We start from the raw sequence: 72,089 nt of genomic DNA on the forward strand, positions 1-72,089 counted from the left end.
AACAAATTAAAGCCACATCGGTGAATCTTGCTTCCCCGACATTGCAGTTCAAAAGATTAAAGCTACAACAACGTATCTTACCTCTTAGGCAATCCAGCGGAACAGATTAAAGCCACATCGATGAATCTTGCTTCCCCGACATTGCAGTTCAAAAGATTAAAGCCACAACAGCGAATCATGCTTCCCCGACACTACAGTTAAAAAGATTAAAGCCATAATGGCAAATCTTACTTTCCAAAAGTTACGAGTTACAAATCCTATCTCCCTGATATTACAGTGGAGTGGATCAAAGCACAAATTCCTATACCTCTGAAGATGCAGTAGGATGGAATGTGGCAACTCGAAGAAGAAAAGCACCAAGGTCCAGTACGACCGGGCAAAATTGACCTTTTTAAGTCTTTACTCTATTCTCGTTACACGACAATGAGCAAAGAGTGGCAGCTGTAATGGCCCAATATTGCCCGGCCCAATATAAATAATAAAAACAGTTTAATTTCTTTATAAATTCAGCCCAAAAATAAAACTATTTTAGCCCAGCTAAATTACTTAGCACCATACCCAAATATTATCCCAAACCCGAGCCCAAAATGCTCTAACCCAGTTCATAGGGCCCGATTCAAAATGAAACCCTAGCCTTCAAACAATTTTTAGCTCCAGCCGCCGCACGAGGAAACTAGTTCGTCTGCACAAGTGCTAGCAGTCTTTGACGCCAGATCCACACACTCCATCTCTAGGCTGGATAGGCACCTACAACAAAAAAACTCAAGAGAAACAGAAACAAACAATACCCACGGAAAAAAACAAAAACGGATAACAAACAAAAAGAGCAACAGAAAAAGAAAATAGAAAAATAGCAGAGAAAAAGATATGTATTTTTATTCTTTTTTGTATTTATTTTTTCTCTTCTATTCGATTCGGCTATATAAGGCCGATTCCAACACTGTAAACGTACACAAAACATACTGTATGAACAAAAATCAATACAAAAGAAAAGGTTATTCTTTTTTTCCGTTTTAGGGATTCGGTTCTATTTTTCTTTTTCGATTGCTTTTCTTTTTTCCTGCTTTGCTATTAGCCATATACATAGAAGCATATATACAGAATAAGAAAAAAAGGGGGGAACAGACAATATGTAAATAAAAAAGGGTTTACGAAAGAAAAAATTTTGAGAGAAAGTGACTCCTTCTTCTTTTCCTTCTAATTTTTCTTTGCATTTTTTCCTCTGTTCTTCTATTTTGTTATGGCATATCGATGTATATATAAGAAAAGGGGTTAAAGGAGGAGCAGCATACCTGGATTTTCCCACTCCATCGCAATCAGAGATCGGGCGAAGATCGGCCTGGTTGTCGGCGGCGTTCAAAGGGGTTAAGATTGAAACCCTAGCAGAATTCTCCTTTTTTTTGTTTTTTTAGAAATGAAGCAGAAACGATTTTTAAAGAAAAGGTTTTGTTTTAAATAACAAAAAGAAAACGACACCGTTTCACGGCATAGATCCGCGCGGTGACCCGACCAGGGGAAGGATCCGCGCGTGCAGCCTTTTTTGTCTATTTGCGCAATGAGTCCCTCCGTGTTTAGTATAATTTCAATTGGATTTTGTTCACTTTTTAAATTTGAACTGCGGATTTGATTTTGATTTCATTTAAATCCATATTCAAACGTCGTCGTTTTCATCAAGCAGATTAAAATCCTTAGAATTATGCGTCTATTTATTGTTTTGGTCCCTCTTTTTTTTGAAGTACAAATTTAATCTTTCTTTTATTTTTATTTATGTTTGCTACCCATTAAATTTCATTTTACTTTCAATATTTTATGTATGATTTTTAATCGAGTATATGTATTATTATTATTATGTTTATGTTTATCTTTTATATATATTAAGCTAATATATGTATTTTATTTGCTTCAAATTTATTTCAAATTCGACTATTCAATGGTTATTTTAATTCTATTTTGAGTCTATTTTGATTTCATATATTTAATTTATTTTAGAAATTTTATGTATAGGATATTAATTATTATTTTTCTCTCATTGTCTTGATGTATCTTTTAGAAAAGTGATTTTTAATTTATTGGATGTTAAATTGCTAATATTGATGTTTGTAAGATATGATTAAAATTATTATTGATATTTGCATTACCTATTATTTACTTGTTATTTTTAGTGTGTTGGGATTGCCATTTATCTTGAACATTGTATATTACCATTCAATCATGCTACATTTATAAAAATCCTATGTTTTTTTAAGCACAACAATCGTTCTATTTCATAATTTTCAAAAAGGCCTGGTGTCCATAACTCTCAAGAGAATTGTGCCCTAACTTACTGGGCTTCAATTCTTCTCGATGAATTTGAATAGCCAAGTGTTTATTTTGGTAAACCATACAAATTTAAAATAAAACTTTTGAGACTTCAAAAGGTTGGATCCAAACTTATCGGATATGTCATTTTGCTATCTCGACTTTAAAATAAAGGCAATGTTTGATGTTTAGGAATTTCGAGAAATTAAACCCTAACTTTCTGGCTTCTGATTTTCTCGTTTGACTTAAATAACCAAATAACCTTCTCAAAATACATGAATTTTAAAAATTAAAAATTAAAAAGAAATACTTTATTTTGATGATTGAATTGTTGCACTCTAACTCACTGAGTGTGGCAATTCATTTCTTTAAAATGAGTACATCTTGCTATTCAATTCAATTTGTTCAAATTTAAACTTTTAAAGGATCGTATTTTTAAAATCCTTTCAAAATTTCAACCTTAAGACATTGAACAATCAATTCGGTACTAATTTTTGGGCGTTACGAAGGTGCTAACCCTTCCTTATGCGTAACCGACTCCCGAACCTATTTTCTCAAACTTTGCAGACCTAAAATTATTTTCAAGGTGATCCGATCACACCTCAATAACAGATCGGTGGCGAATCCAATTTTTTTATTTTTTTTACGTCGACAACTAAATTTTTTATCTTTTAAAAAAATGGTTTCGACAATATTTAAACTTACTGTAAAAAAATGTTCATGCATATGTATGATAAACATGCCATATATTTTAGGAAAAGAATGTCACATGTACTTGTCATGACATTTTGAATAATTCATTATTGAAACCAAACATAAAAACCTTGCATGTTTTTAAAAGATTGAGTGGGAGAAAATCCCTAAACAAGACCTACTGCCTCCATCAATGGTCTCTTGTGATGGCATGACAATTTTTTGGCCCAAATGTAGGTATTGTCATGTGGACTTCACTGAGGATATTTCCTTAAAAAAGATAACTTTCATGTGATAGCATTTGGTAGTTTGTCAGGCCTGAGGTAGGTATTATCATATGGAATTCACATATGAAGTTTTTCTTATAAAGGACAATTAATCATACATGTTACTCCTTGAGATTGTCCCAAGATGACTCATTCGTGGTACATGAAAAAATAAATGTTGTGTTATTGGTATAAACTCAAGATTTATTACAACCAGTTCTTCTACGGACCTGAATTTAAAAAAGAGTTAGGAAGCTGATTGAATATAAATAAGAATTTTTTGGGCTTTACTAAAATATTTAGAAACTTAAGTGGTTGTCGGGGAATAATTTGATTCAATTCTAGTTTAATTACATTGGAACCGGTTGGTTCCATAGTGGGGGACAGAATGATTGGGAGTGAGTGGTTGTTTTGGTTTGTGAAGACTATGTCTTGGGGATATATATTGGTGTATGTGGAAACATAATTCTTTTCAATTTTGTTCACCAATTTTTTATCCCTTTATAGTGTCATCTTCTTCGACTGCTTCGAAGAAGAAGAGGATGTAGCTGAAGAAAGCTTTGCATGTTGCAGCTGTTGTGTGATTTGGAGTCTTGAAGTAGAGAAATTGGGGAACTGTTAAGTTTCCTTACCTCTCTGTACTTAGGTATTAAAGGAAATATTAGAGTGAGGACTCTAAAAGTTTCTCTATAATTATGGATATGGGGTTTTAAGGTTTGAATGCCTTTCAGTTAATCGATAAATGGTAGTTATGCTTAGCTACTAGGACAAATGAAGCTTTGACATTTGGACAAGCTAAGCTATCAAGAATAAGGAAACAATGTGAGTTTCGATTCTTTACCTCTGAGTCGTCATTGACAATGCACTATTTGAATGGTCTGTGTTTGAGTTGTTCTGAGTTGTCTGAAGCTGTTGTTATGTATGGATGTGGTAAATAAGTCTGTCGAGCATGAATTTGTGTTGAGTTCTGTGATGATGAATGATTTTCGCTGATTGTGAATGCTAGGCATGTATAAGATGGTATAGGTAATAAAGTACCTGTAAATGTGTCAGTATGCATCAATTAGTTGTGGTATTGCGTATAAGTTTGGTGTGCTCCACGTTATTATTGTTGAAACCATCTTTTTGAAAAATAAAAGTTTTAAGATTGTCGACTTTTTAAAAAATTAAAATTGGGAGTCGCCACCAATCTTTTATTAAGGTGTGATTGGGTCACCTAAAAATGACTTTGGTCTACGAATTTTAGAAAAACGGGTCCGGGAGTCGGTTACGTATGAGGAAGGATTAGCACCCTCATTACGCCCAAAAAATTGGTACCTAGTTAATTAGTTAATGTCTTAAGGTCGAAAATTTTGAAAATATAATCTTTAAAAACTTAAAATGTTGCATATTAAGACCCTTTTCAATTCAGAGAAGCAAAAATGCCACACCCAATACGTTAGCGCACAACATTCTAATTTCCCCCAAAATGAATTAGGTCAGAATATAAAAATTTTAAAAGAACATCCACTCATCCAAGATTTAAGAAACCACACCCAATACGTTAGGGCACGATCCCTTTAGAATCTCAAACTCGGAATATTTCCTTCATTAATTTTTAAAAAAAATCTTCATTTCGAGAAATCAATACACCACATCCAATACGTTAGGACACAACGTGTTGAATCCCCCAATAATGAGCTTTTATTTTAATTAAAAGAATATCCATTTTGAAAAAGTTTGATTTTAAAAATCGTAAAAAATGCAATGTTGTGTTATATTAAATACATAATACAATAATAAATAGAAATAATGCATACAGATAAAACAAACAATGTCATGTAAAGCATCACATAAACGAGTAACATAATATAAGTGATAATATAAATGAAAGCACAAATTATTAAACAAATAATAATAATAAAACAAGACCCAATACATTAGTTGAAATTTAAAATATTCACTTAACCTACATAAACAATGGTCAAACATATTAATATACATATACATATATATACGAGAATAGGCATGCATGCATAAATTAAAAAATAATAATTACATTATGTTAAAACAAAATATGCGTATGTATATTAAGACAAATTAATATATAAAAAATTAGATTAAAAAAATAAAGAAAATAAAAAAGGGTTAATTTGAATTGTAAATAAAAGTTTTTAGGCAAATCTGTAAATAGATGGAGACTGAGAGACCAAATTGAACGCGCATATTACGTAGAGGGACTAGAAAGGAAAATTTCCCTATTTCCCTAAACGGTGTCGTTCCATCAGGATTGAATTGGAATTTAAAATAAATAAAACACTCTCAACCTTCCTGTCCTCAGGCGATAGGCCGATCATCGGACGGTCCTCGGCAGGTCATGGCCACCGTGCTGGTCGCCGATCCCCGGCGCCGGCACCACCGTATGCGGTGGCCAGAAAAATAAAAAAAATTATTTTTCAACTTCTCGACCCCTGAGCCCTGATCTGAGTTTAAATCCCACAAAACACCAACGAAAGTGCCCCAAAAGCACTGAAACCTTTCGGCTTCCGGTCGCCTTTCATCGGAGACGACTCCCTCAACCGTCCTCAGTGATCTAGGACTCAACCGAGGTTGTATCTTTCTTTTCTTTATTTATTAACAGTATGTATATAATAGAAAAAAAACAATAGAGAATAAATAAAACTACAAAATAACAACCTTTTGATTCAATTCTTTTTTTTTTTGCGTCTCTGTTGTGTTGTACAAAATAAAGCTCTTTTATTGATTCCCCTTCAATTCCCTTTTTACAATATTATTATGGCTTTATATAGCCGTATGGAAATACAAGAAATAGAAATCTAATCTTCTTGATTTGATTCGGTTTGATTTGATTTTTGTTTCCTTTCTTGTGTTCGCAGGTGTAGATCGTGAAGATTCGAGGGTGATTTGGAGGCTTGCGGCGCCGTGGGGAACCCTAGGGTTTCTGTCTGTTTCGAGCCATGTTTGTTTGGGCCACTGAATTTGGGCCACTGAATTTGGTTTTGGGCTTTGTGGCCCGTTTGTAACTTTGTTGTATTTGGGCCTTTTTACCCGGGCCAAAAAATCGGGTATTACAGCTGCCCCTCTTTGCTCATTGTCGTGTAATGAGAATGGAGCAAAGACTTTAAAAATGCCCGATTTTGCCCAGACATGCTGAACCTTGGTATTTTCTTCAAAAGTATAGGAATTAGTGCCATCTTCAATCTACCTCACTACAACTTCAAGGAGATAAGACTAGATGAAATCTGCTCTCTGCAACTTCAGAGATAAGATCTGTGATTTCAATCCATCCCACTACAACTTCAGAGAGCTAGGATTGTCGGCTTTAATCTGCTCCATTGCAACTTCAGGGAGATAAGATTTGCCATCTTCGATCTGCTCCACTACTGCTTAGGGAGATAAGATCTACAATCTTCAACTTTCTCCACTGCTACTCAAGGAGACAAGGCTTGGTGGCTCAAATCTGCTTCCCACTATCTTGGAAAGATAAGATTCGCCGTCTTCGATCTGCTCCACTACTGCTTAGGGAGATAAGATCTATAATTTCCAATTTTCTCCGTTGCTGCTCAGGGAGACAAGGCTTGGTGGCTTCAATCTGTTTCCCATTATCTTGGAAAGATAAGATTCACCGTCTTCGATCTACTCCACTACTGCTTAGTGAGATAAGATCTTCAACCTTCTCCGCTACTGCTTAGGGAGACAAGGCTTGGTGGCTTAAATCTGCTTCCCACTATCTTAGAAAGATAAGATTCGCCGTCTTCGATCTGCTCCACTACTGCTTAGGGAGATAAGATCTATAATCTTCAACCTTCTCCGCTACTGCTTAGGGAGACAAGGCTTGGTGGCTTAAATCTGCTTCCCACTATCTTGGAAAGATAAGATTCACCGTTTTCGATCTGCTCCACTACTGCTTAGGGAGATAAGATCTATAATCTTCAACATTTTCCGCTACTGCTTAGGGAGACAAGGCTTGGTGGCTTAAATCTGCTTCCCACTATCTTGGAAAGATAAGATTCGCCGTCTTCGATCTACTCCACTACTGCTTAGGGAGATAAGATCCATAATCTTCAACCTTCTCCTCTACTGCTTAGGGAGACAAGGCTTGGTGGCTTAAATCTGCTTCCCACTATCTTGGAAAGATAAGATTCGCCGTCTTCGATCTGCTCCACTACTACTTAGGGAGATAAGATTCATAATCTTCAACCTTCTCCGCTATTGCTTAGGGAGACAAGGCTTGGTGTTTCACCAATTTGTCCTCTGGGGAACATGACATGTATATTTCATGACCCTAAATATGCCTAGTGATTAGGATGTCATGATCAGAATGAATCAAATGCTCCTAACTAGGTATGTATGAATGATGTTTGCATGAATGCAAAATTTTTTTTCCGAGAATGATCCCACTCAAGTTGTCATTACTCGAAGTTTATTGAGGCTTTGTGATTGACGTGCTACAACGCCTTCTTACTTGACTGTTTTTTTCTGAAGAAACATTTAGCTAAGTTGCCCCCACTGTAAACCTTGAAGTTTAATCCATTAGGGTGCAAAAAATTCAGACCATTGCTCCCACTGTAACCCCAAGGGTATATGGCTTTTCTTCAATCATCTCTTATCATGATTCAAGGATACATATTACGAAATTTGTTTACCCTCAAGGTGTCCTATCAAATGCTTATGCCCAAATGAAGAGCTTTTTATCCATAGGGAACTTCTTCCTACCCCATCAAAACCTCCTACTATCTCATTCGCTATTTAGACAACCGAAGCAATCTTAATTTAGACTTTTTCCTCCTTAGTCACCTTATCTTTTGACCTCGGAGTGTTCTAAACAATAGTCCTGTTTTAAGTTACTAAATGATTTAAAAATTCCCAGAGTAATATACCAAACTTCTTTTATAAAAGTTAATTAGTTCATCAATCATTATTCTAATGCCACATGCTTGCGCAAAGATCAAAAATACTGAGTAAGAGATGAATTAATTCAGGAATTTACTGAGTAAATGTCTTGAAAAGAAAAAAATATTCAAGAACAGCAAAGAATGAAGTATTTACAAGAAACAATAAACTTGGTACAAATAATATGAAGACTCGGTGCTTTGGATATCGCCGCTTGACCTTCTCCATACAAGCCAAGAACCATTCTGAAATTAACATGTGTTTAGGGGATCTACAGTACTTTGTTAATGCCCCCAAGACGTCGTACATCTCTTTGTTGTTGACTTTAGCAAAGTCACCATATGCCCCAATCTGACAATGTTTGAGCCGCCCTTTTCGGGTTTTCAACTCAAACCCCCTTTGGTCTCAAGGCGCCCTTTTCGGGTTTTCACCTTAGCCTCTCTTTCTTTCTTTTTTTTTAGAAATCAGAGCGCCCTTTGCGGGTTTTCACTTTGATTTCTCCCTTTCTTCAAGTGAAATATTTCTTAACCGAGTCTGAATTTACAGGATTCGGAAGATTTTTGCCATCCATTTCACTTAAAATCAAAGCGCCTCCAGAAAAAGCCTTCTTCACAACATAAGGTCCTTCCCAGTTTGGCATCCATTTCCCTCTGAAATCTTTTTGTAGAGGGAGGATCTTTTTCAGAACCAAATCCCCTTCATGAAATTCTCTGGGACAAACCTTCTTATTGTAAGCTCGTATCATTCGCTTCTGATACATTTGGCCATGACGAATGGCTTTCAATCTTTTCTCTTCAATCAGGTTCAGTTGATTATACCGAGATTGGATCCATTCGGCTTCATCCAATTTTAACTCAGCCAATACCCGAAGAGAAGGAATTTCAACCTCAATGGGTAACACTGCCTCCATTCCATAAACTAAAGAAAAAGGTGTTGCCCAAGAGAAGTTCGACAGATGTTGATGTAAGCGAAGAGCGAAAGGTAACTTCTCATGCCAATCTTTGTAAGTTTCAGCCATTTTTGCCACGATTTTCTTGATATTTTTATTTGCCGCTTCCACTGCACCATTCATTTTCGGGCGATACGGTGATGAAATATGGTGTCTAATGTTGAACTGATCGCAGACTTCCGCTATTGTACTGTTATTTAGATTCAACGCATTGTCAGATATGATCCTTTCAGGCATTCCATATCGACATATAATCTCTTTCTTCAAAAACTTGCTGACTGCTGACTTCGTGACATTGGCATATGAGGCCGCCTCTACCCACTTAGTAAAGTAGTCAATGACCACAAAAATGAAACGATGTCCATTAGAAGCCTTCGGTGATATTGGTCCAATGACGTCCATACCCCACATAGAGAAAGGCCATGGAGAAGTCATAACATGAAGAGGGGAAGGAGGCGCGTGCAATTTATCTCCATAAATTTGGCATTTATGGCATTTCTTAGCATAATTGATGCAATCTCCTTCCATAGTGGACCAATAATACCCGAATCTCATAACTGTCTAGCCATGGTGAATCCATTAGCGTGTGTTCCACAAACACCCTCATGGACTTCTTCTAAAATTTCCTTAGCCTCTACAGCGTCCACGCATCTCAACAGTACTCGATCCTTTCCCTTTTTGTACAGGATCTCACCATCCAAGACATAGTCAATAGCTAGCCTCCTCAATGTCCTCTTATCATTCTCCGTTGCCTGATCTGGATATTCGCGATTTTTCACATATTGCAATATATCTTGGTACCAGGGAGGATTATCATTCTCCGCCTCCTCAATGCTGTAATAGTGGGCTGAGATCTCATAAATACTAATTTGAATAGGCTTCATGTCCTCTAACTGATTCACTTTAATCATTGAAGCTAAAGTAGCAAGAGCATTAGCCATCTGATTTTCTTTTCGTGGGAGATAACAGAAGGTAATGTTGTCAAACTCTTCGATCAATCCCAAAACCAATTTTTGGTAACGGATCAATTTAGGATCCTTCGTCTCACATTCCCCTCTTAGCTGGTATATTACCAATGCTGAGTCTCCGTACACCTCTAATGTCTTGATTTTCCGTTCTATGGCTGCTCGTATACCCATGATGCAAGCTTCATACTCAGCCATGTTATTGGTACAATCAAAGTCTAATTTACTGGTGAAAGGATGATAATCTCCATTCGGAGACACCAAGACTGCCCCAATCCCATTGCCTAGCGCATTCGATGCTCCGTCAAAGTTCAATCTCCAATAATGATTTTCTTGGAGATCCTTTTCAACATTTGCCACATACATCAAATCTTCATTTGGAAAATCAAAATCTAGAGGCTCATAATCTTCCAGAGCTCAGCTAGCCAAGAAATCTGCTATCGCACTCCCTTTTACGGCCTTCTGACTTACATATACGATATCAAGCTCAGAGAGCAGGATTTGCCATCTAGCCATTCTTCCATTCAATGCTGTTGACTCCATCATATACTTTAAAGGGTCTAATTTTGAGATTAGCCAAGTCGTATGATAAAGTAAGTATTGCCTCAACCTCTTGGTCGTCCAAATTAGGGCGCAACACAATTTTTCGATAGGCGAATATCTCATCTCACAATCAGTGAATTTCTTGCTGAGATAATAAATCGCCTTTTCCTTCTTTCCTGTAGCATCATGTTGACCCAGCACGCATCCCATGGAGTTGTTGAACACCGTTAAATACAAAATCAAAGGTCTATCAGGGCTAGGTGGTGACAGCACCGGAGTATTAGATAAGCATTGCTTTATCTTTTCAAAGGCTTTCTGACATTCTTCATTCCATTCATCAGGATTATGTTTCTTCAAAAGGCGAAATATGGGATCACATTTCTCAATCAATTGTGAAATGAACCGAGCAATGTAATTCAATCTTCCCAAGAAACCTCGAACTTCTTTCTGGGTACATGGTGGCGATAAATCTCATATTGCCTTGACTTTGTCTGGATCAATCTCAATTCCCTTTTCGCTGACTACGAAACCTAACAGCTTTCCTGACCTGGCTCCAAAAGTGCATTTTGTCGGGTTAAGCTTGAGCTGAAATTTCCTTAATCTTAAGAATAATCTTCTCAAGACTTGCACATGTTCCTCCTCTGTTCTAGATTTGGCAATCATATCATCGACATACACCTCAATTTCTTTGTGCATCATGTCATGGAACAAGGCTACCATGGCTCTCTGATATGTTGCTCCTGCATTCTTCAATCCGAATGGCATCACCTTATAGCAAAACGTTCCCCATAAAGTAATGAACGTAGTCTTTCCCATATCTTCCGGATGCATCTTTATCTGATTGTACCCTGAGAACCCATCCATGAAAGAAAACAGCGAAAAACCCGCCGTATTATCCACCAGAGTATCAATATGTGGCAATGGGAAATTGTCTTTTGGGCTTGCTTTATTCAAATCCCTGTAATCGACGCACATTCGTACTTTTTTCATCTTTCTTAGGGACTGGGACGATATTAGCTACCCACTCAGAATATTTGACTTCCTACAAAATACCAACCTCAAACTGTTTCTTAACCTCCTCTTTTATTTTGAGCACAATATCAGGCCTCATTCTTCTGAGCTTCTGTTGAACTGGTTTGCAATCCTCTTTTATAGGTAAGCGATGCACTATAATGTCAGCACTTAATCCTGGCATATCCTGGTATGACCATGCGAAGACATCTTTGAATTCATGAAGTAATCCAATGAGGTCTCGTCTTGTTTTTGCGAGGATTTCAATTCCAATTTTCACCTCTTTCCCTTCTTCCAGGCTCACGACTTCTACTGTCTCTTTGTGAGGTAGGATTTGCTTTTCTTCTTGTTCCACCATCCTCAACAAATCCAAAGATGGACCACCCTCTTCATCACCTTCAAAGTCATGCGATCCCTCTAAACACACGTTTAGTTCAAAAGGGCACTCGAGCTTGTAATGATGTCATTCACGTCATTGATACACGAGACCTATTATGGTTACAAAAGAATGTATGAATTTATTTACAATTTATTTATGTAATGAAAGAATATATTTTAGTCGTATGAAAGAATAAAAGAATATTTACTCGAAATAATTGCAAAGATGTATTTTATTAAAATAATGATTTCTAAACATAAGCCTATTTCACAAAAGAATTCTTGTTATTTCTAGGCTAAAACAACAAGTTTGTTCTGAATATTACTCTGAGACAGTTCTAAAGACTTTAGGTATTTCTTCCGCAGTCCAATTGTCTAGAACGCTTCCAGGTTCATAATGACGAATGTCTAGCCAACTTCTCTCTTCATTCGCACGTTCATAAATGACATTAATGTGCATATGTCCTAACGTCTCCTCGATGCTTTCCTCAACCGATTTCCTTCTCTCCTGATGAATGATTCCTCCAGATACGAAAGTTTTGGATATGTGGGGAATTTTCATTGGCTCCCACTTAGCTTCCTCCCCATTCAAACGCGCCTTTCTTCTTTCCCGCCTTTTCTCTATCTCCTTCCTTATTTGTCCTCTATCCGGCTTGTATCCTAAGCCGAAATTATCTTGCTTTTCTTTCAGCATTGGAACCTCAGTCTTCCCTTGAAGATATCTCCCCAACCCTCTTCCGGGTAAAGCTCCTTTTCCCACCAACAATTGTAAACCCATCTTTGTGGATTTGGATAATTTTGGAGCCACAATTTTGCTTCCTTTAGGGACAAATGCCGCATTTACAAACTCCAAGGATCGAAATGAGCATTCAACTGACTCATCACTGGTCTCCACGTACGGCATCTCATCGGATACAGTTGCTATTATATCCTCTTCAGCTTTTATTGTCACTAGCCAACCATCTGACACTAACTTCAACATCTGATGTAATGATGACGGAATTGCCCCTGCCGAATGTATCCATGGTCTTCCTAATAAGCAGTTATAGGAAGGTTTGATGTCCATCACAATAAAATCGACCTCATAAACTGTTGGACCAATCAGTAAGGGTACCTCAATTCTTCCCATGACCTTCCTTTCTGTACCGTCAAATGCCCTCACTACATTTTGACACGTTTTCATGTGCGAACTGTCTATAGGTAGCCTGTTCAGTGTGAATAACGGCAAACGTTCAAAGCTGATCCATTGTCAATTAGTACTCCTGGCAAAATACGCCCCTTGCATCGTGCAGTGATATGCAAAGCTTTTGTAGATCTCATGCCCCCCGAAGGTATTTCATCATCATTGAAGAATATGAAATTATCAGCACTGATATTATTGACCAACCGATCTAGCTTACTGACAGAAATATCCTTGGACACATAGGTATCATTTAGCATCTTCATCAACGTATTTCGTTGCACTTCAGAATTCAGGAGTAAGGACAGTACAGATATGCGGGCCGGTTGTTTATGCAACTGATCAACGACATTATACTCACTATGCTTTAAAAATTTGAGGAATTCCACAGCTTCTTCCTCCTTCACTGGCTCAACTACTTTCCCTTTTTGCTCCCCTATTATAGCCTCTTTCATAAACTCTGGATCAGTACTCACACACCGGCTCTTTGCCGCCTCACTTCCTAGGACAGTCGTATTGCACTCGTAGTTCCATGGGACCTTCTTACTGTCTTGGTAAGGAAAGGTTGCAGGTTTCTTTATTATGATTTTTGGCATTGTTGGTGCTCTCACCTCATCCTTCTTGGGTCGTGAGATAATGACCACAGGTTGCACTATTCTTGGAACCTTCGAAGCCTCTGATGTGCAAATGCTCCCCTCCTCCTTAACTTCTTCATAAAATTCCATCTCCTTGTTATCCATCAAGTCTTGAACCAAGGTTCTAAATTCTGCACATTCCTGGATTTTATGTCCCTCCTCGTGATGGAACACACAGTAATTTTCCACCCCTTCGACACTTCTCTCTGAACTCGGGGTGATCAATCCCCTTTCCACCATATTTTCCCAGATCCACCTCAAAGGAATTTTCACTTCTGATATGTCTTCCTTGATCTTTCTACCCATGCTCCCACCTATCATGTTCACTCCGTTGTGATTAGGTAATGGATTTTCTGTATTGGGTGAATCATCCAATTTTACCACGCCCATGCTTATAAGCCTTTCTACCAGCTTCTTGAATGCTGTACAATGCTCTATAGAATGCCCCACAATTCCCGCGTGATAATCGCACTGTGCGTTTGCATCGTACCACTTGGGATATGGAGGTTGCAGGGGTTTTAAGTGGTGAGGGGCAACCACGTGTGCATCGAATAGATTCTGATATAGCTCCCTATACGACATTGGGATTGGTGTAAATTGAAGCTTCTCTGTGTTTTGTCTTTTGTCAGATCTCTGTTTCAATGATCCCTGCTGGTTAACAGCCGTCTTCCCCGATTGATTAACTGTAATCATTTTTGAATATGAACTTGTGTTGTTAACCTCGTTCTCTTTTCTCTTCGAAGCTGACCTTCTGCTACCTTCCCCAGCTTCTATTTTCCCGCTTCTGATAGCATTTTCTATCATTTCTCCATTCATAATGATGTCAGAAAAGCTTTTGGAAGCACTCCCTAACAGATGCGTAATAAATGGGGCCTTCAATGTATTAACGAAAAGCATCGTCATTTCTCTCTCTAGAAGAGATGGCTGAACTTGGACAGCAACCTCCCTCCATCTCTGTGCGTATTGCCTGAAACTTTCACCAGGCTTCTTCTCCATGTTCTGCAGAGTAATTCTATCAGGTACCATGTCAGTCACATGGTTGTACTATTTTAAAAATGCCTGTGCTAAATCTCTCCATGAATTAATCTGGGTACGACTTAGTTGATTGTACCATTTGGATGCAGCCCCTGTGAGGCTATCCTGGAAGCAATGTATCAGCAACTGGTCATTATTAATATATCCAGTCATCCTTCTACAGAACATAGTAATATGTGCTTCGGGGCTACTGGTTCCATTATACTTCTCGAACTCTGGAGTTTTGAACTTGTGAGGAAGTATCAGACTTGGAACCAAGCTCAATTCTCTAGCATCAATTCCATGGTAACTCTCAGTACCTTCTATCACTCTAAGTTTTTCCTCCAGCCATTTATACTTTTCCTCGAGCTGTTTTGGCAATTCATCATTCATTTTCTCGATTGTCTCATCAAAGTCTGGGATAACAGGATTAGCAGGATTGTCTCTAGCTTGAAAGTTTATCGGTATTTCAGTACCGTCATGAGGCTTGATAGTAACGGAGGATTTGCGCGGATATATCCCCGCTTGTTGAGAAGTAAGTCCTAAGGAATAAACCGGTCTCTCGTTGTCTCCTTCTTCATTATTGAGCACCAACCCCTTTCCTTTGTCAACTCCTCCAGCCAATAACTGAGTCAACTTAGCCATCATACTCCCTTGAGATTCCATTATTTTTTCCATCATCTTTTGTTGAATCTTCTCTAATTGCTCATTCATTTGCTCTTGCATTTCTTTCTGGAACTGTTCTAGCTTTTGGTCCATGTTTCTAGTTTTGGATCGAGTACCGTAGCAGTGTTTGGTAGCTTGATTGGTTTCCAGATTAGCTGAGGAGTGATTTAGATTAATTAGAATCCTTTAATGTATTTATTAATGCATATAAAACAATGCAATGCATGAATGCAGAAAAGGCATCAATTTGAATTCAATTCCATATAAGAAAACTTTACTAGAAATTAAATTCCTTTACATAAAATGAATTACAAATACGACTTTGCCCTAGTACCCAGAACTCTAATCTTTCTAAGTAACAAAGCCAATTCTTGCCCCCGTTTTGACTCCGATTCATACTTCACACTCAGCGTGTCAGCTTGTACTGCTAAAGTCTGTATATGGTCAGCTACTTCTCGAATCTGGACTACAGCTTTCTCAATAAGATGATCTCTGCTTCTAACTTGATTCTGAAAATGGTGAAGCTGTTCATTACTATGACTCTCGTTCGCTTTCAAGTGCTTGATCTGGATCTCACAATTTTGCAGCTCCGTCTCTAACTCTTCAATTCTTTTCTCCATTTCTTCAATCTTGCTCAAGCTAGCTTTTAACTCTATCGTAGAATTTCGGCTTCGATACTGACGAAGAGATCTTTCCAATACAATCACCCTATCCTTCAACTCGCCTTTTTCCTTCTGGCTTTCTGACAAACTCTTTTCTAAGGCCTCATTTCGCCTTTGCATCTCTTGAAATCTCTGTTCCCACTTATCAGCCTTGTCCTTTTCTCCTTGGATTTCTACTCGCCACTGTTCTGACGTCTTTCCCAGCCCAGCAGTTCTTATTGACAACCGTAACTTTTTATAATTTGTCTTTAGACTAACCAGTTCCTCATCAGCCTTGTTTTTCTCTTTCTTCAACCTCTCATTCTCAAGCTTCTGAACGTCTATGTCCAATCTCAAGTTCATCTTTTCCGCCTCCATTTGCTCTATCCTTTTCTCCAAGTCCACATTCTTCCTCTCAAAATCTTGTCTTACCATTTCCAACTCAGAAGGAATGACTCGCAAATGCTCTTCTATTGACTGGCCCTCTTCCTGATTTATCTTAGGTGTATTATCATTTATCCTTCTAGCCCACCATTGATGATACTCAGGAGTTGTCATTGGACCCACAGCTAGCCTCTTCATTCGGCGAGTTTGTTTCCACGCACTAGCCATCTCTTGAACATTCTTTCTATAACCATCATCCTTGTATGAATATTCACAATCAGCTATCCCTTGGGTCGCAGGTATAAATTGCCTTGACCTATATTGCCTTAGCACCAATAATGGGGCGTATCCAGTAGCTCCCCAAACCCCTAGCAAAGGAACCCAATCAAAACTACCACACCTATACAGGATCTCATCTGGAAGTAACCAAGGAGCTTTCCACTCAATGTCCTCTTCTCGAAGATTTTGAAGAATTGCTATCCACTTCTCTTTCGAAATGTCGTCTCTCCTGGGCGTAGCGACTATCTCCTTTAGTGGTGAATAATTTTCAGAAAAAACCCGATACGACACTTTATCCACCTTCCAAAAGTGACTGTGAAACCACGCAAGTAGAAGCTGTGCACATCCAATAAATCTATCTTCACCTGTTTTCCAGTACGCACTCAATGACCTGAAAGTTTCTGCCAAAATTGCTGGAATCGGCGTAACTTTCTTATCGAGCCGGTCGAATAAATCAGTGACTGTTTCATCCACATACCCCAAGGCTTTAGGGAAGACAACCAAGCCATATATACTTAAAGCAAAAACATCTAACCTTTTCCTGACATCTGGGTGTGTGAGGATTGCATCTTTCAAACCTCTCCAAGGAACGTACTTACTGTCCCCCTTTTACTTAATTCGTGCGACAACCCACTGCTCGCTTATTCCAGTTACACTCATCAGCTTCTTGGAAAAAGTTGGCACATTTACCGCTCTCGAATAGACCCTGTCCTCTTGAAACTTTGAACAACGGAGTAAAGCCATATACTCCTCTATCGTAGGCACTAAATCGACCTTCCCGAATGTAAAGCAACTGTAAGCAGGATTCCATAATTGGACGAGGGCTTGAAACAAACACTTATCTACCTTTACATCAAGCAAATAAGGCAAATCCCCATAATTATCATAAAAGAGCTGTCTAACCTCATCACTCCATTTACCCCAGATTTCCTTCAATTCTTGCAAATTGTTTTGAGTTGCATTGATATGCGTAAAGTCCCATAACTCCGATACATGCCCATCAGCCAAACTATCACCCTTTTCTTGCTGCGTTGTTTCAGACCAAGTTCGAACAGCCTCATTGTCCTCCACTTTATCAAGAAACCCGCTTTCCATGTTAAGCCTTCTATCTAGCAACTGAATTTGAATTGACGCCTTTTATGATGAAATGGAATGTCATGTCATGCAAATAAAACATCAAAAGTCAGTATAACATAAAAACACAAGATATAATCAAGAAATAATAAAGATCCCTAATTGGATATCTACTAGGGTTTAGTATGATTCTACCTAAGGTGGATTCCTAAGGTTCATTATATGAAGTTTGGCTTCTAGAGTAAAGGTACTCGAACCAGCAGAATCCTCAATCCTCACCCATTATAGGCTCATATGGACCGAGTTCAGTTCAGGGGAATACATTTCCCTATGGCTGCACGGAGATGAAAATCTCACGAATACATAGGTACGGATGTATCCCGGAAGCAATCCACTACCCTACACGGAGGTAAAACCTCACGAAGGCATAGCTTCTCACTCCCACTTAAAAGGGTAAAATTGTTCAACTCATGAAATGTATAATGCAAACAATATTTAAACAAAAAGATAATGCATGCAAAAGGATGTCATGAGTTTTTTTTAAAAAATATTTTCTCGACCATAAGACAAAAAATAATCAACTTTGTGGCTCGACTCTCTTATTTAAAAAAAAGTCCCCAGCGGAGTCGCCAAGCTGTCGAAACCATCTTTTTAAAAAATAAAAGTTTTAAGGTTGGCAACTTTTTAAAAAATTAAAATTGGGAGTCGCCACCAATCTTTTATTAAGGTGTGATTAGGTCACCTAAAAATGACTTTGGTCTACGAATTTTAGAAAAACGGGTCCGGGAGTCGGTTACGTATGAGGAAGGATTAGCACCCTCATTACGCCCAAAAAATTGGTACCTAGTTAATTACTTAATGTTTTAAGGTCGAAAATTTTGAAAATATAATCTTTAAAAACTTAAAATGTTGCATATTAAGACCCTTTTCAATTCAGAGAAGCAAAAATGCCACACCCAATACGTTAGGGCACAACATTCTAATTTCCCCCAAAATGAATTAGGTCAGAATATAAAAATTTTAAAAGAACATCCACTCATCCAAGATTTAAGAAACCACACCCAATACGTTAGGGCACGATCCCTTTAGAATCTCAAACTCGGAATATTTCCTTCATAATTTTTTAAAAAAAATCTTCATTTCGAGAAATCAATACGCCACATCCAATACGTTAGGACACAACGTGTTCAATTCCCCAATAATGAGCTTTTCTTTTAATTAAAAGAATATCCATTTTGAAAAAGTTTGATTTTAAAAATCGGGTAAAAAAATGCAATGTTGTGTTATATTAAATACATAATACAATAATAAATAGAAATAATGCATACAAATAAAACAAACAATGTCATGTAAAGCATCACATAAACGAGTAACATAATATAAGTGATAATATAAATGAAAGCACAAATTACTAAACAAATAATAATAATAAAACAACACCCAATACATTAATTGAAATTTAAAATATTCACTTAACCTACATAAACGATGGTCAAACATATTAATATACATATACATATATATATATACGAGAATAGGCATGCATGCATAAATTAAAAATAATAATTACATTATGTTAAAACAAAATATGCGTATGTATATTAAGACAAATTAATATATAAAAATTAGATTAAAAATAAAGAAAATAAAAAAGGGTTAATTTGAATTGTAAATAAAAGTTTTAGGTAAATCAGTAAATAGATGGAGACCGAGAGACCAAATTGAACGCAAGATATTACGTAGAGGGACCAGAAGGAAAATTTCCCATTTCCTAAACGCGCGTCATTCCATCAGATTGAATTGGAATTTAAAATAAATAAAAGGCCTAATTTTTAAAGAAATATAAACTTAATTGCAAAAATGTTAAAAGGCGGAGGGGCTAAAAGTGCAATTTGCCCCTCCGCATGAAAACACGCGGATCCTGGTCCGGTCGGGTGACGCAGATTCTCCCCTCAAAACGGCGTTGTTTTCATTGGCCTATTTAAACCAAATTTTAGTCAAAATTTCATTTCAAATCATTTCTAAAAAACCAAAAACCTTTATAAAACACTCTCAACCTTCCTGTCCTCAGGCGATAGGCCGATCATCGGACGGTCCTCGGTAGGTCACCGGCCATCGTGTCTACCGCCGATCCCGCACCGGCACCACCGTATGCGGTGGCCGGAAAAATAAAAAAAATTCTTTTCAACTTCTCGACCCACGAGCCACGATCCGAGTTTAAATCCCACAAAACACCAACGAAAGTGCCCCAAAAGCACTGAAACCTTTCGGCTTCCGGTCGCCTTTCATCGGAGACGACTCCCTCAATCGTCCTCAGTGATCTAGGACTCAACAGAGGTTGTATCTTTCTTTTCTTTATTTATTAACAATATGTATATAATAGAAAAAACAATAGAGAATAAATAAAACTACAAAATAACAACCTTTTGATTCGATTTTTTTTTTTTGCTTCTCTGTTGTGTTGTACAAAAATAAAGCTCTTTTATTGAGTCCCCTTCAATTCCCTTTTTACAATATTATTATGGCTTTATATAGCCGTATGGAAATACAAGAAATAGAAATCTAATCTTCTTGATTTGATTCGGTTTGATTTGATTTTTGTTTCCTTTCTTGTGTTCGCAGGTGTAGATCGTGAAGATTCGGGGGTGATTTGGAGGCTTGCGACGCCGTGGGGAACCATAGGGTTTCTGTCTGTTTCGAGCCATGTTTGTTTGGGCCACTAAATTTGGGCCACTGAATTTGGTTTTGGGCTTTGTGGCCCGTTTGTAACTTTGTTGTATTTGGGCCTTTTTACCCGGGCCAAAAAATCGGGTATTACAATTATGTTATGTGATTATATGTTTGTGCTTGCGTTTTATATATTGTGGAGTACGGAGGGGGAATTATTGATGGGGTAGATGAAGTTAGGATTGGGAAAGGATGATTCTATATACCATCATACGATGTTGCTAGATGCAAACAGCAATGTGTGAAGCTCCAGGCCTTGCAGAAGTGACAATGTTGTGTTCGAGCATCAAGGTTAAACGTGGTGAAATGGAGAAATGGGTGGATGAATAGGGAAATGGAATTCCATTAAGATTCTTTCATATGGTGTTGTTGGGTGCAAACCATGATAAGCGAAGCTCCGGGCCTTGCGGAGGAGACACTATGGTGTTCGAGCATCTAGGTTAAATATGAAATGGAATGATATCAACTGTCTCACTAGAGCGACACTGTGACAACGATTATTAGGTTCCATAGAGCAACACCATGGCGACGGTGGAACGAAGAAAATATGCAAGTGTACACAATCGTAGCAAGTAATAAAATGACAAGTAAATGTCGAGTTATCTTCCCCACAAGGACTGTAAAAGAATTATTTATGAAAGTAAGTTTAAACATTTTGGTGAAAGATAAATATTTGGATTTGGGAAATGATTAAAAACTAGAAAAAAAGTAAAATAAAATAAAATAAAATAAAGTTCTAATGCACGGTTTCAAAAGCTGATTTTAATCAAGATGATGTAATTGTGTTGGATTAATTACATTTCCTTACCTTAGAATCATTAAACTTATGCTTATACTTGTTACTAATAAATCACGGCAACTCGGTAATTTGCTAACTTATAAACATATTTAGAAATCAAAATCCATTCATCTCTTGTACATATTCCTATGTCAATTCGATCGATAAAACAGATTCATAAAGATAAACATGTTATTGCACATACATACTTATTAGATTAAACAATCTCTCGCATATTCCTATGTTGATTCAAACGACTAATTCAACCTAATAAGCATATAAAAGATTATGTGAGGTAAAAAAGTATCCTTACCTTGAAACATTTGAATCACAATAATCTTGCAAGTTATGCAAGGCATATGTATCGCAAAATACAATGCTAATCTAATCTTCAGCTACCTTAGAAGAATTAAACATGCACTGATTAAGTACTGTGTCCATTAATTACAATTTCAATGCATTTAAATAATTAATTCTTTTGTTATCTTACAATTGTAATGCAAGAATAACTTAATCATGGTTTTACTTAATCAAACATTTTATCGAGGCCTATAACAGCATAAACATAAATTTAACAAATCAAGCGAACAAAATGCAATCAACCCAAAACGAATTAAATTCAAGCTAAGCTGATTAAATTAACCATTCCAATAGCATAAATATTCATAGATATGTTCATCATAAAAACAACAAAAATTAAAGAGATAAGGAACAAGAATCAAATCCGGTGGTTTTCCGTGGCTTGACTAGGTTGCTCCGTTCTTCCTTCTTTGTTTTCCTCACCGGTCAAGGCTACTATGAACACTCAATTGCTGCTCCAAAATGGCTGAAGAATACCCCTTTCCCAAGAGGAGAAATCGGCACAAGATCAAGGAACTTTGAATGGGAAAATGAGAGAAAAAAGTGAGAAATGAGAGAAGAGTTGTGAGAGAAGAGATGTGAATGAGGGATGATTTGAATGGGTAGAAAAAGGGGGTTTATATAGCTGAGGATGACTGCTAAAAATATAAAATTTCAACAGCCAAAGAGCCCCCTCATGGCCGGCCATCCTACATGGCAAAGTTGAGACTTTCAACTTTGCTAAAATTAGCCTGGGGCAAATCCGTAAAGCCTTAACTTAAGGTGAGGTTTGAATGTAATTTTGAAGTATTCCAAGGGCCTTTTTGCAGCTCATTTAATTAGCTAAAATGCTGATTTGGGTCAGCATTTGAACAATTCTGGGCTGCCCAATTGGTGGCTGGTTCGGTTCGCTCAATTTGGTTCAACTCGTGCGGTTCAACTGGGCCCTTTTTCCATAATTAATTAAAATTAATTTATTTAGCCCAAATTAAATTGGGAATAAATTAAAATTAATTATATTATGAAGTAATACACATATTTAGACCGTCTTAGACTGGAAATTATTTTTCCTTGTTACTTCGAATTGCTTCTCGATTTTTTTCTTCTAACAGTGTCTGCCAAGTCAATTTTCTCCCTTTGTACGAATCTGTCAAAAATAATCAAAATTCGCTAAAAATAATTGTAAAATTGACTAAAAATTAACATGTTCAAATTTTTAATACAATTTAATTATTTTATAAAAATTAATTATTTTATGACAAAAATTCTATCGAAAATGCATGATTTTAAGTAAAATTAGGTATGAAAAAGTATATAATTCTTTGTGTTTCCAAACGGCCAGCAAGCTCTATGGGGCGACACCGCGATGACAGTAAGGTCTTTGAAGCGACACCGCGATAGCGGTAAGGTCCTTCGAAGTGACACCTCCAAGAGGTTTAAGGTGTAAGACCATAGCTGGCTATAACAACCAAAAGAGTCCGACGAGACATTAAACATAGGGTAGTCTGCCGTGACATTAAACACGGGGTATTCTGCCAGGACATTAAACATAGAGTAGTTCGTCGGGACATCAAACATAGGGTAGTTCGTTAGGACGTTAAACATGAGATAAAATGTGCAAGACCATGGCTCGACTATGGCATCATAAGGAGTCTGCTAAGACACTAAATAAAAGGATTAGATTGTGTAAAACCATAGTTCGGCTATTGCAACGAGTAAAGGTCCATCAAGAAAATAAACCCAGAAGCTCTCAAGATGAGGAAAAGAATATTTAGGTACAACTCAAGTAGAGAATAGATTGATTTGGTTTAGGGTTTAGGGTGGAGATGTGAAAATCATCTTTACTTTTATTAAATAACACAATTAAATTTCATACTTAATTTTTACTAGTATACCAAATATTTTTATAACATAAATTTTGCACTAAAAATTCAGCATTTAATTTTTAAGATTATCAAACAACACCTAATTTAGCCCATGTAATCATTTTTAAAATAATATTTATTTATCCAAAACATTAATATTTAAGGATTTATATCTTGATGAACTAACAATGTATAAATTTATGTAAATTTAGTGAATCATATGATGACACTTCATCAAAAAATTTGAAACTAATAAATGATGATACATAGAATCATACACTATCGATGAAACAAGTAACATCAAATTTAATAATTAATTACCTACATTCATAAATAATTCAAATTGAAATCAAACATACACTTATGGGCCTTAAATCGAGTGTACGAGGTGTAAAAATATAGTTTAGAAACAATCAAGGACCAGTTCGAAGCAAATCAAAAAATTTAAGGAAAAACTAAAAAAATTCAAAATAGGGGTCATACGATCGTGTGTCCAGGACGTGTGATAGAGCCCAAGCCATGTGGCTCAAGACATGATCGTGTGGCTACTTCACACGCCCATGTGACTACTTTAAATTAATAGTCGATCCGGGGAAAAGGATATTTATTCTTTATTGTAACCTTATTCAACTGTCTGTAACCAATACATAATCTCAATGACCCATCTTTCTTTTTCACAAACAATACAGGTGCACCCTAAGGAGATACGCTTGGTCAAATAAAACCTTTATCTAACAATTATTGCAACTGTGCTTTATGTTCTTTTAATTCAGCTATTGCCATTCTATACGGCGAGATCAATATTGGAGCAAATCCAGGCATCAAATCAATCATGAATTCAACTTCACGCTCTAGTGGCAATCCCGATAACTTTTTTGGAAGCACATCTGTAAATTCTTTCAAAACCAGTACCTAATCTAACTTCGACTCTGAATCTCGAGTATCAAGTATATAAGCTAGAAATGTCTCACAACCTTTACAAATCAATTTCTGTGCCAAAATAGCTAAAATGACTCTGCTAACACAATTTGATCTATCTGATTCAATTGAAATTATTTCACCCGTTTGACATTTAAAATCGATTTGTTTCAATCTATTGTTTACCACTGCATCATGTAATGTCAACCAATTCATTCCTATAATAATATCAAATTCTCTAAAGGGCAACAACATCAAATCAGCAGGAAATTCACAACCCTAAACTTTCAGTGGACACTTACGACATATTAAATTAACTATCACGCTCTAACCCAGTTGATTTTCAACTTGAACATCCAACTCAATTGGTTTGATAGGTAAATTCTTATTCATTAATAATGTACTACAAATATACTAGTGAGTTGACTTAGGGTCAATGAATGCATACACAATAACATCAAAGAGATAGAATATACCAACAATAGCATCAAGTGCGTCAGCTTCCTCCCTAGCTCAAATAGCATATGTCCATGCAAGTGCTTGAACTTCAGATTGGACAGTTGTATCTTTAGTCCCACTAGGATTTGGAGCGGTATTACCGCTCTAACCTGGACATCTACCTTTCTGAGATGCCGACATTTGTTTATCACTTCGCTCTTCATTGTCACCTACCACTCTCAGGTAATTCTACACAAAATGATCAGTCTAGCCACATCTGTAACATGCACCTAGTTTGGTTCTGTATTCACCAGTATGAAGTTTTCCACAATACTTACAAACCGGCTTATGAGTATTCCGAACACTTCCCACAATATCGGCAGGCTTAACTAGATTTTTAGAATCATGCTGTATTGATGTTTCTACCTGGAAATCTAGATACTGAAGTGTCATGATTAAACTCTTCTTTTGTTTTCTTTGACGACGGTGCAGAAAACGACTTAGAAAAGCCTATTTTATTAAATTATCGAGCTTTCCTTTCTCTCTATTTTTTATTACTATAAACTTCCTCCATCTTTTGAGCTTGATCAGATAGAATTACAAACTGTCGAATTTCTGTCCTCAAATCATCATTTTAGTTTTGTCATTTAAACCATCTTCAAAGAAGATGCACATTTCTTCCTCATTTGGCACAATTTCTAGGGCGCTCTTACTAAGATACACGAACTCTCTCTCGTATTCAACTACTGATTTATTCCCATTCTTTAACTTAAGAAATTCTTTATTTTTCTGATCCAAGTATCATTTGCTGACATACTTCTTTTTAAATTCAAGCTTGAAGAAGTCCTAATTAATGCTATGCCTTGATATCATTGCTGACAACGTCGACCACCAGCTATAAGCTTCGTCTTTCAGTAAGGACACTGAACATCTAAGATAATCACTAGGAGAACAGGCTATTTCATCAAAAACTCGCTGAATATTCTCGAGCCAATACTCTGCTTTAGCCGGATCATCTTCCACTCTACCCTGAAACTATTCAGCACCATATTTTCTAACTTTATCTATAGGAACCCATTGACTCGTGTCAATTGCTTAAGGTGGTGGAAGTATCATAGGAGGCATAACAGAGGGTACAATAGGGGGTGGAGGTTGTTGAGCCACTGGGTTGGTTCGCATAAATTCCGTGAACCATTGACCCATTAAACCAAAGAAAACGTTTTTAACCTCATTTTCAGACATTTGTGGTAACGATAAGTTACGACTTATTTCTTGTTCATTAGTTGGATATTACTATTCACTTCATCAATGTCAGCACAATCAGATTCAACTAACATCTTTAAAATCTATAAAAAAATCAAGGGTTAGATCGTATCAAAATATCACACTATCACATGTTAATATGGCATGTAATTTCTAAATTTTAAACATGATACGTTCAATCCGAGAACCAACTAAACCATATTTTTGATACCACTAAATGTAGCACCCATAACCTATTTTCGTCGTCAGATTAGGATTACAGAGTACTATTGTACATTTCAGAACAAAAACTACAAGTGACATCAAGTTTAATAATTAATTAACAACATTCATAAATAATTGAGCCTACAATGCCTAAAAAATAGTTTAGAAACAATTAAGGACCAATTCGAAGTAAATCAGAAAGTTTAGGTAAAAACTAAAAATTGTCAAAACAGGTCACACGACCGTGTGATAAAGCCTAGACTGTGTGGCTCAGGACATGGTTGTGTGGCTACTTCACACGCCCGTGTGACTACTTCACACATCTGTGTACACTAATCATGTAATTAACTATGCCCGTGTAATATAAGGTCACGCTGTCGTGTGGCCAGACCGTGTAACTCAGTATGACCATGTAGCTTAAGTTCACACAGTCGTGTCGTTAGGTCATGTAATTCTCTGTGCCAGTGTAGACCAACCTACATTGAAAATAAATAAGGCACATGGTCGTGTGAGTAGGCCTTGTGTGGCACATGGTTGTGTAACAGCCCGTGTCCTAGGTCATGTGCTTTAAAATGTTCGTTCAATTTCAAGTTTAGCATATTTAACCTACTTGGAGAAAAAGCAACCCAATTACCGTCAATTATACCAACTTAAAACATGATTGAGCAAGCTCAAAATATGCCAAAACATCCATCCTAAGTGCCTAACCAATGTATCCTCATTGACATCACAATTCAATTAATCAACCAAGTTACATTTCATAGATTTCATGATCGCACAAAAACACATAATAAGTTTACTACTTATACTCAACAGTCAAGTCCATGTCACCATAGAATAACCATTCACTAATAGTATATAACAATAAAACCAAATCACATACTCATGAACACCTATAAACAATTCATCAAAAGTATACACAATTGAACTAAGAATCCATCCATGACAAACCTTACTTACATGTAACAACCCACAAGTAACAAGTAACCCAACTATTTATATATCACCAACTACATGCCATATAACCGTAAGTAAAGTGCTCAAAAGCTACTAAAATATAACCGGATAGTTTGATTTTACTCAAGTTGATCCGATCGCCCGGATTCCACAAAATGTAATCTACAAGGAAATAAAATAAATAACACGAGTAAGCTTTTATAGAGCTTAGTAAGTTCAATGGTTAAAATGATACAGCTTACCGAATTTAAACATAATAATTTTAATAACAAGATTGAAAGTTAGAGTTTCCTGTCAACCACAATTCACAACAGGTGGGTTTATACATAAATGAGTTTAAGATAAAATTGAGCACATCCATACGAGATCATTCACTATTAAGCCACAATACTGTCAGGAATTTTATGAATAATCTTCCAACAATTCAATAAAAAGACATTTATCACATGAATTACTGCCCGATGAACGATATACGGATTTGACTAGACAATATCCATCTGAAACACGCCAAACGCTCAAACGGGCTAATCCAAACGATAACACGACTCGACACCAAGTGCCTAGTCTGTAGGCTAACATCCCTCCGAAAACACGCTTGGGCACTAACTGCCAAACCCGAAGGCTTGACATCTGCCCCGGTAACACGCTATAATCAATATAATATATCGCGATAGTCCGCAACAAATGCTGAAATTTGGTATATCAAGTGTAAAATCACAGTTCAAGAATCATTGTCTCATCTTAAGTCAACCCTGTATCGCGCGCACTATAACCTATTGGCATGTCAATCAAACTCTATCCTACGTTCATCTAGCTCAAGAGTTATCATCTTTAAACAGTGTTACAAACAATTAATTATTTCAATTCTCATTAATTCAAAATCGAGTATTTAAATAACCAATCAGCAAACAAGTTGTTCATTCAATATGCAGTTCAAAACGTATTAAACTAAACCAAACGAACTTACCAGGGCTAATCTACAATAACAATAAAAGTCTAGAAAGTATTCTACAACCTTCCATTTTCCTCGATTATCAACTTATCCTTGATCTATAATATAATTTATTTCCATTAATAATCTCAAATTCATGTATTAATCAATTTAATATATTAATCAACTTATTTTCAATTTTGCATATTTTCCCCAAACATTTACATTCCATGTAATTTAATCCCTAATATTAAAAAGTCAAATCCATAATAAACACATAAACCTTATAATGTCGAATACTTAACACTTAATATACAAATCATATATCCTTAAATTTATAATAAAATCTTTCTCGATTACAAATTATTCAATTAAAACCCTAATTTCCAAAATTATAGAAAACTACTCTATAAAATAACCAAAAATCAACATCAATCACCCAAAAAATTCTTTCAAGTAATAGACTTCAAAAATATTAAAGGTATACTTCCTAAACTTTATTAATCTTACAACCCCTAAACAAGATAGATTTCAACTCAACTAACACAAAAACATGAAATTCATGAAGAAACAATAAAGATTTTACTTACATGCGATGAGAAATGACAAAATCGAAGCTCTCTTTAGCTACTTAAATGGTGTTTCGGTTTGAATGAAAAGAAAATATGAGGAAGATGATAGCAGCTTTATAATGTTTTTTTTTTACTTTTACTTTATTTTAATATAATTTAATCATAAAAATTCACTTAAAACAACTTCAAAATTGGTCGGTAATATTAACATTGGTCAATTTACCATTCAAGTCCATTCAATAATATTTTTTAAACTCAATTAGTCCATATTAACTATTAGCAATTAACCTTTGCATTTATTTACAAATTAGTTCTTTTTCTTTAATTAACTATCTGAACTTTAAAATTTCCTAACCAAACTTTAATATGACCATAATGACCTCGTAAATATTAAATAGCTAATATTTACAAATTGACACATCGTGATCTGTGGTCCCGCGGCCACTATACTGCCACCACTGAAAATGGGCTGTTATAATCGATGTATCAAATATTAATTTATTAATTCTCCTAATAAGTTAAACCCAAACAAAATTCGGCTTCACTATTTAAAAATTTAATAAAATATTAAAAATTTATCTACTAATTTTATTTTATAATTAAATTTAAATATATTATTTTTATTATTGAATGATAATTTAGGTTAATTTCAATTTACATAATCTTTGTTCAAATTTCATTCATGCCAATCATCTAACCATTTGTGTAATAGTAAATTTGTTGCATTTTTTTTATACATTGCGTACATCTACCTATAACTCTTTCTCAGCTCTTAAATTAGAAGAAAAATGTGCATAAATACACTTGAATCCACGCACTCCTAATTACTACAATAGCAATAATGTCAATTGATTTAAAACTTAACCCACAAATGCATTTACTTGAATTTTTGGGTTAATCTCTCTGATAACTCTTGAAAAGAGTTATATTTCAGGCCTCTAGATTGAATTAATTATTTGTACTTAAGTAAATATGTTTGCATTTTTAGGATATATTTAGAGCATTGCATAACAAAGCTTGGATTGTACTAAATGTGTTGGTTATTGTTGGCAGCAGGTGTAGGATGAAGAAGGGAAGACAGAAAGGAGAACGAAAATGAAGGAAGTGAAATATTGCCATGGCAAAATGTTGGTTAGATAGCCAACAAGAATGCCATGGCAAGTCTAGGAAGATGACGCAGCATTCACTCCACGTCACTCTCAAGCAGATATACTTGTACCAGATAAACCATACTGAAAAAGAGGAAGCAAAAGATGTGTGCTGAGAGGGAGGGACCTACCCTATAAAGAAGGAAAGAGAAAAGACGCAAGGGGACAAGGATTTTAGGCGAGAGAGGAATTGGAAAGTAGTTTTTGTCTGCATCGAATTCTCGTGGAAAATTTCAGAGAAAAGGGAAGGGAGAGTAGTAGCTTACAGAGCAAAAAATCACAGACGCAAGGAAGGGGAAGAGAAATCTACCCTGGGTTTTGCATCAAATTTCAGTATTAAAGTGAAAGCTGGAGTAACGAGAGCTTCCTACAGTTCTGCCTTTATTTTCTGATTTGAACTTTTTGATTCATAAACTGGAATAATGATGTTGAATGGTTTTATTTTTTATTTGAATGTCCAATCCATGAGCTAAATCTCATCGGGTTGGAATTATTTGGATGAATTTTTACTATCTTTAATGCCTATGGTCTGATTTTCAGTAGATTATTGTTTCATTCAATTTTTTATTTTAAATGCATGCATGCAAGCACTATACATAGATGACTGTATCGTATGTTGTTAGATCTGATTTAATTCTGAAAAGATTAAATAAATTGGATTACAGACGAGTATTCAAAAAAATATTCACAACACTCTAGACGTAGAAGTTGTGATCTGTACAGGGAAAGAAAGAACAATTTCGATATCATTCTTCAGTTCTGTAGACATACAAAAACTCAAAATGATAGGTTAAAGTTTGGCTCTCAAAAGAAGCAGACTGCAATAGTGAATCCCTGAGTAGAATGGTTAAGATTTTTCCATGGCATTATTATGATGTAAAAATACAACCTGAGTAATTCCAACATATATTATTCAACAGTATAAATCCTCCCCACTTATTCTTTGAGAATTGTCATAGCATTTCAGTTGTCCTAGCTTTTTTTATTCATACTTGATTTTATTAATCCATTCATTAATTCTCTTCATCAATTTGTCATATGTTTCTTTTGCACAGTTTAATTAGCCAAATTAATAGTAATAGCATAACCATTTTTAATCAATTTCGATCCCTGTGGACATGATTCTCATCATCACTTTATTACTTGATTCGACGTGTATACTTGTACATTCGTATTACACATTCACAGGTGACAAGTTTTTAGTGTCGTTGCCGAGGATCGATAATATTGGTGAAAATTTGGTTTGTTATTACCTCTTTAATTTTGTTAGTTTAGCTTAATTAGTTATTTTGATTTTTGTTTTTCAGGATTGTTGTTGGTAAATGAGTAGAGATATTTCTGCACTTGAAAAGTATTCTTTTGATCGAGAAATTGAGAGAACCTTGAGAACAATGAGAAAATAATTGTGAGGAATGGAAGGAATTAGAAATGATTAGGTTAGAGAAGAGTCATTACGTCAAAATGAAAGGGATGTTGATATTCCTCGAATAATAGATGATAGAGACAAAACAATCAAAGAACATGTAGTGCCGATCTTGGATGATCTGAATCTAGGAATTATCAGGCTGCATATTGAAGCTCAACATTTCGAGTTAAAGCCGATGATGTTTCAAATGTTACAAACTGTAGGGCAGTTTAGTGGATTGCCTACTGAAGATCCACGATTGCACTTAAGACTCTTTTTGGAAGTCTGCGATTCATTTAGGCAGCAAGGTATTCCTGAAGATGCCCTGAGACTAAATTTATTCCTTTATTCATTGTGAGATTATGCCAGAGCATGGTTAAATGCATTACTGTCAGGTACGATGGCATCTTGGAATGAACTTTATTAGAGTTTTCTGCTAAGATATAATCCTCCAAACATGAATGCCAAATTGAGGAACGACATTACATCCTTTCGGCAATCTGAGGATGAAACATTATATGAAGGATGGGAGTGATTCAAGGAGTTAATTAGAAAATTCCCAATGCATGGTTTTCAACATTGGACGCAAATGGAAATGTTTTACAGTGGATTGAATATACATACAAGGATAGCGGTTGATGCATCTATCAATGGGAATTTGCTCAATAAATCATATAATAAGGAATATGAAATTCTAGAGAGGATAGCAAACAACGATTATCAATACCCTACAACAAGAGTAGGGACTAGCAGAAGAGTTGTTAGAGTAATGGAACTTGATACGATTACTTCTTTAACAGCTCAAGTATCATCTTTAACGAATATGATTTAAACACTGAAAAGACCAACTGTAGTGTAGGAAATGAAAGCAACTAAGTTAACATGTGTTTATTGTGGAGAAGATCATGTTTTTTATGAATGCCCATCGAACCCAGCCTCAGTTTATCATATGGGAAATTTTAATTGCAGCAAAAACAACCCATATTCCAACATATATAATCCAGGGTGGAAGCAACACCCCTATTTCAGTTAGAGTAATCAAGAGGTGGGAAATTCCAACAATGCAATTTGACAGAATATTACGAGTGCACCACTTGGATACAATCAGCCCATGCCATGGAAAAATGCTCAGCAAAATTCAGCTTCGAGTTCTTCATCTATGGAAGCTCTATTGAAGGAATACATGGCCAAGAATGATGCTATCATACAAAGTCAAGGTGCATCATTAAGAGCTTTAGAAAATCAAGTGGGGTAAATTGTCAAAGCATTAAGCTCAAGACCATAAGGATTACTACCTAGTGATACCGAAAATTCATGATCCCAAGGGAAGGAATAGTGCAAAGCCATTACACTTAGAAGTGGTACGCAACTACCAAGAGTTGTTAATGTCACCATTATTGAATAATGTAGTTTGGATTTCACAAATAAGAAGAATTCAGAACTAGTAGTGGAGCAGGCTACAAAAGAAAAGAGCAACTAGAAAAATGTTGAAGCAGATTCATTTTGTACTGCCAATAAAAATGGCACAGTAAAACAACCTTAACAAATTGAAAGAAGGCCACCGCCACCTTTTCCTCAGCGTTTCCAAAAATCTAAGCAAGATTTTCAATTTAACAAATTCTTGGTTTTCCTGAAGTAATTACATATCAACATACCATTGGAGGAAACATTGAAACAAATGTCCAACTATGTGAAATTCATGAAAAGTATCTTATCACATAAAAGAAGGTTAGGGGAGTTTGAAACTATCGCTCTCACTGAAGGGTGCACAACAATGCTGAGAAACAAATTGCCACCAAAATTGAAGGATCCAAGGAGTTTTACTATACCTTGCTCTATTGGAAATCATTATTTAGGCAAAGCATTATGCGACTTAAGTGCAAGTATAAATCTAATGCCTATGCCTGTTTTCAAGAAGCTGGGAATAGGGAAGGCAAGACTTACAATTGTCACATTGTAATTAGCTGATCGTTCATATGCACATCCAGAAGGTCAAATCGAAGATGTGTTGGTAAGAGTTGAAAAATTTATTTTTCTAACGGATTTTATTATTCTGGAATGTAAGGCCGATAAAGAAGTACCAATCATACTTGGGAGACCTTTTGTAGCAATTTGTAGAACATTAATTGATGTACAAAAAGGTGACTTAATAATGAAAGTTAATGATCAGCAGATAAATTTTAATCTTTATTATGCTATGAAATGTGCAAATACAGATGAAGAATATCACATTGTTGAGATTATTGACACAGTAGTTCAAGAAGAATTTGTGGAATTTATCACAATAATTCTAATGGTGATGCAGACTCATTTGAGTTAATTGAAGCAGAAATGATTGAAAAGCTTGGTGAACTGGTGGAAGCTAAAAAAATTGAGAATGGATCAAGGAGAAGTTTTGAATTATTAAATTTATCGGGCCATTCTTTTAAACCTCCTTGACCATCCATAGAAGATTCTCCTACATTGGAATTGAAGTCTTTGCCAGTACATCTAAAGTATGCTTACTTGGGAGATAACAACACATTGTTAGTAGTTATCTCTGTGGCATTGGCATTAGATCTAGAGGCTCAATTGTTGAAATATTTAAAGAAATATAAGAAGGCATTGGGGTGGACGATTACGAATATCAAAGGAATCAATCCAACAATCTACATGCACAAGATAATACTGGAGGATTCTCATGGCAAATCTATCGAGCAGTAGAGAAGACTAAATCCCATTAAGAAAGATGTTGTCAAAAAGGAGATTATCAAATGGTTGGATGCTGGAATTATATACCCAATTTCTGATAGTTCTTGGGTGAGCCATATTCAATGTGTACCTAAAAAAGGGGTGTCACCGTGGTAACCAATGATAACAATGAACTTATTCCTACTCGTACTGTCACAGGATGGAGGGTTTGTATGGACTATCAGAAACTCAACTAAGTAATAAGGAAAGACCATTTTCCTCTGCCACTTATGGACCAAATGTTAGATAGATTAGCGGGGAAAGCCTTCTATTATTTTCTAGAAGGTTATTCAGGGTACAACTAGATTGCCATAACTCCTACTGATCAAGAGAAGACCATGTTCACATGTCCTTATGGAACTTTTTCATTTCGACAAATGTCGTTTGGATTATGCAATGCCCCTGCAACATTTTAGTGTTGCATGATGGAAATATTTTCGAACATGGTGGAGAAATTTTTAGAAGTTTTTATGGATGACTTCTTAGTGTTTGATGATACTTTTAAAGACTGTTTAAAAAAATCTAGAGTTAGTTCTTTGTCGATGTGAAGAAACCAACCTTGTTCTCAATTGGGAGAAATGCCACTTCATGGTCTATTAAAGCATTGTTCTGGGACATAAAATTTCGTAGTAAGGGATTGTCATCGACAAAACAAAAATTGAGGTTGTTGAGAAATTGCCACCACCCTCCATAGTTAAAGGTATTTGCAGTTTTCTTGGCCATTTAGGATTCTATCGAAAATTTATCAAAAAAAATTTGAAAATATCCAAACCCCTGTGTACATTGTTAGAACATAACATATCTTTCAATTTTGATGAGTCGTGCTTATAAGCATTTGAGGAATTAAAAAAGTGACTAGTCATAGCACTAATAGTCATAGCACCAGATTGAACTTTAACTTTCAAAATTATGTGTGATGCTAGTGATTTTGCTGTAGGGGCAATACTTGGGCAAAGAAAGGACAAGGTATTTCATGCTATCTACTATGCAAGTCATACATTGACAAATTCACAACTAAATTATACCACCACTGAGAAGGAGCTATTAGTTGTGGTATTTACCTCCGACAAATTCAGAGCTTATTTAGCAGGCACCAAAGTTACGGTTTCTATGGACCACTCTGCTATTAAGTACTTGATGACCAAGAAAGACGCCAAACCCAGATTAATTTGATAGATACTACTATTGCAAGAATTTGATCTTGAAATTAGAGATAGGAAAGGCACAGAAAATCAAGTAGTTGATCACCTGTCTCGAATTGAAGCAGGAAATGAAGACGGTAATATTCAGTGTATTCAGGATGATTTCCCAGATGAGCAACTGTTCGTTACCATGGCATTACCGTGGTATGTCAATATTGTAATTTTTTTTTGTTAGTGGATTGCTGCCACCTTAAATCACCAATCAAAAATGAAGGAAATTTATCCATGATGCCAAGCAGTATTATTGGGATGAGTCATATTTATTCAAACATTGTGCATACCAGATAATTCAGAGGTGTGTTCTAGATGATGAGATTCAAAGTATTTTATACCATTGTCATATAACACCATATGGAGGACATTCTGGGGGCATGAGAATTACTGCAAAAGTTCTCCAAACTAGTTCTTATTGGCCAAACATGTTTAAAGATGCTCATGAATTTTGTCAAGCTTGTGATCACTGTCAAAGAACAAGAAATCTATCGAAGAGGTATGAAATGCACTTGCAAACTATTCTAGAAGTGGAACTATTTGACGTATGGGGAATTAATTTTGTGGGTCTATTTCCACCTTCTTGGGGAAATGTATACATACTTGTAGCTATTGATTATGTCTCTAACTGGGTTAAGGTTGTTGCTCTACCAACGAATGATGCCAAATTGGTACTGAATTTCTACATAATAATATTTTTACCAGGTTTGGTACCCCCTTGTGCTTTGATTAGTGATGAAGATTCACACTTTGACTACAAATTAGTTGCTAATGCTCTGAATAGTATGGGGTTAAACATAAAATTGCCACAGCATACCATTCCCAGACAAATGGACAAGCAGATGTCTCTAACAGTAAGATTAAACCAATTTTGGAGAAGTTAGTTAATCCCACCCGTAAAGATTAGTCATCCAAATTGGATGAAGCTTTGTGGGCATATCAAACTGCATTGAAGACACCATTAGGGATGTCGCCTTTCAAGCTTGTTTATAGGAAACCCAGTCATTTGCCCGTTAAACTTGAACATAAGACATATTGGGCAATTAAGAAATTGAATATGGATTGGAGTGTTGCTGGTACTAACCGCCTATTAAAGTTGAATGAGATGGAAGAATTCAGAGCACAAACTTGTAAGAATGTCAAGCTGTATAAAGAAAAGACCAAACGATGGCATGACAACAAGATTTTGCCACGGTAATTTGCACTTGGACAACAAGTCTTGTTATTTAATTTCAAGCTTAAATTGTTTCCTAAGAAATTAAAATCTCATTGATCTGGCCCATTTGAGATAGTACATGTCTATCCTCATGGAGCTGTAGAATTCAAAAGATGCCAAGACTGGTTCTACTTTCAAAGTCAATGGCCAATGATTAAAACATTACTTTAGAGCTCCTATAATTCGTGATAAAAATTCCAGCACTTTTCAAAATGCTTAATATTTCTCCCCTGCATTGTTTTATTCATTTACTATATTTTTAATTTCTTTGTTTAATTTTTTCAATAAGTTTACTTAACTTTTCTTTTCTTTTCTTGTAGGCACATTACGACCCAAGTTTATAGAAATCAGCCCATTTAATATATTAGTTAATTTTAGTTTAATAATTTTTTTCTATTATTTTTCTTTTTCCTGCTCAATTCTTCTTTTTTCTATGTCAAGGCACAATTTCAAATTAATCTTATCCCCCACGTCACAGTTATATTTTCTCTCACATTTTACCCTAATCAATTCCCTTCTTTTCTAACTTACTTTTTATTTTATCTTCTTCACCTTTCTCTGTTTAAAGGTCTAACCTTTTCATGTTACAGTTACTATTTTCTCTCAAATGGCTCGCCAAGCACCATCTTCTTCCACCTCTGTGTATCCACAGACATTTTTTAGCAAAATCGCAAAAAAATATATATATATAACTAGAACATATCAAAGCAACCTTTTTGCATGGAAAATGTTTCCTTTTCCAAGATGCCCCTTTTACGGGCTATTCTGAAGCCATCTCATCTGTCGTGGAGAAATACGAGTGGCAAATCTTCTGTCTCCACCCTGATGACATCCTCACTAAGGTAGTCCCAGAATTTTATGCACATTTAACCTCTACTAAAAATGCTTTCATCTATGTGAGTGGTGTCTCGGTGTTATTTAATGAAGATTAAATCAATACGAAATATGGGTTACCTGAAGACCTTGATGAACACTCTTAATTTGTCCAGACAATGACGACAGAAGGACTCAACCAAGTTTTGACATATTTATGTGTAGAAGGAATGACATGGACAAATTCTCGAAATGATTGCTACACCATCGACCGTGTAACTTTGAAGCCCTAATGTAGGGTATGGTATCATTTCCTTAAATCTTGTCTTAGCCCTTCTACGAACAACTCTACTATTTCCAAGGAATGCATGTTGTTGATGCACTCGATTATGACTAGAAGAAAGATAAAAGTTGGAAAAATTATTTTTAGAGAAGTCCACCATTGTGCACAAAAGAACGCCAGTACCTTAAAATTTTCGTCACTCATTACGACACTGTGTCAAAGAGTAAAGATCCTACTCAGGAAAATGAAGACAAAATCCACATTAAAGGAGCCATAACAAAGTAAATTGTCCAGAGGTTTCAGGGGAGAAAATGCTAAAGCATCTTGGCTCTACATCCACAGCTTCTCCACCTATGACTACAGATGTTGCCCCATCAACATCTCACAGTGACTTTAAGCAACAAGTGATTGATGCTCTTAAGATGTTGTAACAACAATTTTGGATGATGGAAAAATAACAAATGAGGATAGTCACTGGTCTTGGCAGAGCTCAAGAAGAAATGGCACTATTTTGGAGATATGTTAGACGACGAGACAAAGCCATTAAGAAATCTCTAAAAAATAACTTTACCCGACCTATGCCTACATTCTTTATTTTTCCTAAAGAATTGTTGTTGTAGTTAGAAGATGATGATGAAGATGGAACAGAAACCACTGCAGAGAAGAACATAGAAAAAGAGGGAAAGGAGGAGAAAATTGAATCCGTGCATATTGAATCTAATAAGGATGAAGCGAATATAACTCAAACTTCTACACCTGCTACAACTACCACTACACCGAAATCCACTACACCTATGACCGAGCAAGAGCGTGTGATCCATCAACTGGTTGATGATTTTAGAAAATTAAAAATTGATGATGATGAAGAGATGCCAATAAACCAGCTAAAAATGAAGTGCTACAAGCAAGTTGTTGGGAAATCAGTTCAAGATGATGCTGGTGAAGTGGAAAGGAAGCAATGCTACAAACGCGCTACCAGAAAATCAACCCAACCCAATTAGAGTAACCCAGATTCCTTCCAAGCTTTTGTTTTTATTTTCATTTTCATCATTTTCATTTTATAACATATGTTTCATGCATTCCTATTTGGTTGTCATTACATTTTTATATTTGTAAGTTGTTGTTTTTGCATTTTGAAATGTTTCATTGTTCCTGCATTGAAGATAATGCATCCCTTAGATTTGGGGGTGTGTTGTGCTGTAAATATAGTATGCAGTAGATATGTTTTAATATTCATGCATTTTGTCATTCATTTTGCCATTACATACAAATGCCAAGTAACTGCCAAACTATGACAAGTATATTGTTACCTATGATGTTTGATGAGGATAATAACTCTTCGATAAAAATAGAAAATTGTGATGGGTGATAGGTATGTTTAGTTTAGTATAGTTGTGTGAAAATTTATTCTGAAAGTAGAATGCCTTATTTATAATTGTAATTAGTCTATAGTAGGTTTCTTTTAATACATTTAGGAATTTTAAACTTAAATTCAATAAACCGATAGTGTGTAATAATGAATATCATGACAAAATGATAAGAATCAATGTAATGTTTGAAAATGTTGAGTAGATCAATAATACTTTGTTTGCTCCATCGTATTATTGATAAAAAAAACAAGTTCAAATAAGAATGAGTAAAAAAAACAAAAAAAATAGTTGAGGGACATTCCACTATAATAATAGGCTGATTAGCTAAGGAGGTAATTGTTTGCTCCATCCATCTTTTTAGTTAAAGAAACCATGTGACAAGATGAATTCCCTAGAAAAAAATAATATTTGTAATTAAAGTTTTGAAATGAAAGAATAAATAAGAATAAAGAAACTGAGTTTAGAAGAAAGATAACCTAAGTGCTTTAGGAGGTATTTACTATAGTCAGAATTGCATGAATATTTAGGAATTTTTATTTTTAGGTAACATTTTCTACACGTCGTTTGCTAAACAAACCTACAAAACTTGAATCTTTTATTTTTTGTTTTAATAGAAGATGGAGGTATATAATATACGGCAAGCGGTTTAGGAGTATATATGGTAACTGTGTGTTATGGAAAATTCATGCATTCATGTAGACTCATACATATTTTGCTTGAGGACAAGCAATAATTTAGGTTTGGGGGTGTGATAACTCTTGAAAAGAGTTATATTTCAAGCCTTTGGATTGAATTAATTGTTTTTAAATAAGTAAATATGTTTGCATTTTTAGGATATTTTTAGAACATTACATAACAAAGCTTGGGTTGTGCTATAAATGTCATTATTTGTTACTGAGGAATAAAAGTGTTGATTATTGTTGGCAACAGGTGCAGGATGAAGGAGAGAAGAGAGAAAGGAGAAAGGAGAAAGAAAATGAAGGAAGTGAAATATTGCTATGAAAAGTGTTGGTTAGATTTCCAATAAGAATGCCATGACAATTCCAGGAAAATGACGTAGCACTCAATCCACGTCACTCTCAGCCAGTTATACTTGTACTAGATAAACCACCTTAAAAAAAGGAAACAAAATGTGTGTGCTGAGAGGGAGGGATCTACCCTATAAAGGAGGGAAGAGAGAAAGGATGCAAGAGGACGAGGATTTTGGGGGAGGGAGGAATTGGAAAGCAGTTTTTCTTTGCATCGAATTCTCGTGGAAAATTTCAGAGAAAAGAGAGGAGATGGTAACAGCTTACAGAGCAAAAAATCAAAGACGCAAGGTAGGGGAAGTGAAATCTGCCCTGGGTTTTGCATCAAATTTCAGTATTAAAGTGAAAGCTAGAGTAGCGAGAGCTTCTTGCAGTTCTGCCTTTATTTTCTAATTTGAACTTTATGATTCATAAACAATGATGGTGTTGAATGGTTTTATTTTGAATTTGAATGTTCAATCCATGAGCTAAATCTCATTAGGTTGGAATTATTTGGGTTAATTTTTATTATCTTTAATGTTCATGTCTGATTTTGAGTAGATTATTGTTTCACTCGATTTGTGATTATTTTAAATGCATGCATGCAAGCTCTAGACATAGATGATTGTCTGGTATGTTGTTAGATCTGATTTAATTCTGAAAAGATTAAATAAAGTGAATTATTATCGATTGATACTGACGAGTATTTGAACGAATATTTGCAACACTCTAGTCATAGAAGTTGCAATTTGTACAGTGAAAGGAAGAACAATCTGGATACCATTCTTGATTTTTGTAGACATACAAAAACTTGTAATGATTGCTTAAGTTTGGCTCTCGAAAAAAGAAAACTATAGTAGTGAATCCCTGAGCAATAGAATGGTCAAGATTTTGTCATGGCATTATTATGATAGAAAAATAAAACCTGAGTAATTCCAACCTTTATCATTCAACAGTACAAATTCTCCCCACTTATTTTTTGAGAATTGCCACAGCATTTCAATTACCTTAGCATTTTTTTTCATTCGATTTTATTAATCCATTCATTAATTCTCTTCATCAATTTGTCATTTGTTTCTTTTGTCATTAACATCTTTCGTATAACAACACATGCTTCAATGATTCATCCAAGACACAAATCACTACTCTGTAGAAATTTGGGTGATGCCACACCAAATTCAAATAATATGGCACCTCCAATCACAGTTAAATAATAGAAGTCACTAATAGTTTGTGAATTCATATCGTATTCATATATCTTATTATGCTCAATATATGAATCTTAATATATTAACAATTTTCTCATTATATAGATTTTAAGACGTGAGCATTTTAGTATATTATATTCATATTATGTAATCCTATCTAATTTAATACTATCAATTCAACATTTAGAGTGATAGTGACCATCCTATACTTTGATGGTTGAGGATGAGTAATGACTTATTTAGCAAGATTAATTCTTTCACCATGGGGCCGAGATAGACAATAATTCCCATATATACTGATTTTAGCTTTAGTAAAGAAGCATCCTTGGTTATCACCCAGATTAATATCTCACCGACCATTTGTTACTTGACCCCCCTTTGATTGGCGCTTCTAACTTGAATGGACCTCGTTAATGGGGACTTGCTCGTGAAAAATACGAAATTCTCTCGACCCCTTTTTCAAGTGATGAAACAAATGAATTCCTCAAAACAACATGATCAATTATATGACCCCACAAATCTTGACCAACTCCAACAAATACCTTGAACCCTTAGCCCCATCTTATCTGGATGATCGTGGCCTCAAGTGTCGTGTGGTCATTATCTTTTTTCCCACACAACCAGCTTATTGGGGTGTGTAGTGCTCACACTTCATAGCAAGACCTTTCCTTTTCTTCCCGATGTGAAATATAGCACGACCTGTATTTTACATTCCTTTCCTTCAAGAAGAAACTTTGCCTACCCTTTGAGGGTTTGGCGAAATAATCTCATGACCTTGTCACAGTCACTTGGCTCGTGAGCTGTGGGTCTTGACCCTCTCGCTTCAATACCGACTCATATAAACATATAATATAAACATATAAACACAAAAAGTCAGTATCATATAAACATATAATATAATAGTAAAATTCCTACTCGGATATCTACTAGAGTTTAGTATAGTTCTACTTAGGGTGGATTCCTAAGGTTCATTATATGAGGTTTGGCTTCTAGAGTAAAGGTACCCGAACCAGCAGATTCCTCAATCCTCACCCATTATAGGCTCATATGGATCGAGTTCAATTCAGGGGAATACATTTCCCTATGGCTACACGGAGATGAAAATCTCACGAAGACATAGGTACGGATGTATCCCGAAAGCAATCCACTACCCTACACGGAGGTGAAAACCTCACGAAGGCATAGCTTCTTACTCCCACTTAAAAGGGTAAAATTGTTCAACTCATGAAATGTATAATGCAAACAATATTTAAGTGATAAGATAATGAATGCGAAAGGATGTCATGAATTTTTTTTAAAAAAAATTTCTAATCAGTAAGACAAAAACTAATCAACTTTGTGGCTCGACTCTCTTTTTTAAAAATGTCCCCAAGGGAGTCGCCAAATTGTTGAAACCATTTTTTGAAAAATAAAAGTTTTAAGGTTGTCGACCTTTTAAAAAATTAAAATTGGGAGTCGCCACCAATCTTTATTAGGGTGTGATTGGATCACCTAAAAAACGGCTTTGGTCTACGAGTTTTAGAAAATCGGATCCGGAGTCACCACGTATGAGGAAGGATTAGCACCTCAGAACGCCCAAAATTGGTACCTAGTTAATTCATTCGTGTCTTAAGGTCGAGAATTTGGAAAAAACGTAATCCTTAGCAAAACTTAAAAGGCTACGATTAAGACCCTTATTATTTCGAGAAAGAAGATACCACACCCAATGCGTTAGGGCACAGAGATTCTAATTTTCCCCAAAATGAATTGGGCCAAAATACTTGTACAATAGAATTTTAAAAGAACATCCACTTATCCAAGATTTAAGAAATCACACCCAATACGTTAGGGCACGATTCCTCTAGAATCCCAAACTCGGAATATTTCCTTTACTTTAAAAGAACATCCACTTATCCAAGATTTAAGAAATCACACCCAATACGTTAGGGCACAATTCCTTTAAAATCCCAAATTCGGAATATTTCCTTTATTATTTTTAAAAAATCTTCATTTCGAGAAATCAATACGTCACATCCAATACGTTAGGACACGACGTGTTGAATTCCCAATAATGAGTTTTTATTTTTTGATTGAAGAGAAATGCTCGATTATCGAATTTAACGAAGAAAATTGGAACCCAATACGTTAGGGCTCAATTCCCTTGAAAATCCTAAATACGAACATTATCTCAATTTTAAAAAATTTTCCATCTTTAAATTTGAGTAAAAAATGATGTAACGTGATTTTATACATGTAAATGCTATAATAACAATAACAATAATAAATACATCATCGACATAAAAATAATATAAGCAAATGAATAAACGAAATAAAAAAAGGTAATCCATGACATGCAAAATATTAAATGTAAACACAATTATACAATGGATGGGATAGCAAACAAATAAATAAGGATCAAAAGATGTACACATGGAAATTATGAAGATTAAAATATACATATAATTTACAATTAAAATTTTAGGTCATAGAATTTATATATAAATACAATACATAATATACTTATGAAAATAAAGAAAAAATATAATTATGCGTATATATATAAAATAATAAAAATAAGTATATTTTAAAAAAAGAAAAAAAAGGGTGAGTATTTAATCACTTAAAAAATGTAAATATATACATATAAATATGAAAATATTCATTAAAAAATATAGGAAAATATTCGCTTAAAATATATATATGTGTGTACATAATAAAGGAATATATATAGATAAAAATAGAATAAAAATAATAATTACACTATTAATTAATAAAATAAATAAAAGAACATAAAAACTAAATTGAATCGCAATTTAAAAATCAAAATCCAGTAAATAAATAAAAGTAAAAGGACTAATTTGAACGCGTGAATTACATAGAGGGCTGGAAGGAAATTTTCCTTCTCCTAAAAAAGGTGTCGCTCAAAAGGATTAAATTGGAATTTAAAATAAATAAAAGGGTAAACTAAAAAAAATTAAGAAAACTTAATTACAAAAATATTAAAAGGCGGAGGGGCTAAATAAATAAATAAATAAAATTCGCAGTGGTATCACCTTCTCCCTTTTTAAAATCGTAAATAAAGAAAATAATCGAAAGAAAAAAATAGTAAACCACCTTTAAAAAACTGCCAATCGTTCTTTTTTTATTCCTCCTCTTTTTCTCCCCCTTTTCTTTTTTTTCTTTTACAATGAAGGGAGAGGCCTCTATTTATAGTTGAGCCTCCCAAATCCAACAGTACAGATCAATTACATCAACTACCGAGATTAAAGGGTATCTACAAATTAAATCTCTAAGATTACAAAATCATATATTCTAAGATTGCATATCATATCTAAGATTATATATCATATCTAAGATTGCATATCATATCTAAGATTACATATCATATCTAGGATTGCATATCATATCTAGGATTGCATATCATATCTAAGATTGCATATTCTCAAAATTATGTTTCCATATGTGAGCCCTGCTAAAATTGGGTATTACAACTGCCCTCTTTGCTTGTTGTCGTGTAACAGAACGGAGCAAAGACTTTAAAATGCCCAATTTTGCCCGGTCTTGTCGGAACATGAAACTCTTCTTCTTCAAGTAGCCTCATTCCTTCCTAACGCATCTTCGAAGTATAGGAGCTAGTGCTTCAATCTATTCAATCGCAATCTGTAGGGAGATAAGACTTACAATCTTTAACCTATTCCATTGTGACCAAGGTGATAGGATTATCGACTTCAATGTACTCCACTGTAACCACAGGGAGGTAAAATCCACCATCTTTGATCTACTCCACTCATCGCTAGGGAGATAAGATCTCAAATCTTCAATCTATTCCACTATTGCCTAGGGAAGTAGAATTACTAGCTTCAATGTACTCCACCAGTAACCACGGGGAGGTAAAATCGCAATCTTCAATCTGCTCCACCATTGCTTAGGAGATAAGATCTGAAATCTTCAATCTATTCCATCGTTGCCTGTGGAAGTAGAATTATTGGCTTCAATGTACTCCACTATAACCACGGGAGGTAAAATCCGCCATCTTCGATCTGCTCCACTATCGCTAGAGAGATAAGATCTGAAATCTTCAATCTATTCCATCTGTTGCTAGGGAAGTAGAATTACGGCTTCAATGTACTCCACTATAACCACAGGGAGGTAAAATCCACCATCTTCGATCCGCTCCACTATCGCTAGGAGATAAGATCTGAAATCTTCAATCTATTCCATCGCTGCCTGGGAAGTAGAATTACGGCTTTAATGTACTCCACTATAACCACAGGAGGTAAAATCCGCCATCTTCGATCCGCTTCATCACAATGCAGAAGGCAAGATCTACTATCTTTAATCTATTCCACTGCCAGTAGGGAAGTAGAATTATCGGCTTCAATGTACTCCACAATAACCACGGGAGGTAAAATCCGCCATCTTCGATCCGCTTCGTTGTCAATGCAGGAAGGCAAGATCTGCTATCTTTAACTCGCTCCACTACAAACGAGGAAGGCAAGGCTTTGTTTTCGATCTGCTTCGCTGTCGATGCAAGAAGACAAGATCTACTCTTCCACCGATCCGTTTTCTCCGGGAGCATGACCTGTATAATGAACCTAATTATGCCTAATGATTAGAATGGCATGATCAAAATGCATCAAATACTCCTAACTAGACATATATGAATGGTGCTTGCATGAATGCAAAATTTTATTTTTCCGAGAATGATCCCGCTTAGGTCGTCATTACTCGAAGTTTATTAAGGCTTTGTGACTAACGTACTACAACACCTTCTTCCTTGACTGGCTTTTCTGAAGAAACATTTAGCCAGGTTGCCCCCACCGTGAACCTCCAAGTTTAATCCATTGGGGCGCAAAAATTCATACCATGGTTCTCCCACTCGTAACCCAAGAGTATATGACTTTTCTTCAATCCTCTCCTATCACAATTCAGATCTAAATCTTTCTAGTCTCTTACACCATTCCTAAGGTGTCGTACTAAAGGCTCACGCAAGAATCAAGGCTCTCTTCCCCGAGGTAACCTCTTTCTATTGCCTGGTGATCATTAATTGCTTGTTGATCTAGGCTTTGTCATCAACACGACATCCAATTTTTTGACAACAAAATCCAAAGAGAAAGTCCTAGTTTAGACTGTTCCTTTTCAGATTTCCAACCTTTAAACCCGGTGCGTTCTCAATAATAGTCCTGTTTTAGGCTCTTGTATTATTTAGAAACTTCTAGAGTAATATGCAAAACTTCCTTCATGAAAGTTTTATTAGTCCATTGATCATTATTCTAATGCAACATGCTTGCAAAAAGAACAAAACGATGGATTAAATAGAGATAATTCTGAGCATAGCTTGAAATAAATAAATTATCAAAGATAGTAAAGAAGAATAACAAAGAGATTAATTGGGAATACGATCTTGGAAACGAATGAAGTGTTCCGAGAATAACAAATTTAGTATAAATAATATGAATATTGGGTGCCCAGATATCGCAGCTTGAACTTCTCAGACAAACTTTTTTTGAAGATCCATCTGAGTTTGACATGTGTTTAGGAGATCCACAAGATTCGCCAACGCCCCAAGATGTTGCCTACATTTTCTTGATAATTCGTATAACAAGATCACCACATGCCCCAATCTGGTTAAAATTTGAGTTGCTCTAATCACCTCGTGCCCCATTCGATAAATATTTGAGCCGCCTTTTCGGTTTTCAACTCAAATCCCTTTGGTCTCAAAGTGCCCTTTGCGGGTTTTCACTTTGGCCTCCATTTTCCTTTTTTTGTTTTTTGTTTTTTGTTTTTGTTTTTGTTTTTTTTGTTTGTTTTTTTTTTTAAATCAACTCATAGGATTAGACAAGTCTTCGTTATCCCTTTCGATCGTAACCAATGTAAAATCTTCTTTGTGATCAAATTTCTTTGATAGAGCCTTTTGGGGCATAATTTTAACTATGACGAAAACTTTGGATCTTCCTCTTCAATTAATATGAAATCCAACAACGGAGAAATGACAACTTGACTTCGACGGGCTAAACCATTATGAGCCAAAGAAGAAGGCATTGCCCCGGCAAGGAATGCATCGTTCATGATGTTAATCTTGAACATACTGTAAAAAAATTTTGATATTGCATTGTTGTTCGATTACAATGTCAATGCATACCCAAGCATGACCATACGAAGACATCTTTGAACTCTTTGAATTAACTCAACAAGGTTCTGCTTCATTTTTTCGGTTATGCACATTCCCTTAAGGTCACAATCTCCATTGTCTCCTCATGAGGTAAGATTTCATTCATGTTCGATCATCTATAACAAGTCTGAAAATAGGCTACAATCTATGCCATCTTTAAAGTCATGAGATCCCTCTAAACACGATCCCACTAAAAGGAACTTCAATCCGTAATAAAGATCACTCATGTCGTTGATATCTGGGGACCCATAATAGGTACCAAAGAATATGCAAAAGAATGTATGAATAATCATTTGTACAATTATGAATGAATGGAATAATATGGAAGAAGATCCAAAGAATGAAACTATAATTATTCAAAAGAATGAAAGAATATTGGCTTAAAAATGAATGCAAAAAGTATTTTATTAGAATAACAACGTTCGGACATGAGCCTATTTCATAAAGGAATTCTTATTGCCTCTACGCTTAAAGGCAACAAGTGTGTTTTAAACATTACTCGAGTAATCTCTAAATACTACAGGGCTTCTTCTCAGCCTAATTATTTAAAACACTCCCAAGTCTATAAGGGCAAAAATTTGACAAGGTCTCTTTTTCAGCTTGTTTCATCGTGAACACTTCGACACCCCTTCAAATTCAATCATGATCTGGGTACTAGATGAACCATCTATCTTGACAATACCCATGTTGATGAATTTTTCAACTAGCTTTTGAATGTAATGCAATTTTCTATAGAATGCCCCTGTAATTCTCGCATGATAATCACATTGTGCACTTGCATCATACCATTTGGGATACGGGCTGTGGAGGCTTCACATATAAAGGAGCAACAACATGCGCATTGAATAAGCTTTGATACAGCTCCTTGTACGACATTGGAATTGGCGTGAACTGGAGCTTTTCAGTACATGGCTTCACACCTAATTCTTATCTTGATGAACCCTGTTGGTTAGCAATCGATTTGTCGTATGTATTCACGCTGTTCACCTCATTTCCCTTTTCATTTGAGGCTTGTCTTCTGTTATTTCCTCCAGCATCAATCTTTCAACTCCTTATGGCACTTTCAATCATTTCACCATTCATGATTATGTCGAAAAGCTTTTTGTCGACTCCTAACATATGTGTGATGAACGGAGCTTTCAATGTATTTATGAATAACATTGTCATTTCCTTTCCAAGAGCGGTGGTTGAACTTGACGGTGACCTCCTCCACCTTTGTACATACCGCTCAAGCTTTCATTTGATTTCTTTTCCAAATTCTGTAAGGTGATTCTATCAGGAATCATATATGTCATATGACTGTAGTGCTTTATGAATGCCTGTGCCAAATCTCTCCATGAATTAATCTGGGTACGGTTCAATCGATTGTACCACTTGGATGCTGCCCCTGTGAGGCTATCCTGGAAGCAATAAATCAAGAGTTGGTCATTATTGACATAACCGGTCATTCGTCTGTAGAACATGGTAATATGAGCTTCGGGGCTACTGGTTCCATTATATTTCTCAAACTCTGGCATTTTGAATTTGTAAGGGAGCACTAAATCCGGAACCAGACTCAATTCTTTAGCATCCATCCCATAGTAGCCTTCTGCACATTCCATCGCTCTAAACTTCTCTTCCAGCCATTTGTACTTTTCCTCTAGCTGTTTTGGCAATTCATCATTCATTTTTTCCTTTCCAATCGTCTCATCGAAATCAGAATAGCAGATTAACAAAGTTGGCTCCGGGTTAGAGCCCGATCCTCGCTTGAGATTCAATAGCGCTAACGTCACCCGGAGGATTAATGGTAACAAAGGACCTACGCGGTATATCTCAACTTGTTGGGGGTAAAGTCCGGAGGATAAACAGGTCCCTCATTGTCTCCTTCTTCATTATTGAGCATGAGCCTTTTCCTTTATCGGCCTTTGTTGAACCATTGAGTTAATCGAGTCATCATACTCCCTTGAGATTCTATCATTTTGTCTATCATTTTTGTCGCTCATTCATTTGCTTTTGAAGTTGCTCCTGCATTTCCTTTTGGGATTGTTCTATTCTTTCCATCCTTTGATCCATATCCTTTAGTTTTCAATTAAGTACCGTAGCGGTGTTTAGTAGGCTGGTTGGTTTCCAGATTAACTAAGGAATGATTTATATCAATTAGAATCTTTTCGTGGACTTTAATGCATATGATATCATGTAATGTGAATGTATGCAATGAATGCATAAAGAGATGTTGATTCTGATTCAATTTCATTTAAAGAACTTTACTAGAAAACAAATCTCTTTACATAAAATGAATATTTATACGGCCTTACCCTCATAGGCGAAGACATTCGATCTTCTTCTTCATTCGAGCGTTAAGATAAATCTCACAAACTCTTCAAAAACGTCTCTTCTATCTCCTTTTTGCTCGATCCGGGCCATAACTTGTTGTTCGCTCATCCTCGTGATGCTCATTGGCTTCTCTTTAAGAAGGTTCAAAGGTTCTCAAATAATCTTTGTCATCTTGAATTCTTGGGCAACGGCCATAGTCCTCCATTAAATTATCATCCTTCTCTTATCATGTGTTCTTGGACCATATTCGGACAACCATATTGTCATCCACTTTATCAAGAAACCCATTTTCTTATGACCACTCTCTATTTAGCAATTGAACATGAATCAACACCTCTTTTATAATGAAATGAAATGCCATGACATGTAAATAAAACACAAAAAGTCAAGATCATATAAACATATAATATAATAGTAAAATTCCTACTCGGATATCTACTAGAGTTTAGTATAGTTCTACTTAGGGTGGATTCCTAAGGTTCATTATATGAGGTTTGGCTTCTAGAGTAAAGGTACCCGAACCAGCAGATTCCTCAATCCTCACCCATTATAGGCTCATATGGATCGAGTTCAATTGGGAATACATTTCCTATGGCTACACGGAGATGAAAATCTCACGAAGACATAGGTACGGATGTATCCCGAAAGCAATCCACTACCCTACACGGAGGTGAAAACCTCACGAAGGCATAGCTTCTTACTCCCACTTAAAAGGGTAAAATTGTTCAACTCATGAAATGTATAATGCAAACAATATTTAAGTGATAAGATAATGAATGCGAAAGGATGTCATGAATTTTTTTTAAAAAAAATTTCTCGACCGTAAGACAAAAACTAATCAACTTTGTGGCTCGACTCTCTTTTTTTTAAAAAATGTCCCCAGTGGAGTCGCCCAGCTGTTGAAACCATTTTTTTGAAAAATAAAAGTTTTAAGGTTGTCGACCTTTTAAAAAATTAAAATTGGGAGTCGCCACCAATCTTTATTAGGGTGTGATTGGATCACCTAAAAAACGGCTTTGGTCTACGAGTTTTAGAAAATCGGATCCGGGAGTCAGCTACGTATGAGGAAGGATTAGCACCCTCGTAACGCCCAAAATTGGTACCTAGTTAATTCATTCGTGTCTTAAGGTCGAGAATTTGGAAAAAAAACGTAATCCTTAGCAAAACTTAAAAGGCTACGTATTAAGACCCTTATTATTTCAGAGAAAGAAGATACCACACCCAATGCGTTAGGGCACAGCATTCTAATTTTCCCCAAAATGAATTGGGCCAAAATACTTGTACAATAGAATTTTAAAAGAACATCCACTTATCCAAGATTTAAGAAATCACACCCAATACGTTAGGGCACGATTCCTCTAGAATCCCAAACTCGGAATATTTCCTTTACTTTAAAAGAACATCCACTTATCCAAGATTTAAGAAATCACACCCAATACGTTAGGGCACAATTCCTTTAAAATCCCAAATTCGAATATTTCCTTTATTATTTTTAAAAATCTTCATTTCGAGAAATCAATACGTCACATCCAATACGTTAGGACACAACGTGTTGAATTCCCAATAATGAGTTTTATTTTTGATTGAAGAGAAATGCTCGATTATCGAATTTAACGAAGAAAATTGGAACCCAATACGTTAGGGCTCAATTCCTTGAAAATCCTAAATACGAACATTATCTCAATTTTAAAAATTTTCCATCTTTAAATTTGAGTAAAAATGATGTAACGTGATTTTATACATGTAAATGCTATAATAACAATAACAATAATAAATACATCATCGACATAAAAATAATATAAGCAAATGAATAAACGAAATAAAAAAAAGGTAATCCATGACATGCAAAATATTAAATGTAAACACAATTATACAATGGATGGGATAGCAAACAAATAAATAAGGATCAAAAGATGTACACATGGAAATTATGAAGATTAAAATATACATATAATTTACAATTAAAATTTTAGGTCATAGAATTTATATATAAATACAATACATAATATACTTATGAAAATAAAGAAAAAATATAATTATGCGTACATATATAAAATAATAAAAATAAGTATATTTTAAAAAAGAAAAAAAGGTGAGTATTTAATCACTTAAAAATGTAAATATATACATATAAATATGAAAATATTCATTAAAAAATATAGGAAAATATTCGTTTAAAATATATATATGTGTGTACATAATAAAGGAATATATATAGATAAAAATAGAATAAAAATAATAATTACACTATTAATTAATAAAATAAATAAAAAGAACATAAAAAACTAAATTGAATCGCAATTTAAAAATCTGGGGTAAATCCGTAAATAAATAAAAGTAAAAGGACTAATTTGAACGCGTGAATTACATAGAGGGGCTGGAAGGGAAATTTTCCCTTCTCCTCTAAAAGGGTGTCGTTCAAAAGGATTAAATTGGAATTTAAAATAAATAAAAGGGTAAACTAAAAAAAATTAAGAAAACTTAATTACAAAAATATTAAAAGGCGGAGGGGCTAAATAAATAAATAAATAAAATTCGCAGTGGTATCACCTTCTCCCTTTTTAAAATCGTAAATAAAGAAAATAATCGAAAGAAAAAAATAGTAAACCACCTTTAAAAAACTGCCAATCGTTCTTTTTTTATTCCTCCTCTTTTTCTCCCCCTTTTCTTTTTTTTCTTTTACAATGAAGGGAGAGGCCTCTATTTATAGTTGAGCCTCCCCAAATCCAACGGTACAGATCAATTACATCAACGGCTGAGATTAAAGGGTATCTACAAATTAAATCTCTAAGATTACAAAATCATATATTCTAAGATTGCATATCATATCTAAGATTATATATCATATCTAAGATTGCATATCATATCTAAGATTACATATCATATCTAGGATTGCATATCATATCTAGGATTGCATATCATATCTAAGATTGCATATTCTCAAAAATTATGTTTCCATATGTGAGCCCGGGCTAAAATTGGGTATTACAGCTGCCCCTCTTTGCTTGTTGTCGTGTAACAGGAACGGAGCAAAGACTTTAAAAATGCCCAATTTTGCCCGGTCTTGCTGGAACATGAAACTCTTCTTCTTCAAGTAGCCTCATTCCTTCCTACTGCATCTTCAGAAGTATAGGAGCTAGTGCTTCAATCTATTCAACTGCAACTGTAGGGAGATAAGACTTACAATCTTTAACCTATTCCATTGCTGACCAAGGTGATAGGATTACTGACTTCAATGTACTCCACTGTAACCACAGGGAGGTAAAATCCACCATCTTTGATCTACTCCACTACTGCTTAGGGAGATAAGATCTGAAATCTTCAATCTATTCCACTATTGCCTAGGGAAGTAGAATTACTAGCTTCAATGTACTCCACTGTAACCACAGGGAGGTAAAATCTGCAATCTTCAATCTGCTCCACCATTGCTTAGGGAGATAAGATCTGAAATCTTCAATCTATTCCACTGTTGCCCAGGGAAGTAGAATTATTGGCTTCAATGTACTCCACTATAACCACAGGGAGGTAAAATCCGCCATCTTCGATCTGCTCCACTACTGCTTAGAGAGATAAGATCTGAAATCTTCAATCTATTCCACTGTTGCCTAGGGAAGTAGAATTACTGGCTTCAATGTACTCCACTATAACCACAGGGAGGTAAAATCCACCATCTTCGATCTGCTCCACTACTGCTTAGGGAGATAAGATCAAATCTTCAATCTATTCCATCGCTGCCTGTGGAAGTAGAATTACTGGCTTTAATGTACTCCACTATAACCACAGGGAGGTAAAATCCGCCATCTTCGATCTGCTTCACTGTCAATGCAGGAAGGCAAGATCTACTATCTTTAATCTATTCCACTGCTGCGTAGGGAAGTAGAATTACTGGCTTCAATGTACTCCACAATAACCACAGGGAGGTAAAATCCGCCATCTTCGATCTGCTTCGTTGTCAATGCAGGAAGGCAAGATCTGCTATCTTTAACCTGCTCCACTACAAACGAGGAAGGCAAGGCTTTGTTTTCGATCTGCTTCGCTGTCGATGCAAGAAGACAAGATCTACTCTTCCACTGATCTGTTCTCTGGGGAGCATGACCTGTATAATGAACCTAATTATGCCTAATGATTAGAATGGCATGATCAAAATGCATCAAATACTCCTAACTAGACATATATGAATGGTGCTTGCATGAATGCAAAATTTTATTTTTCCGAGAATGATCCCGCTTAGGTCGTCATTACTCGAAGTTTATTAAGGCTTTGTGACTAACGTACTACAACACCTTCTTCCTTGACTGGCTTTTCTGAAGAAACATTTAGCCAGGTTGCCCCCCACTGTGAACCTCCAAGTTTAATCCATTGGGGCGCAAAAATTCATACCATGGTTCTCCCACTGTAACCCAAGAGTATATGACTTTTCTTCAATCCTCTCCTATCACAATTCAGGATCTAAATCTTTCTAGTCTCTTACACCATTCCTAAGGTGTCGTACTAAAGGCTCACGCGCAACTGAAGGCTCTCTTCCCTGAGGTAACCTCTTTCTATTGCCTGGTGATCATTAATTGCTTGTTGATCTAGGCTTTGTCATCAACACGACATCCAATTTTTTGACAACAAAATCCAAAGAGAAAGTCCTAGTTTAGACTGTTCCTTTTCAGATTTCCAACCTTTAAACCCGGTATGTTCTCAATAATAGTCTGTTTAGGCTCTTGTATTATTTAGAAACTTCTAGAGTAATATGCAAAACTTCCTTCATGAAAGTTTTATTAGTCCATTGATCATTATTCTAATGCAACATGCTTGCAAAAAGAACAAAACGATGGATTAAATAGAGATAATTCTGAGCATAGCTTGAAATAAATAAATTATCAAAGATAGTAAAGAAGAATAACAAAGAGATTAATTGGGAATACGTATCTTGGAAACGAATGAAGTGTTCCGAGAATAACAAATTTAGTATAAATAATATGAATATTGGGTGCCCCAGATATCGCAGCTTGAACTTCTCTGTACAAACTTTTTTTTTGAAGATCCATCTGAGTTTGACATGTGTTTAGGAGATCCACAGTACTCTGCCACTGCCCCAAGATGTTGCCTACATTTTCTTGATAATTCTGGTATAACAAGATCACCACATGCCCCAATCTGGTTAAAATTTGAGTTGCTCTAATCACCTCGTGCCCCATTCTGATAAATATTTGAGCCGCCCTTTTCGGGTTTTCAACTCAAATCCCCTTTGGTCTCAAAGTGCCCTTTGCGGGTTTTCACTTTGGCCTCTCCATTTTTCCTTTTTTTTTGTTTTTTTGTTTTTTTGTTTTTTGTTTTTTGTTTTTTTTGTTTGTTTTTTTTTTTTTTAAATCTGAACTCATAGGATTAGACAAGTCTTCGTTATCCCTTTCGATCAGAACCAATGTAAAATCTTCTTTGTGATCAAATTTCTTTGATAGAGCCTTTTGGGGCATAATTTTAACTATGACGAAAACTTTGGATCTTCCTCTTCAATTAATATGAAATCCAACAACGGAGAAATGACAACTTGACTTCGACGGGCTAAACCATTATGAGCCAAAGAAGAAGGCATTGCCCCGGTAAGGAATGCATCGTTCATGATGTTAATCTTGAACATACTGTAAAAAAAATTTTGATATTGCATTGTTGTTCAGATTACAATGTCAATGCATACCCAAGCATGACCATACGAAGACATCTTTGAACTCTTTGAATTAACTCAACAAGGTTCTGCTTCATTTTTTCGGTTATGCACATTCCCTTAAGGTCACAATCTCCATTGTCTCCTCATGAGGTAAGATTTCATTCATGTTCGATCATCTATAACAAGTCTGAAAATAGGCTACAATCTATGCCATCTTTAAAGTCATGAGATCCCTCTAAACACAGATCCCACTAAAAGGAACTTCTGAATCCGTAACAGCATCACTCATGTCGTTGATATCTGGGGACCCATAATAGGTACCAAAGAATATGCAAAAGAATGTATGAATAATCATTTGTACAATTATGAATGAATGGAATAATATGGAAGAAGATCCGAAAGAATGAAACTATAATTATTCGAAAAGAATGAAAGAATATTGGCTTAAAAAATGAATGCAAAAAAGTATTTTATTAGAATAACAACGTTCAGACATGAGCCTATTTCATAAAGGAATTCTTATTGCCTCTACGCTAAAGGCAACAAGTGTGTTTTAAACATTACTCTGAGTAATCTCTAAATACTACAGGGGCTTCTTCTGCAGTCTAATTATTTAAAACACTCCCAAGTCTATAAGGGCAAAAATTTGACAAGGTCTCTTTTTCAGTTGTTTCATCGTGAACACTTCTCGACACCCCTTCAAATTCAATCATGACTGGGTACTAGATGAACCATCTATCTTGACAATACCCATGTTGATGAATTTTTCAACTAGCTTTTTGAATGTAATGCAATTTTCTATAGAATGCCCTGTAATTCCTGCATGATAATCACATTGTGCACTTGCATCATACCATTTGGGATACGGGGGCTGTGGAGGCTTCACATATAAAGGAGCAACAACATGCGCATTGAATAAGCTTTGATACAGCTCCTTGTACGACATTGGAATTGGCGTGAACTGGAGCTTTTCAGTACATGGCTTCACACCTAATTCTTATCTTGATGAACCCTGTTGGTTAGCAATCGATTTGTCGTATGTATTCACGCTGTTCACCTCATTTCCCTTTTCATTTGAGGCTTGTCTTCTGTTATTTCCTCCAGCATCAATCTTTCAACTCCTTATGGCACTTTCAATCATTTCACCATTCATGATTATGTCAGAAAAGCTTTTTGTCGCACTCCCTAACATATGTGTGATGAACGGAGCTTTCAATGTATTTATGAATAACATTGTCATTTCCCTTTCCAAGAGCGGTGGCTGAACTTGGACGGTGACCTCCCTCCACCTTTGTACATACTGCCTGAAGCTTTCATTTGATTTCTTTTCCAAATTCTGTAAGGTGATTCTATCAGGAATCATATATGTCATATGACTGTAGTGCTTTATGAATGCCTGTGCCAAATCTCTCCATGAATTAATCTGGGTACGGTTCAATCGATTGTACCACTTGGATGCTGCCCCTGTGAGGCTATCCTGGAAGCAATAAATCAAGAGTTGGTCATTATTGACATAACCGGTCATTCGTCTGTAGAACATGGTAATATGAGCTTCGGGGCTACTGGTTCCATTATATTTCTCAAACTCGGCATTTTGAATTTGTAAGGAGCACTAAATCCGAACTGACTCAATTCTTTAGCATCCATCCCATAGTAGCCTTCGCACATTCCATCGCTCTAAACTTCTCTTCCACCATTTGTACTTTTCCTCTAGTTGTTTTGGCAATTCATCATTCATTTTTCCTTTCCAATCGTCTCATCGAAATCAGGAATAGCAGGATTAACAAAGTTGGCTCGGGTTAGAGCCCGATCCCGCTGGAGATTCAATAGCGTTGCGGCGTCACCGGAGGATTAATGGTAACAAAGGACCTACGCGGTATATCTCAACTTGTTGGGGGTAAAGTCCGGAGGATAAACAGGTCCCTCATTGTCTCCTTCTTCATTATTGAGCACAGAGCCTTTTCCTTTATCAGTTCCTTTGTTGAACCATTGAGTTAACTGAGTCATCATACTCCCTTGAGATTCTATCATTTTGTCTATCATTTTTTGCTGCTCATTCATTTGCTTTTGAAGTTGCTCCTGCATTTCCTTTTGGGATTGTTCTATTCTTTCCATCCTTTGATCCATATCCTTTAGTTTTCAATTAAGTACCGTAGCGGTGTTTAGTAGGCTGGTTGGTTTCCAGATTAACTAAGGAATGATTTATATCAATTAGAATCTTTTCGTGGACTTTAATGCATATGATATCATGTAATGTGAATGTATGCAATGAATGCATAAAGAGATGTTGATTCTGATTCAATTTCATTTAAAGAACTTTACTAGAAAACAAATCTCTTTACATAAAATGAATATTTATACGGCCTTACCCTCATAGGCGAAGACATTCGATCTTCTTCTTCATTCGAGCGTTAAGATAAATCTCACAAACTCTTCAAAAACGTCTCTTCTATCTCCTTTTTGCTCGATCCGGGCCATAACTTGTTGTTCGCTCATCCTCGTGATGCTCATTGGCTTCTCTTTAAGAAGGTTCAAAGGTTCTCAAATAATCTTTGTCATCTTGAATTCTTGGGCAACGAAGCCATAGTCCTCCATTAAATTATCATCCTTCTCTTATCATGTGTTCTTGGACCATATTCGGACAACCATATTGTCATCCACTTTATCAAGAAACCCATTTTCTTATGACCAGCTCTCTATTTAGCAATTGAACATGAATCAACACCTCTTTTATAATGAAATGAAATGCCATGACATGTAAATAAAACACGAAAAGTCAGTATCATATAAACATATAATATAATAGTAAAATTCCTACTCGGATATCTACTAGGGTTTAGTATAGTTCTACTTAGGGTGGATTCCTAAGGTTCATTATATGAGGTTTGGCTTCTAGAGTAAAGGTACCCGAACCAGCAGATTCCTCAATCCTCACCCATTATAGGCTCATATGGATAGAGTTCAATTCAGGGGAATACATTTCCCTATGGCTACACGGAGATGAAAATCTCACGAAGACATAGGTACGGATGTATCCCGAAAGCAATCCACTACCCTACACGGAGGTGAAAACCTCACAAAGGCATAGCTTCTTACTCCCACTTAAAAGGGTAAAATTGTTCAACTCATGAAATGTATAATGCAAACAATATTTAAGTGATAAGATAATGAATGCGAAAGGATGTCATGAATTTTTTTAAAAAAAATTTCCCGACCGTAAGACAAAAACTAATCAACTTTGTGGCTCGACTCTCTTTTTTTTAAAAAAAATGTCCCCAGTGGAGTCGCCAAGCTGTTGAAACCATTTTTTTGAAAAATAAAAGTTTTAAGGTTGTCGACCTTTTAAAAAATTAAAATTGGGAGTCGCCACCAATCTTTATTAGGGTGTGATTGGATCACCTAAAAAAACGGCTTTGGTCTACGAGTTTTAGAAAAAACGGATCCGGGAGTTAGTTACGTATGAGGAAGGATTAGCACCCTGGTAACACCCAAAATTGGTACCTAGTTAATTAATTAGTGTCTTAAGGTTGAGAATTTGGAAAAAAATGTAATCCTTAGCAAAACTTAAAAGGCTACGTATTAAGACCCTTATTATTTCAGAGAAAGAAGATACCATACCCAATGCGTTAGGGCACAGCATTCTAATTTTCCTCAAAATGAATTGGGCCAAAATACTTGTACAATAAAATTTTAAAAGAACATCCACTTATCCAAGATTTAAGAAATCACACCCAATACGTTAGGGCACGATTCCTCTAGAATCTCAAACTCGGAATATTTCCTTTACTTTAAAAGAACATCCACTTATCCAAGATTTAAGAAATCACACCCAATACGTTAGGGCACAATTCCTTTAAAATCCCAAATTCGGAATATTTCCTTTATTATTTTTAAAAAATCTTCATTTCGAGAAATCAATGCGTCACATCCAATACGTTAGGACACAATGTGTTGAATTCCCAATAATGAGTTTTTATTTTTTGATTGAAGAGAAATGCTCGATTATCGGGTTTAACGAAGAAAATTGGAACCCAATACGTTAGGGCTCAATTCCCTTGAAAATCCTAAATACGAACATTATCTCAATTTTAAAAAATTTTCCATCTTTAAATTTGAGTAAAAAATGATGTAACGTGATTTTATACATGCAAATGCTATAATAACAATAACAATAATAAATACATCATCGACATAAAAATAATATAAGCAAATGAATAAACGAAATAAAAAAGGTAATCCATGACATGCAAAATATTAAATGTAAACACAATTATACAATGGATGGGATAGCAAACAAATAAATAAGGATCAAAAGATGTACACATGGAAATTATGAAGATTAAAAATATACATATAATTTACAAATAAAATTTTAGGTCATAGAATTTATATATAAATACAATACATAATATACTTATGAAAATAAAGAAAAAATATAATTATGCGTACATATATAAAATAATAAAATAAGTATATTTTAAAAAAGAAAAAAAATGTGAGTATTTAATCACTTAAAAATGTAAATATATACATATAAATATGAAAATATTCATTAAAAATATAGGAAAATATTCGTTTAAAAATATATATATGTGTACATATAAAAGGAATATATATAGATAAAAATAGAATAAAATAATAATTACACTATTAATTAATAAAATAAATAAAAGAACATAAAAACTAAATTGAATCGCAATTTAAAAATCAGGGTAAATCCGCAAATAAATAAAAGTAAAAGGACTAATTTGAACGCGCGAATTACATAGAGGGGCTGGAAGGGAAATTTTCCTTTCTCCTCTAAAAGGGTGTCGTTCAAAAGGATTAAATTGGAATTTAAAATAAATAAAAGGGTAAATTAAAAAAATAAAGAAAACTTAATTACAAAAACATTGAAAGGCGGAGGGGCTAAATAAATAAATAAATAAAATTCGTAGTGGTATCACCTTCTCCCTTTTTTAAAATCGTACATAAAAAAAATAATCGAAAGAAAAAAATAGTAAACCACCTTTAAAAAACTGCCAATCGTTCCTTTTTTATTCCTCCTCTTTTTCTCCCCCTTTTCTTTTTTTTCTTTTACAATGATGGGAGAGGACTCTATTTATAGTTGAGCCTCCCCAAATCCAACGGTACAGATCAATTACATCAACGGCTGAGATTAAAGGGTATCTACAAATTAAATCTCTAAGATTACAAAATCATATATTCTAAGATTGCATATCATATCTAAGATTGCATATATCATATCTAAGATTGCATATCATATCTAGGATTGCATATCATATCTAAGATTGCATATCCTCAAAAATTATGTTTCCATATGTGAGCCTGGGCTAAAATTGGGTATTACAACGACTCAATAGTTCCCTAAACATGATACTGTCAAGCTTAGTGAGAGTAATTTTCTTTTATGGAAGCATCAAATTATGCTGATTCTTGAAGGTTATGATGTGCAAGGTTTCGTTCTAGGTACTATTACTGTTCCAACACAGTTTGTTGTGGATAAAAATGGGAAATTAATCGACAATTTTGGTTATGTTCTACATGTACAACAAGACAAACTATTGGCTTCTTGGTTTCTTTCAACAGTTGGTGATGCGATCTTGGTTTATCTTACCAATGCCCGTACCAGCTATGATGGATGGCCAACCATTGAAAAAAATTTTGCAACTCTCTAGTATGCGACATGCGTTGTTTTCTCAGAAGAAGGGCCACTTATCTATTAAAGAATATTTGCCTGAGATCAAGTTCATGAGTGATATGTTGATCATGTTAAGGAGTTCAATTTCTGAACAAGAACAAGTTAGCATCATTCTTGTGGGACTTCCGGTCAAATATGAGTTAATATAAGTAGTAGCTTCAACTACTTGTGTGTCTCTTGATCTATTGGCTGAATTGCTTCTTGATTGCAAAGCGAGACAACTTGAGTTCTTGACTAGTGTTCTAGTACAGGCTAACTTGGCCTGTAACACCCCTAACCCGTATCCGTCGCCGAAACAGGGTTACGGATCATTACTAAAATTTTACTTCAAACGAATACAATTTTTAAATATTTCAATTCACATCAATAATCATATTAAAACAAATCTAAATCATACATATTGTTGCTTATACGAGCCCTCAAGGCCCTAAAAACATATTAGAAACAAGTCAGGACTAAATCAGAAACTCATAGAATTTTTTAGAAAATAGTGAAAATTTTCAAAACTGCAGGCGTCACACGGCCAAGAGACACGCCCGTGTCTCAGTCCGTGTGGGCATTCGAAGTGGGGACACACGGCCATGTCCTTACCCATGTAACTCACTGACTTAGGTCACATGGCCAAACCACACGCCCGTGTGCCAGGTCGTGTACCCTTCGAAGTAACCTCACATGCTTGTGTGCCAGGCCGTGTGCTAAGCCGCGTAACAGCCTAACTTGCAACCCCTTGAAAGCTACAAGCGACACATGGCCGTGTGTCACACATGGTTGAGATATACACCCGTGTCTCTACCCGTGGAGACAAAAAATAGGCCAATTTCAAGCCATTTTTCTACACATCCTAGCATATACCTACAATCACTTTTGCACATATATTCAAGCCATCAAAAGGCACTAAAATCATGCATAACCAAGCTATCCAAATAAGGTATATAAGCATACAACCAATATGCCCAAAAGGGCACCTCAATCTCAACAATCCAACTTGTACACTTATAAGCACAATTATACTTAAATTTGCCAAATATGTTCACTAACTTCAAACTAAGTTTATATCAATACAAGCCATTTTATTTACCTAACAAACACATACCAATTGATACCAAATGTGTCATTCTACAACTAGCACCAAACAACCATATAAGTTATTTTAAACAAATGTACCAAATCACCACATTCATACAAATCACAAGACATTTATAATATGCGTACTTGATCAATCATTCCAACTTCCATCTTTTAAGCATAACAAGCCATGATATCAACCAATTTAAGGCCATTTATATACATGCCAAAAACCAAGCCTTAACCAACATCACAACCAAAACACATAGGCTAAACATTAGCCAAAATGCTTATACATGCCATTATAACCAAAATCAAAACATTCCAAAAGTATCGATAAAGTCAATGAATAGTGTGATAAAACTCCGACAAGCTTCCAACCCGAACGAGCTTCCAATTCACTATAAAACACAGAAAATAACACAGAGTAAGCATAATTACTTAGTAAGTTCATATAATGTAAAACACCATTTACCATTTAATCACATTATAGGTAAGTTAACATGGCATATTCCAACCATAATTTGGCCAAAGCTTAAGCATGTACACAAAACATGTTAGCCATTTTAACTTATAACATAGGCAATATGATCTTGGATGAGCACAACATTTTATTATGTTCAAATACATATATCATCCATATCAACTCTCAATATACAATGTATTAACATTTCAATGAAATTCATGTGTTTATGACATAGTTCATATCGAACTCTTACCGTCCTCTTTCTAAATCATGCCCGTTGAACCACTAGAATACCATTGGATACCTGAGATAGCTCACACATAGTGTGCTAACTCATATAATTGTAATCCATTAAATCAAGTACATGTATGCGCACAGGAGCTATGAAAATGAGTCTGTTCACACGAGCTGTGGGTCATAACGTAGCTACACGATGCTACTCACACAAGCTGTGGAGTATCCGTAACACATGTTGGACCTCAGTCATCGGTAGGACGTTCAAGAGCAGCACCCGAATCTTGTAAACCCTAATGACATGTCATTTGTATCCTATGAATTCCTAAGGTTCAAACAAGGCTCAATAATAGTCGTACATCGTTGGATATGCAACAGATATGTACGTATAGCAATTTACAGTACAAGTATAATTCAATTAAAAACATATATACACGATTTTAATTACACGAACTTACCTCGACGAGTAAATGTAGATACAGAGACAACTAATCTGAGACTTTATCTTTGCCCCGATCTAAAGCTGTACGAGGTTTGTCTTGATCTAATCGGCTAAATTTAGCTCAATTCAATAGGTATTTTTAGTCAAATTAACACAAATTTATATTTTAGCAAAATAACAATTTTACCCCTATACTTTTGATATCTCTTCAATTTAGTCCCTAACTCATAAAATAGAAATTCATGCAATTCAACCACAACCCATCGTAGCTGAATATCAAATAGGTCCCTAGCAAGTCCTATATTTCATTTATATCACAATTTCACCATGTATATTTTTCTATTTTTCAATTTAATCCCTATTTAACAATTTCATCAAAAATCACTTAATAAAAGTTATTTATCTATCAACAACTAACCATTTTCTTCCATCAAATATCAAAACTCATACATAATGGCAAAACCATAATAGTTTAAATTTTTTACAAATTAGTCTCTGGGCTAGCTAGATTCAGCTCCAACGATCCAAAAAACATAGAAATCATTAAAAAAAGAGGGCAAAAATCACTCACATGCAATAAGATTTGTGTTGGCCAAACCCTAACTTCTTCAATGGCTTCCTTTTCTTATGAAATTCAGTTGAAGAAAGAGTAAAAGATGGTACATGAAATTTTGTTTTATTTAATTTATCATTTATTTACTAAATTACTTTTATAACCTTTAAAAACATTACAAATTTCAATAATACCAAGCCATTATATTCCACTATCAAAATTTATGGTCTAATTACCAAATAAGGACTCATACTTTAAATTTCTATAGCTATTTAATACCTTTAGCTACTAGAACTCAACTCTTGCACTTTACGTGATTTAGTCCTTTTTATCAAATTAAGCATGTAAACGATAAAATTTCTTCACGTAATTTTTATATAGTACTACTATCATTCTGCAAAAAATAAAATAAATATTTTGATGTCATATTTGTGGTCCCAAAACTACTATTTCGATTTAACTAAAAACGGGTTGTTACATGGCCAATAAACAAGTTCGTGAAGGTGGTGATCAGGCCAAGGGATCTGACTGTAGCAAAAATTATCAAAGGAGTAAGCAGTCATATAGAGGCAGTTTTCAATGAAATAGAGGTTTCCATCGTGGTAGAAGACGTGAGGGCCAATTTTCACATAATCGACCCCAATGCCAGTTATGTGGTATAGTTGGATATGTTGTCTAAAAATTTTATTACCAATTTGATGAGAATTTTGCAAGTATCTCTGATGACAATAGGTCGATGTCAATAAACCGTCATCATCTTTTCGATCCAAGACAGGCCGCATCTAACTATAGGGTGCATCATTGGTGTAATAAGTTTCCTAACTCTCAAGAAGGTAGTAGTCAACGGGGGTGTAATTTGTCGAGGCCTTCAATCAGCTGTGATGATCAAATATGGTACCCCGAATCTAGATCCACAAATCATGTTACCAAAAATTTCTCTACACTTAGTCATCATACTGAATATATAAGTACGATTCAACTCTTGATGGGCAATGGGGTTTCTATCCCTATCACTCATGTAGAGACCTCCTCGATTACCACTGGTAATAGACGTTTGTACCTTAAACATGTTTTACATGTTCCAAATGTATGCAAAAACTTGATTTCTGTAGCTCAATTTGAAAAAAGATAACTAAGTGTATTTTGAATTTCATCCTTATCATTGTTTTTTTAAGGACATCAAAACAGGGATGGTTTTGCTGGTGGGACATGCTCATAAAGGGATGTATCGTTTTGCTCCATCAACACAACATATAGGTTTTACAAGTTCGAATGGAACTAGAGTTAGACTATCGCGCACTTATTCAATTGAAGTTGGCAGTTTTCTGTTTGAGTTGTGGCATAAATAGCTTGGCCACCCTGTAATAAAACACTTACTCAAGTGCTTAGAAAATGTAATGCTGTATCAAACTAGTTTGTTTTGTCAAAGGTGTGTGCTCCTTTTTAGTTGGGGAAATCCCATAAATTTTTTTTCCTGATTCTCGAACTGTAATTCATTACCTTTTGAGTTGGTTGTATCCGGTTTATGTGGGTCGACTCCGTTACATTCAAAAGGTTATCTTTACTACCTTTCATTTGTAGATGCATACACTCATTTTACATGGATTTATCTTTTAAAGAAAAAAAGCTAAGGTTCTTGAAAATTTTATTCAGTTTCACAAATTTGTAGAGGTTCAGTTTGGGTACAAGATTAAAAGGCTTCAAAGTGACTAGGGTGGTAAGTATAGACCATTGACTACGATTCTTTCCCAACTAGGCATACAACACAAGCTGACTTGCCCAAATACATTTGAACAAAATAGTATTGTTGAGAGGAAACATAGACATTGGGTAAAGACGAGTCTCACGCTGTTCGTGCAAGCTTCTCTGCCTATGCATCACTAGAGTCATGCATTTTTACATGCTGCTTACTTAATAAATAGGCTCTCCACACCAATTCTTAAAGAGAAATCTCCTTACAAAAAGATGTATCACACACCATTGAACAATATGGTGCTTCAGGTTTTTGGTTTTTGTTGTTATCCATACCTTAGGCCTTATAATAAACATAAACTGCAGTATCGTTTTAGGCCTTGCACTCATCTTGGGTTTAGTTCTAATCATGAAGGTTATAAGTGTCTTGATGAAAATGGCAAATTTTTGTCTCTAGGCATGTGATATTTGATGAAGGTTGTTATCCATTTGCCAAGACAGGGACATTGAAAGAGACATTGTGTACCAAGGGCACTTCATCGATGGTGCATCAATAGTCAGTCATTCCAAATTTACCTCGACAATTATCTACACAATCACCAGTTGCTCCTACTGAAAGGCCACTTGGATAAAGTCATTGTTGGGAGAATTAAGAGTTCAAGTTGCAGGAAAGACAAGCTTTTGGTGTGATAATTCAAGGACAGTGGCGGTGTTTGCTAATTCATTTCTACAGTCAAAGTTCAAGCATATAGAGCTTAACTTATTCTTTGTTCGTGAAAAGGTGGCAATATGCAAGCTAATCGTTGGTTATGTTCTAGTTTAAGACCAAGTGGCAGATCTACTTACAAAACCTTTGTCAGCTAGGTGTTTTAACAAGTCTAGGACACAACTTAAGGTTGTAAGCAAAACCGAGTGTTTACAAAGGTGTTTATCAGTTGGGTGAATATTAAGGAATGAGTCGACCTGTTGTAACAGTCTGATAGTTAGTAGTTATTTTGTTAAGAAATGGTTAGTTATTAGTTATTAAGTAGTTAAAAAAGTTTGTATAAATACCTTAAACTCAAACTCTTGAGGTATGTTTTTGGTTTCTTGCTATTAATAAAAAAGCTATGCATGGTTCTCTTGAGTCATGCTATTTCTCTTCAATGAGTGAGTTCCTGGCTTTCTTCTAACCAAGCTTGCCAAAGCCATTTTATTTTATTTTTTTGTTTATTTGGGTTTCTGAAAACTTAATTAAATCAATTTTCAACACTTCTGTGTGCTCTAGATAGGCATGGTGGAAGAGGTGATGAGGGTGAAGCAAATAGCGGTAAGAATAATGGGGAAGTGGAGTAAAAAGTAATTTTTTTAATAGTATATATTTTAATTTATTATATTTTTAAAAAAATATTTTTTTTTAGAATTAGTACAAAATTGAGATAATTTGTAATATTGATAGTTAATTTTTAAAATCATGATGAAATTGATATAATATGTAAAATTAAAGGCTAGATTTGTTATTATACTAATTTTTAAACTGTCACTTTAAGCTTCCGTAAAAAACTTAACGAAATGGACTAAAAAACAAACACTATTAGTTAGATGAACATTTTGATAGTTTTAAAATTGGGTGATTAAAAAATTTAAGTATAATTGAATGACATGTGATGTAATTTATCCATATTAATTTAATTTAATTTGATAAAATAATATATGATATAAACTAAACATATGAAAAATTGTTTATGAAATCTATTAAAATTTTATTTATGAAATCTATTTTAATTTTTGGAAAGTGCTTTGATTTTGTTTTATTATTTAGAAACTTGTTTTTAATTTATTTTAAGTTTGATTTTAAGGTTAAATATAAAATTAGTACTGAATTTATCCACTTCTCCCATATTGGTACTTAAGGTTTTTTTTGTCCCAGATTAATATCTGAATTTTTCTCCGTCAACTGATTTAGTACTTTTTTTAACGCTGTTAAATCTAAGTCAAGTGGTAGAGTAAGATTGTGACACATGGCATGATGACATCATGATGGTGAACATTTCCAAGTTTCTTTGAAAAGAAATTTAAGAATATTTCTAGATTATTTTTTTATTTTCTTATTTTTCCATGTATTCCTTTCTTCTTCCTTCTTCCTCTCATTGCTTTACTTTTTTTCTTTTTTGAATTCATTCAACATCTCCAAGTTCATTCAACATTTTTGGGTTTCTTTGAAAAGAAATTTAAGAACATTTCTAAGTTTGACGCAACTGTAAATATGAAGTGACTTAAATCTGAGTAAATTAAGTAAAAATTCGAACCACAAGAAATTTAAACTGTAAATCTGAATCATCCAAACTCAAAACATACTCACTAAAATCAATTAAATTGATCAAAATTCAAAAATCTACTTGTAATCTTTCCATATTTTATTAGCAATTCCACCCCATGCCAATGCCTATCCTGAAGGACAATGTTAATGAGAAAGTGTTAGAATCATACAGAACTTTCCCAAATAAAAAACGAAGTGAAATTTTCTGTTTGGTTGATCAATAAACACCATGGAAAATAAATGAAACCATAAATAAATTATATTACCTTAAAAGACCAGCAAACACACACAAACTCATAAAGATGGTCAATGCAATCTAGATACCAATATAGGCATTGTTGGAGGATAGTAAGAACAAGCAAAAGATGTTCATAACAACAACCAAAATTTAAGAAAATGCCAAGAAAATTAGACCAATTAAATCGATCCAATTCACAAATCTACTTGTAATCTTTCCAAATTTTCTCAGCAATTCCACCCCACTTTGAAAAACATACCCTACAAAGGGATCATTTCAAGCTTCCTGGTACTGGAACGTCCCTAGTAGGTCTAATCTCCACAAAATGATGTAAGCGCATGCAATATGGTAGACCTAGAAATAGAAAGTGGACTTATTTCAAAATCTTAAGTTGTTCAGCAGGTTTGATTTGATCATGGCTTCTCTAACAATAATAACAAAAAAATAGGAGAGAAAGGAAAGTCGTTTGGTGCTTCTCCAACTGGTGATGACACTAAAACAAGCGATGACGGTATCGGAGCAAGGTGACCGGTGGAGTAGAATCCCAACGGGATTTCAAGGAGTTCTCTATGAAAAAAATTAGAGGAAATGAAAGAGCAAGAGGAAAAAGTTGATCGGATCCATTATTTGGACCGAAGAACTAACGTCGATGACAATGCTAGAGTGGAGCTATGGTGCATGCTGACGGCAGCTAAGGTTGGGAAAGAGAGGAGGAGAAGAAGAAAAAAATAAGATGGGAACAGGAAAGAATAAAAATAAAGGGAGAGGGAAAAAAAGTAAAATAGAAAAATAGATTATGACATATCATGACATCAACATGCTACATGTCACAATCCTATTTTGTTACTTGTCTTAGATTTAATGGCGTTAAAAAAAGTACCAAACTAATTGATGAAGAAAAATTCGTACTAATCTAGGATTAAAAAACCTTAAGTACCAATCTTGGAGAAGTGAACAAGTTCAAGTACCAATTTTATATTTGACATTTAATTTTATTAATGTATTTTGAAAATATAACATTTTCATATTTTAAAAGTTAAATTCACGTATGATGCGAAAAAGATTAAATTATTTTTAAAACTTTTTAAATGTTGCTTTTAATGCATATCTTTTACAAGTATATAGAGAAACTTTTAATAATGTTTAGAATAATTATTTCTCTTATGTATAAAAAATTATGCAAAAATTTTAAAATACAAAAATAAATGCAAGCATTCAATGGAATAAATTTCAAGACGATGAAATAAACCAATTAAAAACAACATAAAAGGTTTAAAATCTAATTTGACTCTAATTTATACAAACATTAACATATATACAAGTGAATTTAAAGTATACCTTAAATATTAATTTATATAAAAATAGCATTGAATGTAGGGGAAATATACCTTAAATTTGTTGCAAAATAAAAGTAAGGGTAAAGTACACCAACAGTTACTAAACTTTGAAAAGCTACAACTCAGTCACTAAACTTTAAGGAAATAACAAAATAGTCACTAACGTTATCAAAAAGTGATAAATCTATCACCCACTAACATTTTTTTAGGGATGTCAGTTGGGTGGACCCATCCTTGCATTTATGTGTAGAAGGAATGACATGGACAAATTCTCGAAATGATTGCTACACCATCGACCGTGTAACTTTGAAGCCCTAACGTAGGGTATGGTATCATTTCCTTAAATCTCGTCTTAGCCCTTCTACGAACAACTCTACTATTTCCAAGGAATGCATGTGGTTGATGCACTCGATTATGACTAGAAGAAAGATAAATGTTGGAAAAATTATTTTTAGAGAAGTCCACCATTGTGCAAAAAAGAACGCCGGTACCTTAAAATTTTCGTCACTCATTACGACACTGTGCCAAAGAGTAAAGATCCTACTCAGGAAAATGAAGACAAAATCCACATCAAAGGAGCCATAACCAAGTAAATTGTCCTGAGGTTTTAGGGGAGAAAATGCTAAAGCATGTTGGCTCTACATCCACAGCTTCTCCACCTATGACTACAGATGTTGCCCCATCAACATCTCACAGTGACTTTAAGCAAAAAGTGATTGATGCTCTTGAGATGTTGTAACAACAATTTTGGATGATGGAAAAATAACAAATGAGGATAGTCACTGGTCTTGGCGGAGCTCAAGAAGAAATGGCACTATTTTGGAGATATGTCAGACGACGGGACAAAGCCATTAAGAAATCTCTTAAAAATAACTTTACCCGACCTATGCCTACATTCTTTATTTTTCCTAAAGAATTGTTGTTGTAGTCAGAAGATAATGATGAAGATGGAACAGAAACCACTGTAGAGAAGAACATAGAAAAAGAGGGAAAGGAGGACAAAATTGAATCCGTGCATATTGAATCTAATAAGGATGAAGCGAATATAACTCAAACTTCTACACCTGCTACAACTACCACTACACCGAAATCCACTACACCTATGACCGAGCAAGAGCGTGTGCTTCATCAATTGGTTGATGATCTTAGAAAATTAAAAATTGATGATGATGAAGAGATGCCAATAAACCAGCTAAAAAACAAGTGCTACTAGCAAGTTGTTGGGAAATCAGTTCAAGATGATGCTGGTGAAGTGGAAAGGAAGCAATGCTACAAACGCGCTACCAGAAAATCAACCCAACCCAATTAGAGTAACTCAGATTCCTTCCAAGCTTTTGTTTTTATTTTCATTTTCATCTTTTTCATTTTATAACATATGCTTCATGCATTCCTATTTGGTTGTCATTACATTTTTATATTTGTAAGTTGTTGTTTTTGCATTTTGAAATGTTTCATTGTTCCTGCATTGAAGATAATGCATCCCTTAGATTTGGGGGTGTGTTGTGCTGTAAATATAGTATGCAGTAAATATGTTTTAATATTCATGCATTTTGTCATTCATTTTGCCATTACATACAAATGCCAAGTAACTGCCAAACTATGACAAGTATATTGTTACCTATGATGTTTGATGAGGATAATAACTCTTCGATAAAAATAGAAAATTGTGATGGGTGATAGGTATGTTTAGTTTAGTATAGTTGTGTGAAAATTTATTCCTAAAAGTAGAATGCCTTATTTATAATTGTAATTAGTCTATAGTAGGTTTCTTTTAATACATTTAGGAATTTTAAACTTAAATTCAATAAACCGATAGTGTGTAATAATGAATATCATGACAAAATGATAAGAATCAATGTAATGTTTGAAAATGTTGAGTAGATCAATAGTACTTTGTTTGCTCCATCGTATTATTGATAAAAAAACAAGTTCAAATAAGAATGAGTAAAAAAAACAAAAAAAAAATAGTTGAGGGACATTCCACTATAATAATAGGCTGATTAGCTAAGGAGGTAATTGTTTGCTCCATCCATCTTTTTAGTTAAACGCCTTAGCTTCATGAGTGAGTTACATTCAAATTATGGCATGATGTAATACAAGCCAATCTATTGTATGCTCCATTGAGATTGTCAAGTAAAGAAACCATGTGACAAGATGAATTCCCTAGAAAAAAAATAATATTTGTAATTAAAGTTTTGAAATGACAGAATAAATGAGAATAAAGAAACTGAGTTTAGAAGAAAGATAACCTAAGTGCTTTAGGAGGTATTTACTATAGTCAGAATTGCATGAATATTTAGGAATTTTTATTTTTAGGTAACATTTTCTACACGTCGTTTGCTAAACAAACCTACAAAACTTGAATCTTTTATTTTTTGTTTTAATAGAAGATGGAGGTATATAATATACGGCAAGCGGTTTAGGAGTATATATGGTAACTGTGTGTTATGGAAAATTCATGCATTCATGCATACTCATACATATTTTGCTTGAGGACAAGCAATAATTTAGGTTTGGGGGTGTGATAACTCTTGAAAAGAGTTATATTTCAAGCCTTTGGATTGAATTAATTGTTTGTAAATAAGTATATATGTTTGCATTTTTAGGATATTTTTAGAACATTACATAACAAAGCTTGGGTTGTGCTATAAATGTCATTATTTGTTACTGAGGAAGAAAAGTGTTGATTATTGTTGGCAACAGGTGCAGGA

At 35.0% G+C, this 72,089-nt stretch overlaps 1 protein-coding gene and 1 non-coding gene across 2 annotated transcripts; one reads left to right on the forward strand and one right to left on the reverse strand.

Moving 5' to 3' along the window:
• Window positions 1-31,880: 31,880 nt before the first annotated feature.
• On the reverse strand, window positions 31,881-31,987 carry LOC128039366 (small nucleolar RNA R71). Its single transcript, XR_008193870.1, has one exon. It is a non-coding gene; the product is annotated as a small nucleolar RNA R71 (small nucleolar RNA).
• Window positions 31,988-35,053: 3,066 nt separating this feature from the next.
• LOC105789533 (uncharacterized) lies at window positions 35,054-38,650 on the forward strand. The gene is made up of 6 exons (XM_012616906.1): window positions 35,054-35,274; window positions 35,356-35,503; window positions 35,631-36,191; window positions 36,293-36,531; window positions 37,918-38,053; window positions 38,270-38,650. Exons 1-6 carry the CDS (start codon window positions 35,054-35,056, stop codon window positions 38,648-38,650), a joined length of 1,686 nt encoding a protein of 561 aa, XP_012472360.1.
• The last annotated feature ends 33,439 nt before the right edge of the window (window positions 38,651-72,089 follow it).

This window comes from Gossypium raimondii, chromosome 2, assembly GCF_025698545.1.
Source record: "Gossypium raimondii isolate GPD5lz chromosome 2, ASM2569854v1, whole genome shotgun sequence".
NCBI lineage: Eukaryota > Viridiplantae > Streptophyta > Magnoliopsida > Malvales > Malvaceae > Gossypium > Gossypium raimondii.

Bases quoted from the DNA above. Each gene is read 5' to 3' on its own strand.
- LOC105789533 (XM_012616906.1), top strand. From the start codon at position 35,054: ATGTGTGATGCTAGTGATTTTGCTGTAGGGGCAATACTTGGGCAAAGA. The intron at 35,275-35,355 runs GTACTTGATGAC...TCTTGAAATTAG, and splicing joins ATGGACCACTCTGCTATTAA to AGATAGGAAAGGCACAGAAA. The intron at 36,532-37,917 runs GTAATTTGCACT...TCCACATTAAAG, and splicing joins GACAACAAGATTTTGCCACG to GAGCCATAACAAAGTAAATT.